The 72,089-nt window shown below is 40.6% G+C and overlaps 3 protein-coding genes and 1 pseudogene across 3 annotated transcripts; 1 reads left to right on the top strand and 3 right to left on the bottom strand.

The window, feature by feature from the left end:
• Positions 1 to 30,213: 30,213 nt before the first annotated feature.
• Positions 30,214 to 31,128, bottom strand: LOC105102022 (olfactory receptor 4C11). Its single transcript, XM_010995285.3, has one exon. The coding sequence runs from the start codon at positions 31,126 to 31,128 to the stop codon at positions 30,214 to 30,216; it is 915 nt and encodes a 304-aa protein (XP_010993587.2).
• A 7,401-nt stretch (positions 31,129 to 38,529) lies between these two features.
• Positions 38,530 to 64,115, top strand: LOC105106797 (olfactory receptor 4C11). Its single transcript, XM_064480301.1, is given in 11 exon segments — positions 38,530 to 39,683; positions 39,686 to 39,728; positions 39,730 to 39,956; positions 39,959 to 40,108; positions 40,111 to 40,601; positions 48,468 to 48,681; positions 49,293 to 49,395; positions 50,936 to 51,087; positions 52,423 to 52,518; positions 55,476 to 55,624; positions 59,417 to 64,115. Coding segments are annotated over 5 exon segments (1,092 nt in total). The 5' UTR covers positions 38,530 to 39,112; the 3' UTR covers positions 40,212 to 40,601; positions 48,468 to 48,681; positions 49,293 to 49,395; positions 50,936 to 51,087; positions 52,423 to 52,518; positions 55,476 to 55,624; positions 59,417 to 64,115.
• Positions 45,650 to 46,672, bottom strand: LOC105102020 (olfactory receptor 4C15). Its single transcript, XM_010995283.3, has one exon. It carries the CDS (start codon positions 46,670 to 46,672, stop codon positions 45,740 to 45,742), a length of 933 nt encoding a protein of 310 aa, XP_010993585.2. The 3' UTR covers positions 45,650 to 45,739.
• On the bottom strand, positions 59,346 to 62,593 carry LOC135319518 (olfactory receptor 4C6-like; annotated as a pseudogene).
• Positions 64,116 to 72,089: the final 7,974 nt, after the last annotated feature.

Here is a 72,089-nt window from a genome sequence, read left to right as displayed (position 1 = left end):
ACAGAAGTGATTTTATCACAAGACAGACATCACATCCTCTAGTCTTAGTAAACATACTTAATTGAACCTTATAACTCCACAATTTTCTAGATGATAAAGTCTTTATAAAGCCCCCTTATGAGAAATCTCTAAACATCACAAGAAGCTACTTTAGAATTTTATAAAGTCAAATAAAAATTCCATTTAAAAAATAGCACATGCAGGCTTTCTGGAACCAAACAATAAGAGGCCTGTTCATTAGGGCCCTGGCACTGGGACACTGTGACGGGAGGAGTCCGCACCTCCCCACCTCCCTAACCACGTCTGATCTGCATCTCAAAAGACAGATTTAAATGAAGACATCAGTGGCCTCCTACATAAACATTTAACAGATGACACAATGCCTTTTAATTTCTTTAAAAAAAAAAACTGGGGTACACAGTTTTGTTTTAAATCTTTTGATGGTGTTTTTATATCAATCAGATGAGTTTAAGAAAGAGGCCAGCACAGCCTGGGAGTGGGGCGGTGGTCGCTCCCAAGAGGGTGGTCCTGGAAGAGCGGCCAGGCCTTCCTGCAACCTGGGCTGCTCCCAGGCCCTTACAGAAAAACCTTATCAAAATAAGCTTAATTCGAGGAAGGCACTGAAATAAAGGAACTGCAATTTTCACTTTGTTGTTTCAACTGCAAAAATGGTCTTCAAACCCCTGCAGCCCAGGCCCCAGCAGGGCAACTGTGTTGGGGCCCCTCAGCTCTATCCCTAGGAAAGCCTTCCCACCTGCTTGAAAGAACCAGCCCAGGCTGGAGCAGGATGGCTCACACTGCGGGCAGCACACGGCCAAAGGCTCCTCCCAAAGCAACGTGGAGTGTGCACCACAGGCCAGCAATACCCCTGCTCTCTGCCCCGGCCACTTCTCTCCACGGTCACCCGCCTCATGAAACAACAAGCTAAGTGAATTACAAAGATTCATGCTGATCAGTATTTATCAGAACTTCATTTACAAAGATATAAAAATTGGAAATTACCCCAAACCTATAAACAATGTAAATACCACATGCTCTCAAAAATATACATTCAAATAATCATATATTGCTTGTATAAGCAGAAAATCATAAGCACTATTTAACAACAAAAAACTGGGTATTGTCCAGTGAATCTGCTTTAGATTATACGCTTGGCCTAGTCTTCCTGGGAAATGGTAAAATATTGGTTTCTTTTAAAAAATGAATACAGCACCCGTGGGGCTTAGGAAAATCTCACGTTGTTTTGAGTACGCATTCGTCGGTCAAACCATGTGTTTCATGTAAAGGAAGTGCATCCACTGCCTCGACTGTGAACGGGGAAAGGCGGGCACAGGGACGGCCCTAGCCTCTGCAACAAGCCTGGCACTGGGCCCTGGTTAGTAACTGCCATGATCTTATTATTCAATAATTCAGTCTTTATAAGCTTACTCTATTTTATCCCCAGTTCTTGGCACAGAGCAGGCACTGGGTGAACAATTGGATGAATAAATTCATTTTTGAGTGAATGACTCAGATGTTCCTTAAAACCATTTAGAAGTGTTACACACACGAGGCCACGTGGAAGGAGGCCTTTACAGGTGAAGACACAGCACTTCGCTGAAAGGAAAAGAAATCTGACCTAGATCACAATCACACGTGGTAGGAAGTCCACAGGACAAGGAAACACAAAACAAGGAATAGAAGGACGGGGCTGAGCTTTGGGGAAGAGTGGCTGGACTTCCAGGGTCCAGTTCCAGGTTCTGTTTTCATGCAGAACCACAGCTGGTGTCCTTCGCATCCCCATGGGGCCGACGGAAGGACCAGGGGGGAAGTGAGCCTGGATGGGGCGGACCCAGAAGGTAACAGCCTGCCGGGTGCCAGGGCTCACAGGGCACTGTGCACACATCCCAGCACAGCCAGAGCAGGCACGGCCTGAACAGCGTGGTCACTGAGACCCTCTCTCTGCACAAGAGGGATGACAGCAGGCTCCTAGATGACTCCACGCTCCCTTGGCCTTGCAGCCACGAAGCAAGTCGTTTGACCTTTCTGCGTTTGTTTCTTCCCTCACAAGCTAGAGGACCGGAAGGCAAAGGAAATCCAGAATCATTGAGAAAATACTCATTTTGTTACTTTGTCTTGTTGGAACTTCAGGGTCTAACAGTAAGTTCAGCTTTTTTCCCTAAAAATGCCCAACTCTGAACTCTTAGGGACTATTTCCCTCACCCTTCAGTCCACGTGTAGCTGTCAGCCCTGGGCTGGACGCCGGTGATGGAGAGCCAGGAATGCGGCAGCCGGAGGGGGTCCCAGCCAGCTCAGAATTTACAGAAAACCGAAGAGAAACCATGATGACGTGACGGCTGCTGCATGAGGGTGGGTACCCAGGGACATACTTTGGGGAGAGAAAACCAAAATCTGGAGCTGTCTTTTCTAGGCCAAGGAGCAGAACAGACTCATGGCAAACCCGGAGGTGAAAGGCTGCATCAGAACCTGAGAAACTGCAGGGCAGGCTGAGCAGCCAGGTCAGAGCGGGCACAGGGCTGGGCCCATGCTGGTGGCTGCACAGCGGGGACTGGCACCCATGCTGGAGGGGACGGATTTCAGCAGGGGTGACGTGGTCAGTGTGTCTCGTGAGAAGATGCACCTTCTGCAGGGGGAGGACAGATGGAGACAGAAGTCCTTCAGGGGCCATGGCAGGGAGCCCAGGGAGACGGCAGGGCCCGAATTCCAGTGATGGCAGGGCATGGAGGAGAGAGGTTAGGGAGGAGGCAGCTACAGAGACAGTGAAGGCACCTGAGAGGTCAGAGCCACCCCCAATATCTGATCTCTGTAACTGAAGAAACAGTGGTGGAGTGCCCATGGGTGGATGAAACTCCAGGAGGAACAGGTTTTGGAGGAGGAAGCACAGGTCCCTGAGAGCCAGACCAGTGGTCATCTCTGCAGGCAGCTGGACAGAGGGGTCTGGAGGCAGAACAGGGCCCCTGGCTAGAATCAGGACCCTGGGGTGCAGCACAGCACATGTGGTCCCTGAAGACCAGGGACGAAGATCTCCCCGGGAGTGTGTGCAGAAGACACAGCCTTGAGGAACATGAGCCAATACAGGCACAGGCAGGAAAGAGTGACTGCAGGGGAGAAGAAGGACGGCGGGAAGGCGGAGACAAACAGAGAGCGTGGCCAGAGAGGATGCGAGCACCAGCGGCATTCACAGGGTCCTGAGGTCGAGGGGACGACACCAAGAAACACCTTCCAGGGAAACATCCCAAATGTGCCCACCGGGATGGGGGTGGGGAGTGTATGGGGGGCGGGCCTGGTGCACAGAGCTGCCAGGTTTTAAAAAACATAGTATGATGAAACACAGCACTTCCCACAGATGAGGGGCAAAGTGTGACAGAGCACAAGACGTCACTTTGCAAAGTTTCATCTTCTCTGGCTTGAAATTAAGTATGCAGACCCTTGATTTAAAGCTGAGTCAGCACGGGGAGAGGGTGTAGCTCAGTGGTGGAGCGCGTGCTTAGCATGCACGGGTCCTGAGTTCCATCCCCAGTACCGCCGTTAGATAAATGAATAAATAAAAATAAACTGAATTGCCTCCCTCCCCCGAAAAAAAAATTTTAAAGAAAATAAAGAAGATGAGTTAGTGAAACAGAGTTGTGTGATACCGTCAAAGGCTGGACTGTGCGGCTGAGGGACAGACCCGGCGGAGGGGAGAAGGCGGCACGTTATTTGGGATCGAGGTTCACTCATGACAAGATGTCCTGTGCTTATGTCAGTATTTACAGTAACATACTTCACACACACCCCCCGGTAATTCAGGGAGACGGTTCCCCAAAGGGAATATATTTAAGTTGAAAAGCCACAAAATCATGTCTTAAAACTTATGGGAAGCTGAGCTGAGCACATCTGTCTTCATCTAATTCTTTAGTTAAACCCTGTCAGTAAAAAGCTTTTTGCTAGTATTACTAAGAAAGCGCAGCACTCGTGGTAAGATTTTTTTGCTGTAATTGCTTTATAAGCTTTCCCCACCCTAAGGACAGTAATAACCAGCAATTTATGAAAATGACAGCATAAAAATATTGAACATTGAAGTCCGTTGCTGCCTGCTGCAGCTGTCCCCTTACTTAAACCGCTTTCATCTACATAAACCCACACGCAGGCGTGAACCGGTCCCAGAGACACGCAGGGGGACCCCAATGCCAGCTGTTTCCCAGGGTGACAGGGAACCAGATCACTGTGTTACCAAGTCCAAGCTTGTTCTGCTCACTGCACGACAGGCCAATAACTCGGGAGATGAGGTATTGGGGCAGGGAACAGTGACTTTATTAGGAGAGTCGGCAGACTGAGAAGGTGGCCGACTAACATCTTGGAGAACTACCCTCCTCAACTCAGGCTTCAGGCTCAAGGAGCGGGAGTGTGCTTGGTTGCCCCAAACTTCTTGGTGTAGGAATCCTTTGTTCTTGTACCTGTCCGTGTGGGTCAGGTCATGGTGCCCCTGTAAAACCTCCAACAAAACAAAGTTTATTTTCTATTCCGCAACTTGTTATCTTTATAGGAGTGCGAAAGTGTTAATATCCTTAAAGGTCAGAGCCCTGAGAACAGGCTCTCCTGTCTATTTTAGGCTAAAGGCAACATTGTTTTACAAAAGGGGCAGAGTTAGCAAGACAGCCTAGAAAACAGGGCACAGGTTTAAAGCGAAAGAACATATATAACACGGAGTCAGATTTGCTCTTTTCTATTACAACTCCAAGCTGGTGCAGGTTTGGGGACAAGGATGCTTGTCTGAAGTCAGGATGCTGACCTCCAGTCCATGCCTCACATTTTAAGATCCACCCCCCTCACATTCAGTGGTTTTCTTTGAAAGAAAACTTTGAGAAGGTGCTAGAAATTTTAGTTGGCTTTTAGAGATAAGGATGTGATCTGCTGTCCAGTAGAACATTGAAAGAGGGAGCCCTGTCTGCTTTATTCACCACAGATCTCCAGGATCTAATACATTTCCTGAATGTAGTAGATGCTCAGTGAACATCTGCTGAATGACTCCGGTCTTGTGGAACATGAAATTGTAATAAAAGGGAACAAATCTGACTATATTGGATCTGTTCCTTTAGTGTTAACCACTGTGCCCCGCTTTCTAGGCTCAGTCTTGCCAGCTCTGCACCTTTTGGGAAACAATGTTGCCTTTAGCCTGAAATATACAAGAGAGCCTGTTCTCGGGGCTCTGGCCTTTAAGGATGTCAGCACTTCTGCACTTAGGTGGAGATGGCAAGTTGCAAAACAGAAAATAACCTTTGCTTTGTTGGGGGTTTACAGGGACACCATGGCCTGAGCCACATGGACGGCTGCAAGAACAAACCATTCCTACAGCAAGAAGTTTGCAACAATGAACCCCACCACCTTCCTTTTTTTTCTTTATTTAAATAAAAGGAGCCTGTATTCTGTCTGGAGCAGGATGGTTCTCCAAGACATTAGTCTGCCATCCTCTCAGTCTACCGGCTTTCCAAATAAAGTCACTATTCCTTGCCCCAATATCTCATCTCCTGATTTACTGACCTGTCATGCAACGAGCAGAATGAGTTTGGACTTGGTAAAAAAAATTACTGTTTTGGGAAAAGCCCTAGTAAGGAACACTGTGTCTCGTAATGTCCTGGGGAGAACTGGTCACAGAGCTCTTTGTGGGACTTACATTAACATTAGTGAATGATCTGGAAACCAGTGAAAATCATGGCTCAAGGAAATCAATCCAGTAGTCTATTCAGAGATCAGCATTTTTATTTATCATGTGAAAGTGAGTGTTTCATTTCCCCTTGTCTTCTACTCTGAGGGTGTTAGTTAAGGTTACACTGCTCCCTTGTTGTGGAAATTAATTTGTTAATTACCATGAATTCATTCTCCATTTCAAAAATAAAAACAATAGAAAAATAAGTCAATGGACAATAAGCTTTCAAAAACTGGTGGCCTCTCCACTGATTACCCTTAAGTTCAAGCACATGTTTCTGTTGCAAATCTGATTGTTATCTTAGGATGGGTGAGCCATCAGCACAACCAGAAAAGCTTGCTTTTGCTACTAAACACAGATTTTAAAATTAAGGAAAACACCTAAGCAGTTTAGATACAATTTTCAATTTGTAGGGTTTGCTGATCTTTCCTCCGAGCTGATTTAGAAATGTGGGGAGTTGAGCATTAATAAAAACACAAGCTACAAACTTTACACTTTCAACAAGCAGGTCCCACCTGGTTCCTCTAAATGGCACAGACTTTATGGCGGATTTCTGAAAAAACTTGTTCAGGTTCTAATATAAATTAACAAATATATACACAATTTTCAAACACCCACTATACAAAAAAGTATGCCTCTACTTAGTATGGTTTTACTCTCTAGGACACAGATGCTCATCCCCTTGGGAGACGCAATGTCTCTCCCCTCCTCCCACATCCAAGATGGCAGTGCACATTGGGTCCCCACTGGAGAATCGGGCAGGAGACACCACTACAGGCAGGCTCAGGCCTGTAGTGGAGGAGAAAGGGGGGCAGGGAGGGCCAGGATGGGGAGGATTACACTTCTGACAACTTCCCAACTCCACCCCTCCCTGCCACGAGAGGGACTCTGTAGGAGGCACCCATTCTAGAAAAGCCGGGGACTGAGCGGCCACTCTGTCCATGTCCCTCCCTCCTGGAACACTGCCCACCAGAAGAGAACTGTCAGCTCGAGCAGGAAGGGGTGGCCCTGTCTTCAAGATGGGGACCCGGCTGCAGTGCTTTCAGACCGACCCCAGTGTCTGCGGAGGAGGCAACACACCTGCGAGTGCACACCTGGGGACACGTGCATCCCAGAACCGAGAGCGCCAGACACAGCACACTGACAGCACGACAGCCTGTGCACAACACAGCCCCGGACTGGGCACTCTGAGCCCACGTCAGGACAGAGCTCGGTCCTGCTCCCACTTGGGGATGCCGTCTGTCCCTGTCCCTCTTACCTCACTATCCTTGCTGATCCTCCAGGCCACGATGAGCTGGATCGTGCCCCACTTGTTCCCTTTGGTGGACATGGACCTGAGGAGGGTCTCCATGGCATCCTGGTTGGTCTTGCCCAGCAGGGAGTCCCCGTTCACCGTGATCAGCTGATCCAATTCACCCGCAGCTTCCATCCTGGGAAGAAGACGGGACAATCAGTGCTGTGAAAGAGTCTGTGATAAAAGAAGTTGCTTTCTTTAGTTAAAAAAATTGTTAAAAAGGAAAAAGAAGGGGAGGGCTTTAATATGAATGGATTATCCCCAATTGAACAGCAGCATGATACTGTGTAAGCAGCCCGTGTCTACTTCAGTCATTCACACGTTTGTAAATAAGTCATTATCATACTCTGTTTACCAAAATAGCAGACTGATTCACAGGACACAAAGTGGTTACTTTCTTCCTTCCAGAGACACCCAGAGAGGGTATTTACAACCCAAGATGTGCAACAGCTCCAGGCTATTAGCCAGCTGGGGAGGAGTGCCCCCTTCACAGACAGCCAGGAAACTTTCCCCAGGCTGGAAAACAGGCTGAGTGACCCCCCAGGAGGGAAGGGGAGGGAAGAGATGAACCTTTCCTGTGGGCAGCTCTGTGCCTGGACCTGTGCTAAGTCTGCACAGACAATCTCTATTGCCCTAGAATGTCCAAGGGCTATGAGTTTTGTGAGACACAAACACACACTATAGATAAGACAGATGAACAAGGTCCTACTGTATAGCAGGGGGAACTATATTCAATACCTTGTAATAATGGAATGGAAATGAATAATGGAACAGAATACGAAGGAGAGTATGTATGTATGTGTCTGACTGACTCACCACGCTGCACAAGTAACACAACATGGTAAATCAGCTGGACTTCAATTTTTAAAAAATAATTTAAAAAATGGTAAGCTGAAGCCCTGAGCACCACGCCCAAGTGAGAGAGTGCTGTAATGTCCCTGGCTGTCTGATCGTGGAAAACACGTAAGTGTTGGGGCTGTCAGAACACGCTGCCACAAAACACACCATGTTGGCATTGGGGTTATTTTGAGTGGAAGGTAACTGAGAACTGGCAAACACAGGAGGAAGCCTCTGCTCCCCCTTGAAGTCCCCCTCGTGGAGGTGTCCCCTCCACTCTCCCGGAGCTGGGGGGTGAAAAACTCTCACCAGCAGAGACAGAGATGTTACTGAGATGCATCCACGCAAACAAACCTTACATGGGAAGCCTTCTCTACTGCCTGTTTCCCTCATATACCTGCCGTCCCACAGTGCGTGCCCTGGAAGCCCAAACCTCCTTTCTTTGTCTAATCACCACTCCATCCTGTATCATCATTTGCTAAATTGGTCCAGAAGCTTCTGAGGCTAAGCACTTCTCTAGGGTTTCACTGCTTCTTTGTGGAGCCCCCGTACCCATAAAATTGGAAATATTAACATAGATAAAATTTATGAACTTTCCCTCTTGTGAATCTTTTTGTCAGTTTAATTCACAGGCCACAGATACTGCATCTAAGAGGGTAGAGGCCAGGTTTCTTCCCTACAGCTTATGTGTTTCCAACACTGGGTTGTAACTAAACATCTTGGTTCATGAGTACTCGATAAAGTCGATACCTGCTTACTTTGGATGCCGTTCCTGTTAATAATGGACTTGATGAAGATCCCCAGGTCTGTGTGATTCTCTTTAGACTGGTTTCCTTTGACATTGATGCCTAGGCCAGCGGATCCTGAGTCATTGATCGGAACTTTGAAGGTGAGAAACTCCTGGTGTTGTCGGGTGTGAGAACAGTATCCTCGTCTTCTGCTTTCTAATGGGAGACGAAGTGGCACACGTTATGCTCCAGGATTTCCTTCTGCTACTTTCCAAGGACCACAAGAGTTCTTTGGTTGTAACAGGCACAGCACCTCCACCAAGCTTCCACCACGAGGCCCCCAGGGCCAGGCACATCAGCACCATGTCCAGATCGTTCCTGGGACCAGCTGCTAAGACTTTCATGTGGCACTTGCTTCAACTGAAACAATTAGGTCTAAACCAGATCCTGAGAAATATGGGGGGAAATATAGCAGGAGGACAGAAGACATGCGGGCTCCTCCAATTCTGGTTTGTTTGTTTTCTTGTCTGTTTACATATCCTTAAACCACAAGAGAAAAACAGTGAAGGCAGGGATCAAAATAAGTAAACATAGCTATTTGTCCCTTTTTTCCACTGGGAATGTTCAATGTTAGTTAACAGTTGAATGTTCACTTAATGGTGTCCTTTATTCACAGTAACAAACCCTGACAATACAAAGTCAACAGAAAAAAAGATGCTCATTTTCAGAGAGCCACCGGGGAGTTTTAACCTCCAACATCGGGGAGACAAAGGGGAGCTAAGCAGCGCCAGAGGGGGTTTCCCACAGGGCCGTGCCGCACTTAGCACAGCAGGCGGGTGTGACCCCAGCAAAGCTGCTGAGTCGAACAGTTGTCCACGCCAGCCTCCACGTGCAAACTGCGGCCACCAAGTGTGACTGGAGACCGTTTCAGACACTACACAGTGGAGATACACAAACTTTTACCTTTCTTCCCTAAAACAGCATGGAAGAAATGAACACTTCAAGTATAACCTGATGAAATGCAGTGAGATGACATATAAAATTGCTGGACACCTGAAGGGGAAGCCGCCTGCCTTCTGTAACCCTCCTCGGTGACCCCACCTAGACCTCGACATTGGCCATCGCCAAAGAGGCCAGAATCCCATATCAAACCCAGTGCTTCCAGCCACAGGACACACGGGTGTCACAAGCTCTCTGAACCACAACTAAATCCTTCATCCCTCATCCCACTTTTCCCAACTTTGGAAAATTTCTCCATCATCTGCTCAGTCATTCAAGCTGGAATTACCAGATTACAATGGAGAATGGTCAAACATCGAGTGGGACCTAATTAGGCTAGGATCTAATGCAACCATTAAAGACTGTACTTTTACAGAATGTCCAATTACACACATACAAGGCTATTGCAGAGCAATGAAAATGTGTGTAGACTTCAATTTTTTCTTTGTATCCCAACTAATTTTTTAAAACTTTCCAATAGTTATCAAAATTAACATAATAATGATAAAATAATTTTAGAAAGGATTTTGGGGACCTAACATGCAATCTCAAATATCTCAATTAGATGAAATAATTTTTGGAAGTACAGAGTTTATCAGTAAGAGTTTTTTTTAGGATTATCACTAAGAGATGTTATATTTAAGTCTCTAAATCCATAATATCATGATCTATAAAGCTTCTAATTTACTAATATTCAATGTTAACATTCTTTGTGCCATCTCAAAGGATACCCTTGGAGTTATCAGGACAAGGTATGTTTCCAAAAAAAATCACTAACATGTTAAAAACAGGAAAACTATATAATAAAGAAGATTAAAAAGAACAACTTGAAAAGACCCTGGGTGACAGCTCTGTTAACTGCACAAAGTAAATGCATTTCAGTATCAAAATCAAAATAAAGTCTTTATGTGCTCATTATAAAAGACTTCTTATATTTAAAATATTCCCAGAGAGTAATTATAGCTCAAATAAAATGAATGTTATTGGTGAGAAGTGAACATCAAATACTCATATCAAAATCTTGACATCATATTTCCTATGCAAAGTATCTTAATATATTTGTTTTGTTGTATAAAGTTTAATTTTTATCCATACAAAATAGTTCGAGTAGTAGATAAAGACTGTGTGTGAATGAATATTGCTAACTCAGTATAAAATCTGCTATAGAAACATACAGGTGAATTTTCATGTTTGAAATATAACATGGCATCAAAACCCACTTCAGCCGCTTTTATTTTAAATTCAGAAGTAACTGAAAGATAAAATTCACTTTGTGAATCAGAAGCAGTGTGTATATTCCTGGGAAAGTTACATTTGAAAAGACAGAGAAACCAAAGACAGTTCTTTGCTGGGCACATTTAGGTCCGATCATTCAGTACGATTATTTGCCTCAAATCTGGAAGGTTCTTATGGTCACTTACTGATTTATAGCTTCAGTTTGATTTTTTAATCTTTACTGATTTTGACATTTCCATAATGTTTTACTAAGGCTTAAAATTCTCATTTTCCTTCTACTTGAAGATCAAGATAAGGGGCTGACTGAATCTATGAGAAGAAATTTTAATCAAGTTCAAGTCACTTCCTGACGTGCTCTGCTCTGAGCCTGTCTTAAAGGAGGCTGTGTTCTTCATGAGAACATTTCATTTATTAGGAAAGCTGCAGGATGCAAATCATATTCGTTCTCAGCTTTCTTATCAAGTCTTAAGTCATTATTAGCATTAAAAACATATAAGTGAGAGATGGCACTTCTCCTCTGATATTTCATTATTAATCCATTTGGCTCTTGATATAAGACTGAAATTAATGACAGCTTTTAGAGCCTAATTCACTGGCAGCAAAATGTTTTTTAAAAATCTGCTCTTCAAAAACCATTTTAAATTCTACATCAGACAGAACTTTTCCAAAGTTACTCGTATGGACGTCTCTTCATTCTGATTCAAAAGAAGCTAGTTTTCTGTCAGCTTTGACTGCTATTCCACACAGATTGTGGACTAATTCAACCATTTCTTGAGTCAAGTTCTTTATAAAGAAACACAGTAAATACATTTTTCCTTTACTTTTCTCCTCAAGCCATTTGTACATGATGTCACTCAAGCACACATCACATCCCTCACATAGACACATGCGTACCCCAAGTGATCTGCCATCAGTAAACTTACAGTAGACTCCTCACCAGAAATAAAATAAACCAGAAGACAGTGGAGCAATATCTTTAAAGTATTCAAACAAAATTTGTCCACCTAAAATTCAATACTCATCAAAAATACCTTTCAAAGCGAAGATGAAGTAAAGACTTTCAGATACTCAGAAGTCAAGGAATCCATCAACAGCAGGTTTCAGTACAAGAAAGGTTCAGGAAGTCCTCCAGTCAGAGGATGACACCAAATGGAAATCTGGATCCGCTGAAAGGAATGAAAGCCCCCCAAAGGGGTAAATGTGTGTAAACACAAATAAGATTTCTGTGTCAGAAAAAATCAACATTAAACTCATTTTTCCTTACCATAAAATGTAATTTTTGTCTCAAATTTCCATCTTAATGCTATCCTATCCATGTGCCCAATATTGAAACCCCAAATTTAAATAGCCATTTAATATAGCCACAATCACCCTCCTAAAACCCCTGAAAGTTAAGTGTGCTGGTCCCTATAAAACAGCCCCAAATCGGGCTAAACCTTGAGTGTATTGTAATTTTTAAGGCCTCATGGACTGTGAGAAATACATCCACAAATACCGTCATCTTTAAAGAATGGGGGTTTCTGTACTGCAATAATCCCACATCATCGGGTATCTATCACTCTGTAACTGTCCTGCCCTGTGAAGATCGAAACGTCATCAAAAAGCAGAAGCTAAAGAAACTAGCTCTGTGGTTCTGGAATTGTAACACACGTTAGGTGGAAAATGAAACTGTGAGGGAAAAGTGACTTTAACAATCTATCCCACAAAAACTATTTTGAACCACATTTGCAATGATCAGTACCACAAAGTAGAAGAAACTTCCTATTATAGGAAGAGTTAGCAACAAATGTTTGGGATAAAATCAGGAACAGATGCTGTTCCAGGGCAGTCGTAGCAGCTTTCTGTCAGATTTAAGATGTTTTGAAATCTGTTTGGAGAAGATGCCAGATACACCATTTACGGAAATCTTAACTGAGGCACAACACTGTTCAGACCTTTCAGAGAAAAATAGAGACAAAGACTTTAACCTGGAGGGAGAAGGAAAAGTTTGTTTCTAAAGAGATTTGACAATACATTTTTTTTAAGTGGGGAATTTGTCACATCTGTGGACAAATAAGCTAAGCTGATGCAATGACAAATACTAAGTCCTTTATCAAATAGAGATCGATTCCCAGGAGGATCTTCTAAACAAGTAGGGGAACATGCCACACAACCCTGCCCCTGCACAGATTAAGGGCAACCCAGTTAATGATAATTTCTGCAGCTCCAACAGCCTTCTGGCTAACTTGGCCCCTAGGCTCTCTTCCCACAAGGAGGAGCCCAAGTCAAATAGTAGACTAAGTCCAGCTCTTGCAAACTTCACACTTGTCTTCAGAAAATGCTAGTGGACTGTGTGAATTTTCAACGTAGACTCATGCTTCATCCTGTGAGTGTTACTTTGGGACCACACTAACCAATCCCCCTTACAGTCGTGACCTAGACCTCCAGTGAGACTTTGATGCTCCTAGACCATCACACTGCATCTCCACCATCCGTTCATCCTCTCACTGTTCTAAAGTAAGTAAAGGGCTGTTAGGACTGTTAGTGATACGGGACCATGGTGCTAGAGGAGTATTTCTACCTTTTCCTCTCTCTTTAAAAATCCTGATACTTTATTGTCTTTCCTCTGTCCCAACCAATGACTTCACTTTCTACTTCTGAGAAACCTTGAAGCAATTGGCCTTTATATATATCCCTGTGTGAAAAGCTAACTTTCCCCCCTGTGAACAGCTATAGTCCGCATTTTAAACTCGTAATTAGCAGTTTATACAGGTTCTCTTGAGCTCCATTCCACCTACCTTCACTTTGAAAGTTGTTGGAATGCTGAAAGTCATGCTCCCCACACTTCCTAGATCTTGATCTCTGGATGTAAATTAGATTCTCCCCATTGTATGCACTCCTGAGAGATTTGGAAGGTGATAACTACAGAGGTCATCTTCTTTCAGCTTCTGGCAACATACACATGAGCAAGACTTGGAGAAAATAAGTAATATACTTATGCCCAGTGATTGACAGCTGGTAAGTAGCAATTACAGTGTTTCAGTTCATATCTTTTAACTTTATTTAGTTCAATGCCCTGCAGACTAAAATAGAGCTTTTTTTTTTTTTTTGGTGTGTACCTTTTTGTAGGTATTTTGTTAATCCAACTTCAAAGACATCTTCAATATTAAAAAATAATTTGACCAGGGAGCTAGAAAATTATGACAAAATTATTGTAGCACTTCATCATCTGTAACTTTTGGCAAGTGTGTTTCTCCACAAAAATGCAGAATTCTTGACTTCTTTGCATCATCTGATAGTCATGTCCTACCTGGGAGATGGAAATATAGCCAAGGGCAAACCAAGGGTCATCAGTGGAGAAATATTAAAAAAGTACCATTTAATCCAGGGCATAAGCAAATATTTAAATAATATCAAACTCATAAATGGGAGTCTAATGGAAAAGCACCAAGAGCTCAGTGGGGGAGGTGCTAAAATAATCATGAATGAGACACAAACATAAAAAAACTGGCAACAGCAAATCAGGAAGTAATAGGATGTGAGGACATAACAGAAGTCAGTTTGACTACCTCAGCCTAGAGAATCTTGATAGATTTGAAATTCTACTTATGTCATGGAATTGCTCAAGGATACCAATCGCTATCCAATATTTACTAAAGTTTTCGAAAGAATTTTTTTCTGAAGCTTGAAAGAGAACAATGCATGTTAAGAAGCATATGGCTCTGTTGGATGAGACCATGTGTGGTTATTCTGTAATTAAAATACAGATCATGGTGCAGGAACAAATTATTAAATGGTTAATTCTGTGATCTAGATTTCTGCTTGTGGAGCAGTATGCTGATCTGGTCTTGGCGATGGTCTTTTCCCTGAGAGCACCCTAGTATTAAAGTAGGAGCGTGGAAATTCACTGGACTAAGGATTAGCACCTCCATCAGTGGAGAATCAACCACAAGGGGGCCGATTAGAATGATGCCATTCTGTGCCTTGTCACAGCTGCTCGAACAGTCACTCTGACCTCTTATAGCCCAGGTTCATCACCCAAAGGGGAACATTACATTTATAATGAGACTTCTAGAAGCTGAAAGAAGACAACTTCTATTTAATCTAAGAATACACTCAACTAGCATTCAAGAAGGGACCCGGATAATTTGGTAAGCACTGTACCTGGATGCCTTTTTAAGAATTATCCTTAATTGGAGAGAATGGAAATCCTTTGATAAATCACAAAGATTATTTCTTCATTAAGATTATAAACATTTAAGATTTCTGTTTTCAGTCTGTCTTTGGAAGCAATGAAAATTCTAGATCTACAAATTTAACCAAGAAGTAATAATTGGATAACCCTTCACCTCATTTACACTAGATATGCCATTATATGAGGCAGCTTGCCTCCATCATTAGCAAAACCAGGCTGGAACAATTTTTCCTGGCTCTTGGACTCTCGAATGTTACTTTACATAAATGAATCTTGAGTTTGATAAGATCTTATGTTAGACGAGATGACTTTAGAATCTTTGTTCATACAGTTTGTCATTTTTGACCAACTGTTAAAACTTAGCTTTAAGAGTCATTTTATTACTTGGTTAAGTATTTAATTATCTGATGATTTTTATTCCAATTTCACTTCCCTATTTATCTATCTATCTATCTATCTATCTATCTATCTATCTATCTATATGTATGTATATATCTATCAGTCTGTTTCTAGCCTTCCCTTTCTCCTTTCCCTCTCTCCCTCCCTCCTCTGCTCCCTTTCTATTTCTCTGCTTTCTTCCTGTGAGTTTGCATCATGCCTCCCACTTTCTATTTGTTCTTTCTTCTTTTTCCAACACTTCAAGACTTTTCTCTCATTTATTCCCTACTATTGGCCTCTCATCTCTGCTTAAGAAACAAAACAAAACAAAAGCACTAAAGTACTATTTTTTCTACAATGTATTGTATTTAGTCAATAATAATTTTAGATTGATGGCTTTTAAGGATGGGTAGAAATTTTCCATTTCTCTATATGTCAAAACATAAGTAGTAAATTTAGTTGCAAGTAGATCTACCCATAGGAATGATGGTAGTGACAATGACAATGACAATGATGGTGGCAGTGGTGATTATGGTGATGATAATGCTGGTTTAGTGATATTAACCAGGGAGGTAACTTAGGAGCATCCTGGGCAAACACTAATAAGTTTCTGTAGACCTTCATTTTTTAAATTACAAAATTACTGCCATTGTCATTCTGCAAAATTCTATTTGAGTTAGTTGCACTCTATTAACAAGTCCTTAGTTTTTTTGAAAAAAAAAATGAAAAGAACTGGAAAGATATTTGTATGAAGGAGTTGTTTTGAAGCATTTCAGTGATAAATCTAGTTATTGAGTTGAGTGCTCAGAGTTCTGTATGCACATAAAATTGACAATCCAGATGCAAATGCTAGGACCACGCAGCTGCTCACGTGCTCATGGGAGAAATTGTGCATGTATCTATGTATGTGGTGTGTGTGTGTGTGTGTGTGTGTGTGTGTGTGTATCTATATCTATATATATGTGTATATGTATATATAAAATCTCAAACAGAAATTAGAAAGATAAGCCACAAAGTTCAAGTTCAGAGTTCCTGGAATTCAAATCCAGGTTATACCACTCACTTAACCTGTGACCTCAAGGATGTGACACATTCTGATTTGCTGGTTATCACAGTTGTTATTTTGTAAAGGGTATACTGATGAAATCTAAAACAACAACAACAAAAAACCCACAAAGAGACTGCTGTCTTTTATCTGTGAAACTAATTTAAATGTTTGTTAAAATTTTCTGAGTTACTTTTGAATATAAAATATACTTATAAAATTATAAAGATAAAAGAAAAATACTACAAAATACCACAACTAAAAATAAGATGCTATACTTCAACTAAAAAGTAAATAACTCTGAAATTTAAAAAAGTAATAATTAATAGCAAAAAAATAAGTGGATATAAGGAAGAAAGACAAAAAGTTATAGAAAGAACAAACTCTCTGATACAATATTGGTAGGGAATAACATTTTGAAAGGAGAATACGTCAATAGCTATCCAGGTTAAAATGTTCATAGTCTTTGATTCTGCAATTCCATTGTAAAAAATTTACCTTACAGAAACATATGCATATAGATAAACACACTAACATGAAACTATTTTAACTGCAGCATTGTTAAAATAGCAAAAATTGAAATAAAATACATCTTCATACACTGACATGGAATGGTATCCATGGTAACTTTGTTAAAATGTACAGTGTATATGCATACTTACTGTGTAATTGTATTTTTTAATTGCATATATAAAATTCAAATCCAGTATTTCTAAATACAAATGTATGCCTGAAAGAATAAATTACAGAGGTAAAATAACCACATAGCTGGAAAGTGGTCCAGAATCAAAACTAGAGCTGATGCCTGTGACCCAAGGCCCTTACACTCTATTTTTCACTGCGCAGTGTCTCTCACCCCCACCGCTGGGCCTTCGCCCATGTTCCCTCTGCTGGGGACAGCCCTAGTCTTCCTTTCTCTTAGCCATGGTCTAGCTGTGAGATTTATAACTTCTTTAATAGTTTCTTCTCCTTTCATTTATTCACTTTACAATGATTCTTATTGTGATTATTTTTAATTTACCAACCCTGCCCTTATTTAAGGAAACTGATTACCTCTGAAAAACTTTCAAAATATTTGTTGTCTACTCAGGTAATGAGAGAAAAGTGAGGGAAGCAGATTAGCAAATAAAAGAAATGCAGCCGTCATAATTGTTTCTGTCTTTACTTGAACAGCCTTTTAAAAATTAACTCCTTTACTGACCACTGTGAAAGGACTTATCAGGAGTGCAGCTGATGGTGGGATTCAACACTGGACTGAAGTTCAAGTTACTGTGTAATTCCTGGGTTTGGCTAAAGCATACATTATCTAGGAACAGCCAGTAAATGGCATCGTAGTGCCTGCTTGACTGAGAAATAGCAACTAGACTATGACAGCAGGTGTGTTTTCAAACCTGGAGAAGAGCTGGCGAGAGCATAACCAGTGCCCTACAGCTCCTTGCAGTTTCCTCCCAATCAATAAGATGTATCAGATTGCACTGATGCCATTGCATCCTTACACACTTATTAAGAACTCTGAGAAATGTGAAGGAGGTAGCAATCCTGAAACACGTACCTGTGGAAATAAAGAGAAACATGAAATCAACACGAAGCAATCATACACAGAAAAGAATGTTTTATGAGTAAGTGGAACAAACATTCAAGCTGGTGAGGGTGCAGGCATCCGGGGAGGCCTGGTTGTTTCTTCTTGCAGCTGTCCATGTGGGCCAGGTCATGGTGTCCCTGTAAACCTCCAACAAAACAAACACTATTCTCTGTTTTGCAACTTGCGATCTCAACATAAGTGCTGAAGTGCTGACATCCTGAAAGGTCAGAGCCCCCAAGAACAGGCTCTCTTGTATGTTTCATGCTAAAGGCAACATTGTTTCCCAAAAGGTGCAGAGCTGGCAAGGCTAAGCCTGGAAAGCGGGGCACAGCGGTGAAAATTAAAGGAGCAGATCCAATATAGAGTCAGTTTGTTTTCCTCTATTACAAGGTGATGGATCAGTTGCTAAAAGGGAGTGGACAGAGGCAGTAAGCAAGCCTGGAATTTACAGACATAATACTTACATCATTTGGCTGTTTGTGATGATTAAATGAGGGGGAAAAAAACCTGTGCAGATTCTACTCAAATAATAAGCAATGCATACATGGTATTTATGATTTCTCTATCACTAATTGCACTGCTGCAGGAATTGAGGCTTGGGGAGGCTGAAATTATGTACTAAGCCTGCCAGTGGCCTGGCTGTGACTTAGGGGTGTGTTTGCTCTATCTGGATCCAATGATGTTTCCTGCAAACAGAAAGGCAGATGTGAAAAGAAATGATGAGTCTCGCAGGAAGTCAGTGGGGTGACAGTGAAATGAAGTGAGGAAAGCAGAAATAAAGTTGACTAAGTAAAAGAGGGGAATCTGGAGACAAACTCTGAACGTCAGGTAGGGGTCACTCTGCGTTCCAAGCCATAGGACAAATGGGGTCTTAGTACTTAGAGCAGTGGCTGTCAATTTTTTCTTTTTTAGCATGAAATGAACCACCTCTCTAAGGAAATCTTTACCAGAAACATAAACACTGAATACAGTTAAGAGTTGAATGTTTGTGTATGAAGAGGACAGAGTTCTTTCTGCTGCTACTCAGTTAGTGAACCGTCCTTACACGCAAGTGAGCAAACTGAGTAACACACTAGGTTAGTCACGTGACTCGGGATAAGACCCACTTTTTTCCTGACTCCTGAGCCAGTGCTCCTTGTGATTGGCAAGGGCTCTTCTAAGAAAAATCTCAGTTCTTGGGCTGGGAGGGAGAAGAGGAGGATAAGTAGTGTGAATAAAATGGCATGCCCAAAGTCTCCTGTGGACACTCTGCATTTTGTGTAAGGAGTGGAGGTGGTGGTGGGGTTGTTGAATAACAAGGCTGACCTCTCATCATTCAATGAGTATTATCGTCCGAATATCAATTTGAAGCTATGCTATTTGCAAAAGTCCTAAAATGAGGCAGCCCGCCTCTGCTTAAAAGTCCCAGTAATAAGAAGCATGCTTTCATTGTAACTTTTTTGTAGGTTGCAGTAGTAACTTTCCTGAAATACATAATCTCTTCTCTTTTCCAGTGGTAGAACATAGCAGTTAAACATTTGAGCTTTGTGATCAAAATGCCAGCTTGGTAGCACACTAGCTGTATAATCTTATGCAAGAGAGTTAACTTCCCAAGACCTCAATTTCTCTTTTTTAAAATGAGAAAAGTAATGGTGCCTGTTTCATCTGGTATCATGAGGTTTAAATGCGGTAATGCGTATATCATCTTTGACACTGCCTGGCAACACATTCAATGAACCTGATTATTGAATTGTCACTACTGTGTTCCAGCATCCTTTGCTCCATGTAAGGAACAGAGGAACTGAAAGGAAGGACCTGGACTGACTCAGGCTTGAGTCAATTATGTTGTGACCTGGGTCTTTGCTGAATCACCATACTTTGTAATTTTCATCAACGGACACTCTGTTAGTCAGGGGTGATGTTATCACTAGTTTTTGATGTATCTTGATCATTTAATATTTAGGAGTAAAGCACAAAATTATCAAAAAAGTGTCACACTGCTTGAAAAAGAACCCAGAAGAATCATCCACTTCATGTTTGTTGAAGTTACGACAGGATAATATATTGTAACATACCTAGCACAGAGATTGGTAAATGACAAACTCGCAGCATAATTATTAGAGAAGCAATACTGACGCTTGAAGGCACTGATTCTGGAGTCAGAAAATATGGTTCACTTTCTAGCCTCACTACTGACTAGCTGTGCAACTCTGGCTAAGTTTCCCAAACTCTCTGAGAAGCAGTCCCCTCATCTGTAAAGGAGTCAGTCATAGGGCTATTCCAGTGCCTGGAGAAAGGTAGGTGCTTTAAAATGCTGGCTATAAATGATAGCAATAAAAGGAGGAAAAATGTATTTCACATGGAAGCACCATTTAAAGAGAGAGAAGAAAAGACCTGGGGAGAACATAGCTTTATGAACTAGCTCTCTTTTAAGCTGTTTATTTAGCCTGTTATTAAAGGCCAAATGCTTAGATGGTGAATAAGTGGAAAAAAAAAAAAAAAAGAAACATAAGTTCCCTGAGTTCCTGGAAATACATGAAGCCAAATAATCACTAATTATAAATTGTATGCTGCTCTTCCAGGTATATAACTCTCAGCTGGAGCTTATATCATCATCTGATACAGAGGAAATCAAAACAATGTGACTGAATTCATCCTTTTGGGCATCATGAAGAATCCAGAGCTGAGGAAAACACTCTGCTGTGTTTCTAATCACGTATGTGTCCACTGTCTTGGGAAACCTCCTCACTGTGGTAACCATGGTCACAGATCAGAGTCTGAGGTCACCTGTGTATTTTTTCCTTACCTCCTTGTCCCTTCTGGATGCCACCTTCTCTTCTGGCATTGCCCCCGAGATGACTGTGGACTCCCCCCTCTGAGAGTGCTGCCATCGCCCTCAAAGGCTGCGTGGCTCAGCTCTTTGTGGGGCACTTATTTGGTGGAGCGGGGTCATCCTTCTCACTGTGACGGCCTATGGCCGCTATGTGGCCACCTGTGAGCCCCTGGGCTGCATGACTGTCATGAGGCCTTAGCAGTGCTGACTGTTTCTGGGAGGGGCCTGGCGGGGGGGATTTTTCCACGCCCTTGTACAGCGTCGCTTCATGTATCAGATACTCTTTTGTGGCCCCAACATCACTGACCACTTTATGTGTGATTTGTTTCCACTGTTGAAACTTGCCTGCATGGACTCCCACATCCTGGGCCTCTTGGTCAGCCTCAACAGTGGGGTGATGTGTGTAGCCATCTTCCTTATCCTCATCACCTCTATGTGGTCGTTCCCTGCTCCCTGAAGTCCTGCGGCTCTGAAGTTTGGCGTAAAGCTCTCTCCACCTGTGGTTCCCACCTCGTTGTGGTCCTCATGTTCTTCGTGCCATGCATTTTCTTGTATGTGAGGCCTGTGGCCACCTACCCCATAGACAAGGCAATGGTTGTGTCCAGTTCCATCATCACACCCATGTTAAATCCCTTGATCTGCACCTTGAGGAATGCAGAGGTGAAAAATGCCATGAGAAAACTGGGTGAAACAAGGAAATCCTTTGTTTGGCAAGTGATTGTATGCTGAGCACATCATGTGTTTCCCATAAGGAGAAGTTGTTCTTTAAGAAAAGAGTAAAAAGAAAAACTCTATTCTTCACCAACAGCCAGAGTGATCTCTTGAAAATATAAATCTGCTTTATGATTTCGGGTATTCACAGTGGAAGGATTATGGTGCTCTACTGCTTCATATCCTTCCGTGGCTCCCCGTTGCATCTAGAACCTCCTTGCCTTGTCCCAGAATCTGCTGGTGAATCTCTCTGCTACCTCTAACTCTCCAACCACATCTTGAGTGCCTCCCCTGTCCCTCACCAGGCACCAGACATGCTGGGTTTTTTTTCATCAGCCCTTAGAGCTGATAAAGCCTTTTCTCACCCTAATGCTGTTGCTTCTCTCTCTCTGAAAACAAGCCCTCATCTACTCAAGTGGTTGCTTGTCTCCAGCTTCTAGTCCTAGATAAAGAGATTGGCATTCAGACAGCCTCCCCCCATGAGTCAAGTCAAGATTCTTCTTCTACCATTATTCCCTATGTCTACATCTTCTTTATCTTCTTAGTAACAATGACCAAAATTATTTGTGTATAATTATCATTTGGCTCTTTTTACTTTCCACCTCTCTCTAGATTGGACATCTGCAAAAGAAGAAATTTTATTTATGCATGGCATTTGTTAGGTTTTCAATAAATGTCTGTTGAACGGTTATAGAATGCAAGAGCCAAACAATCCAATTCAAATAGCCAAATTCAAATGGTTATGGGGAAAAAAGAAGGCAATCAATAAAAATAAAATAAAATAATAAAAAAAAGCAGAATGTGGCCATGAGAACAGAGTCTTGGAAATGGAGGGCTATGATTGTTTCATGGAAGGTACTTCATATTGGATAGTCAGAGAAAGATTGTTAGCAGGTAACATTTCAGCTGACTTTGAATGCTGTTGAGGTTTTCTTAGGAAAAGTTTTGAAATATATTAATCAATAAGCTTAATACTGATGAGCACCAATAATTGAAAAAAAAATGAAAAGGAAACAGTCACCTGAGAATCAGTGGGATGAAAATTCTAGAGAGAGAAGACTCTAATTCAAGAAATGCCATGGCATTTCCAAGGAAATATAAAATAGCAGAATGGTTGGGACATAATGATCCAGGCAGAGAGCGGCAAGGAACAAGATCAGAAATGTACACAGGGCCCGGATCCTGTAATACTGGTATTTCTAGCCCTCCCTGAGCCCCCAAGGAGCATGGAGGTTGTTGTCTCTTAAAAATGACCCAAAGCCAAAAATGCTTTAGGAACACAGAGTAACTCTAACTCTTATGCTATAGAGGGTATGGGAAACATGATGTGAAAAGCTTTTATAGTTGGCTTTTAATTGCCCTTTCACTTTCACTCATAGAAGAAACTTCACAATTCCATTTAAAAATGCTTCAAAGTAAAGATTCTTTTTAACCCTAAATTTATTTCTTTTCCACATATAAACAAAGACTAAATCCATATTAGCATAATCACTTGAGTCTTTAGAAAACTCTTAGGGTGATCTTTACTTTATTATAATTATGTAATGAAAATATAAAGAAGAACCTTGGAATGAAGTCCTTGACTTTATATTTGTTTAATATGTGAAGTAATAAGTTGGTAAAGATTAATCAATGAAATAAAGTAATGCAAGCTTAGTGCTATATTTTTATTGTATTGTTAAGTGCTTTTATGGCTATGCCATCCTGTAATTAAGGGTCACCTGCCCATTTGCTCACATCATTTTTAAAGATGACTAAAATTTGTTGTCATATAACAGGTTACCTCTATTTCTCATTGAATACATTTTAGCAGGTAAGGTCTGGAAATTTTCTTTAATAAACTCTGCTTTCTGATACAACCTTTGATTTACTGATTTTTGTTACCAAGGCTTTCTGTTACTAAAATTATACTATTTTAAAAAATCATTTTCGAGATGCCAAAATGGGATTTGATAAAACATAGTCTGAAAAACACAGCAAACTGAAAGTAAAATGAAATTCTTTAACTTGATGAAAGGATATGTTTCAAAAAACTGAAGGAAACATCACAGTTAATTATAAAAGAAATTCATTAAATTCAGGGATAAGACAGGGCCACTTTGGTAACTGCTGTTGTTGTATGTTTTTTAAAGTAAAGTTTCTCATGCAGAGTTCTCAACTTCATATACCTACAAAGGCCAGAAAAATAAAACAAATGAGTAAAGCCAAACTGTGCAAAGATAACTTAAGACTTTTATTTCTTCAGAGGGAGTAAACCCTACCCGGCAAGGGCCTACTACAGCTCAGCTCCTGTCTTGCCTTTGGGGGAGTATGTGCCCAAGTTTGTTGCACACTCAGATTTTCAAGAGAAATAGGCATCCATACTTTATATGAATTTAAATGATTTGAATATGTTGATAACTAATTATGTTTGTAACACTTTATGCTAATCAACAGTTTTTGGATCAAACTAATTTACAAATCTGGTGAATTCAGTCCACAGACTGTCACTTCAATAACTCTGTGTCAACCAACAAAATACCAGTAAAAAGAAATAGAATAATCAAAATGGAAATTGAAACAACCAAATTCATTATTGACTGAGTTTCTCATTAACTTAGAAAAACCAAGGCAGTCAGTTGACAAATTTCAATGTTTATTAGAAGAGTTTAGTTAAAAATCAGCATGATATTACTTTCACATATAAACAGTTATAAACTAAGTCTCCTTCACAATTAGACTATAAAGAACATAAATGTATAGTGTTTATGAAGAACACAATGCATCTTCACAAAAGACATACAACTGAACAAAATGAGTTATAGAAATCATGATGGGAAGATACCATATTTTAAGATTGCTGATTTTCTCAATTAATTATTAAAGTGAGTGAAATCCCAGTCAAAATCTCAGGAAGATCATGTTCATGGAAATAGAAAATGATTCTAAACTTAACATGGTTGAATATATGTATGAAAAAGTAAAAGATTTTTGGTGGGGATAGGAAGAATTTAGAGCAAATATATCATAAACCTGTAGAGATTTTAAAAATAGAGTATATCCACAAAATAGACAGCTATGTTAATAGAACAGAGTACTGAGCCCAGAAATTCAACAATACATACCATACTTAGTAATTTATATATGGTGAGGATGGGAGTTTTAATCAGTCCAAATCCATTGGATTAAGATAAGTGATTATCAATTTGAAAAAATAATTAGAACTTATTTTACAAAGTCACTAGAAAAACATTTCTGATGGAATTTTATGTGTAGGATACATTAAAAGCAAAGAAAGAAAGGATGCAGAATAAGCCAAAAATATTTTTAAAAATCCAGTTACAATGCGAGTAGAGGCACTGGAGACGAAGGAAGTAGAAGTGATAATTTTTCTTCTTTTTTAAAAGGAAAGTGTAACAGTTTTCATTTCTGTAACCAATGATTATCTTTTTAAATAAGATGAAACAAATGATACATAGATTTGTTTTATTTTATTTGTGTATATATTTTAAGAAAATAGTACTTAAAAATTCTGAACACAACAGAGTATTTGGACTTTACTACTAATGTCCGGACAAAATATGTGAAACACTCACTTACTATATGGGACAGCAGTCAGTATAACCCTGGGATCCCCCAGGGAAAGGAAACACTAGGGCATCTGCAGCCTTCTGCTAGAGCACGTTGTGCATCACGGTGTAGAAAGGGAGAAGCCCAGCAGAGCATCACACTTCTCTGTGATGAGGATACAGAGATCAGAGTTCAGGGTGGCTGAAGAGACTGCAGTCTGTGAAGCAGAGTGCTGGAGCAGAAGGAGCTGTGCAGAGGGAAAAATCGAGAAGTCTGCAAAGGGTCCAGGGCAATCTAAGTCAGTTGCTTGATGCTAAGAGTACGACGTTGTGTCTGTGTGGAGTGAAACTCCACAAACTAAGAATAGAAATTAAAAAAGAAAATCCTCACTAACTCTACTTACTCCTTGCAATTTGAGCCTCTGCTCACACAGTCACTCGGGGCAGGCTGACAAAACTATCATTTTGTAACTGAATAGATGGCAACTTTAGTTGTCACTGCAGAACAGGAGAGAAACTGGAGATTTAAGGGCATTTTCTCTCATGCATCAGCCCCAAAGAGGCACTCATCCTACACTCAACATTTCTTGGGCCTCAAATTCTAAGATACAGCTCAAACAGATACAGAGGCCGGGCATGTACATTCCAAAATAGTCGCACTGAACTGAAAGCAAGTTGGGAAACGTAGTGGAGCAAGTGGAACATTTCCTGTGAATTACTGTCTCTGGCATAACATGTCAGTGAACTGCTAAATGTGTATCTTTCTTATTCCCAGTCTTGAACTCTTTCAAACTAATTCTTCTGAGCAGTTTAATTTCAGAACATCACCTTAGCTCTTTGATAAAGATGATCCCTGCTTTTTAACATTTTAAAGTCTCTCAAAGCTTTTAAATATCTTAGTTTATTTAAACAGTATCAATTGTGTGTATTGTGCTGGCACAAATACACATACTAGTGATAGAGATAAAGTAACCTGTTCAAGACAAATTGCCAAGCCTAGTTCCAAACGCAGTCTGTCTCTAGGCTTGTAAATTCCTTTACAGAAACTCCCTGTGGACAAAAAATGTAAAATCAATGAAAGAAGTGCACAGATTAATTAAATTTAATATAATGTGATACATATAGTGACAAAGGAATTTATAAGCATTAAAGGAGGATAAACAAAGCCTTTGGCCAAGCCTTTTGGGTCAGCAGAAAGCTTCCTGGGAGAGGTGACACTGAAATTGGGTATGAAAATACGAGCAAGACGTTTCCAAGCCAGATGAAGTCTAAGACATTCCAGGCGATGGGCTCAGCATGAAGCAGTGTGCTATACGCACTGGTAAGGGTCAGATAAAGTAAATTATACAAAACACCGTGAAAAGCTCCTGGCCCACAGTGAGCGTTTGGGGTAAACTGATCATGCTGTAAATACATTTATTAGGTTCCCCTATACCTTTGCAGTCCCTTCCCATTCTGACCCTGGGCATCCTTGTGACTTACTTATTCATGGTAGACATAACAGAAGGCCAGTTCCGAGCCTGTGTCCCGAGAGGCCTTGGGCACTTCCATTTGCTGTAGAAACCTCTGCTATGAGAACAAGCCCAGATTAACCAGCTGGGTGACAGCTCACCAGGAAGAGAGTGCCACTGTCCCAAACAAGATCATATTAGGTCAGACTAATATGGCCAGCAGAACCTAAAATACAGGAAAGATCCCAGCTAAGATCATAGGTAAGAACTGAAGTCTGATTTAGATTATGTCTTGGTTACTTAAGAACGAATCACACTTGAATGTCATCATTATAGGACAAGATTCAAGGCTTTAAAAACAGAAGTGTTAGATATAAAGTTAGGAAAACTGGGAGTGTTGATCTGAAGGAAGTGTGAACAAAATATATGGTATTGAGAGTTTTGATGAATGTCCTTTTGTGTCTTTTCCTGCTACCATTTTTTTCAGCTTTAAAAAAGCATTTTATTTTAATAAAGAATAAAAGAGATCAATAAACATCTATAATGGGTAAAAAATAAATATTCACTTAGCATATTAAAGATGTGCACTTAACATGGATTTGAGCTAGACACTAAAGCCCATCGTTATCAGACAAAACTGCAGAAAACAGGTACGTTATTCTTAAAAATGTAATGCTGGCTTTGTTGACTCAACAGGAAAAGTCACTTTTACTGGGATTAGCCTATATTCTCATGTGAATTCCAACACAGCTAAAGAACGGACAATGCTGAGCCGACACATCCATCATCTCTGTAGGAGTGGCAGTAGGAAGGATAAATGGACATTCTTTATTCTTTGGTTTTTCAGATTTTAAATCAGGGACTCTTACAGCTACAGGGCCACCACGTTGGCTGAGCTGGGGCAACCCTGTCCCCCAAACCCCAGCTTCTCCCACTTCTCAAAATGAGGGCTGACTGAGAGATTCTGGGCCAGGGGTGGCATTGGCCCAGGCTGGGAGAAAGAGTAGGGAAAAAAAATCTCTCCTCCCCAGAGAGGGAGGGAAGCAGACAGACCCTTGCCAAACACGCTTGGAGTCTACACCGACCGTGGCACTGACTTGGCCAATTCCACAGACTACAAGGGGAAGGGAGCCTGCAGGCCCTTGACCACCGTGTGTGTCCAGTCCTTGCCTGCCCTGGGGTGTCACACAGACCAACAAGAGTCCCCTGTTCTAGCAGGTAAGACTTAATCGTTTTTTAGAAAAAAATGTCCTAGTGCTTTTCAACCATGCAAGTTATAACGTGTGTTATACCGGACGTTGGAAGGCCAGTGGGGTGACGTGAACCAGTTAGCTAAGCCGCTGTTTTCAGGCTTCTGCCCAGGTTTTGATTAGTTCCATGATTTAGGGCAAACATCTGTACACAGTTCTGGGTAGTAGTTGCGTCTTACTTGCTACTAAATAGGGTAAGTTCTTCCAGGGCTGAAACTGGGACATCCCCATTGGAATCCCACCGCCTCACTCTGCTGAAGGGAAGGAGCTGGTGTGCCCCAGGGTGTGCTAGGGCCGGGGGGCCAGTGAGCAGGGAGAGGATGGCACAGCTCAGCCTGTGCTCCCCAGTACGCTGGGGCTCCGCCCAAGGTGTGCACAACCAGCCCGGGAAGGGGTTGACTGAATCTAAGTCACAATCAAAATGCTTGTACAATCTGTGATTAGTTTTTGAACTTGTGATTTATATCTGGCCCACTTTATCAAAAAATTTCTTTGAAAAAAGCAGATTACAACAGGACAATTAATTTAAAATAATCAATTAAAATTACAAATAATTTTGTAATTTTATTTGTCGGGGAGCCGGCCCTGGTGGCTGCAGAGCTGCTGCAGCTCTCGGAAGATCTGGCTGGTGTGGAAGACCTCGGCCACCCGGTCGCGCTCCCGCCACCTGCCTCTGCCGCTCGCTGGGGGTGGCGGCGGCAGGCGGGCAGCGCACCAGTGCAGCTTGCCTCCGGGCAGGCCGGGCGGCTCAGGGACAGGCGGCGGCCCTCGGGCGGCTCAGGGCAGGCGGTGGGGGTCTGGCCCACCAGCTTGCCCCTGTAGTGGAAGCTGATGACCACCTGGGAGAAGGCTGAGTGGTGCGCAGCGAGGCGGTGTAGCCTGGCACCAGGGGCAAGCCTGCGAGCAGCTGCCCCTGCGGGCCTCGGCGGGGCGGGGCTCCGCTTGGCCGTCCCCATGTCCTTGTCCCCAGAAGCCTCCTCCATCAACTTGATGATTTCGGAGCGCCCGCACTGCTACCACTTTCTATTTCAGAACTTTTAAGGGTCTTTGGCACAACATGGTGACATTTTGTCTTCACTTGATGGGAATGCTTCCCGGACTTCACATATTCGTGAAGTTCATTGTGTTCTTTTTCTCAAGAGCGTGTATCACTTAAAGTAATACTTCCTGGTGTCAATTTGGTAGGAATTATAAACTCGGGCACTAAAACAGCGTGCCAGTACTTGATGATGAGATCATAAGGTGGTGGTGGTGGTGGTGGGTGGTGGTAAGTGTGTATTGTACATATGGATTAGATTATCTTCAAAAAATGAGAATACACATTTGTAAACAATCTCATATCAAACTTAAAGACCAAGTTTGAGAAACACTAGGACTGACTTCAATTTCATGTTCTCCCAAGGAATCTTAACTCTGAGTTTTCTGATGTTATCGAGAAACGAAAAAAAAAAACGTCTTTTCTGACATCAATATAAACATAAAAGACAAGGAAGCTTAATGATACAGGAATATCCTGAGACTTCATCATTTCCTGCAAATGTTCATATACCCAAAAGTGATTTTCAAAATGTGAGAAAGATAAAGCTCCTTCTCTCCTACTTGAATACAATTACCATTCTTTTCACCTTTTCTCTCTTCATAGTGCATTGTTCTATGTCCTCCCTTCCTCCCTTGACTCTCCCTTCTGCATACTCCTGCTGCCAAATTCCCTTACTTCCACTTCCCTCTCCTTCATGAAGAGCCGTGTGAAAGAATCCGGAGCACAATTGACTGACTACTTGATATTGCTTATTGCAGCCAAATATGGCTCCTCCCCACTTAACCAGGCACAGAATCTTGAGAGGTTTTCCAGGGACAGTCTAGGTTCTCACTGATATTTCCAGCTTTTATAGGAGTCTGAGGGTCCCCCAATGTAGATGCCTCAGTGAGACAGGCCCAGGTGCAGAGTTCCAGAGCAGCATTTCCTCAGAGCATCTTCTCTAATCCTCACGTCATCAAGACAGCAACTTTGATTCTGTAAAATTCCAGTCCCTTGTAGACCTCTATAAGGGAGCTAAGAACTAGATTCACGTTTGTAAGATCTAAAATAAAATCTAGAAAAAGAATCAATGTGTAGACACACACACACGCACACACATACACACACAATCATTTTGTCATTTGTCATGATTCTTTGTGAAGAAAGTTTTGTATAGAAAACTAAATTATCATGTGAATATGGCCAGATGTTGATAGAATTTAAGTAAAAGTCATGTTCAAAAAGGCTGTTCAAAAAGATTATGGACTTTAATTATATATATATTCTAATACAATCCTCTCAAGAATAAGGATACTGTATATCTATATTTCTATATCAATATACACGTATTTCTTAATTCTTTGTTTCCCATCAGAAATATGTTATCTTTCCTGTTCATAAAACAAAACTATGCTGTTAAGGAATCATATGTTAGAATCCCTGTATATGATTTATCAACTGAAGTCATACTTTGCTACACCATAATTTTTTCATGGCAACTTTCACTTCTGCATTTCTTAGTGTATAGATCAGGGGGTTGAGCAAGGGTGTCCCAATTGTATAAAATACAGCCACCATCTTGTCTATTGGAAATGTGGTTGGTGGGCGTGTGTATATGAATATACATGGGCCAAAAAATATGACAGCTACAATAAAGTGGGAGCTGCACATGGAAAGGGCTTTTTGCCTTCCTTCTGCACTGTGATTTCCCAATGAGCATAAGATGACAACATAAGCGATAAGAAGGATTATGAAACTCACCATGCTTATGGCCCCACTATCAGAAACCACTAGCAAATTGATCACGTAAGCGTCCATGCAAGCAAGTTTCAACAAGGGCTGCAAGTCACAGAAACAGTGGTCAATCTCACTGGGGCCACAGAAGGGCAATCTCAAAGCCAGGAAAATCTGTGCTGAAGAGTGGATACAAGATCCTATCCAGGCCAAAATCACCAGTACACCACAGACTTGCTGACTCATGATGGCTGTGTATCGCAAGCGCTTACAAATGCCTATGTAGCGATCCAAGGCCATGAGGATGAGCACAAAGATCTCCATGCAGCCGAAGAAATGGGCTGCAAAGACCTGGGTCGTGCATTCATTGTAGGAAATGGTCTTCTTCTGAGAAAGGGCATCGACAATCAGCCTGGGGGCTGTGGTTGCAGAGAAGCAGGCATCAGCAAAGGACAGATAGACCAGGAAGAAGTACACAGGACTCCTCAGGGTCCAGCTTGTTTTAATAGTCACTAAAATAAGAAAGTTCCCCAACAGTGTCACAAGGTACAGAATCAAGAAGATCCCAAATATTGCTGTCTGCTTCCCTGCATTCTGTGTCAACCCGAAAAGAATGAGTTCAGTCACAATTTTATTCATCACCATGCTAGTGGCTGTAGGTAGATGCAGTTGGCAAAGATTTAATCTGAAGAGAGAAGAAAAAAAGTGACATCTTGGGAAGAGCTCTGAATTCCTTGTTTCTGTTCCCTGCTCTGTTACCTCCAACTGTCTTTAATCCCCTGTGAACCTTTATAAATCTGCCGATGCTCAAGCCTCTCCCAGATCTATCAGTTGATTTGGAAACTGGCTGCCTTGGACCACAGTTTGCATTTTGGGGATAAAAAAATAAATATCCTTTAAAAATTTTTTGATCTCAACCAAACTGAGATTGCAGAACTTGCACTTTTTTGGAACAAATTACTTAACTATTTTGAAATTTTGCCTTCATAATGAAAATTTGACTGTAAATTCTTGGCCTATCTCATTCTGAATTTTCCTAAGAATTAAGAAAAGATTTCAAACACACATATCTAGACACATATACACATGTATATTTCCAATTTTATATTTTTACTACATTTTTGAAAATATCCTTCTGAGAATCTTTCATCTTTTGTCAGGTCATATTTTGCAATATTGATATTTTGCCAAGATGGACATTAATCTAGCAAAATAAGTATATTTCTTGCTTAAGGATACAGTTGGTGGAAACAGATGGCCTGAGTTCAAATCCCAGCTCTACTATTTACTAGCCGCACAATCTTGGGGAAATCACTTTAGACATCATTATGGTCACTATGCAGATAAAATAGAAAAATATCTGGCTCATAGTAAGACAGACTTATGTAAATCTCTGCCTCTTCTATTCCCACTATTATGATTTTTGTTTCTTCTCTTTTTCTGTGACTTTTCTTCCCTTTTTATATAGTCCAAGTTGTCAATTATCCCATTTTTAGTTTAGGCAATTATTTCAAAATATTTTAAATTTATATAGTAGTTAGTGACTTCTCTTCCATAATTCGATCATTTTCATTCATTTCAAATACTGAATCAAAATTATCTGGAGTTATTTTGAGGAATGGGCAAAATAGTCCCATCTTCTTAATAGTTTGACAATATGAATTTTAAGATAACTATATTGTGGTGGCTCACAGTGAAAAAAAATGTGACAATGAATATATGTATGTTCATGTATAACTGAAAAATTGTGCTGTACACCAGAATTTGACACAACATTGTAAAATGACTATCACTCAATTAAAAATGTTAAAAAAAGATAACGTAAATAATGGAGATAACGTAAATGTAGATAATGTAGATAAGATCATTAATTATGTAATTAAGTTTATGATTGGTATCAGAAGAATGGAAACTATCTTAAGAGCAAAAAGTACAAATTCCTAGAGGATACACTGGTCAGTGAAGAGTTCAGAATCATGTTAAGAGATATACTATAACTTTAACTGGAGAGAGTCAGGTTTTAAACCTGAGGTTTCTCTGAGGTGCAAATATTCAGAAGCAGAACTGAGAGATGGGTTAGCACAGCCACACTGCCTGGATTCCCACCCCACCCGTTGCCCATTATGGTGTGATATTTAACAAATCCCTGTTATCTTCACCTATTTTATTCACCTGTAAACACAGGTAATAAAATAACCACCTCTTAAGGTTGATATGAAGGTTGGATAATTCAGTATGTGCAAAGCATATGGAAGACACAGGTGTGCAACACTACAATTTTAGTGGTTACTTTCATTATGTCCTTTATTAATGTTGGCTTTCCAAAAAATACCTTCTATTGTTCAAAAACCTTAATCCAAATTGTTCGTTTACCTGAAACACAGCTGCACAGCTGTATTAAGCGTTAGTTCTGTTGCTGAGTGGCTGAAGTCACGTCAGCACTGCAGATCACACACCCGTTTTCTTCTCATGATGATCAGAAACCAGGAATGACTGTTTCAAGTAATATTTAAAAATGAATTAAAAGTGCAAACCAGCTTTAATATATGCAGCCCATAATGACAGGCATATAAAAAGTTAAATAGGCCATTGGTTGTGAAAAAGTGTGAGATCTAAAGATATGAAAATCAGAAGAGTGAGGGCATTTGGAATGAGAAATGAAAGCAAAATTTTAATGGAGATGATAAAGCAAATGCTTTGTCAGGCAAACAAAGAGAAGATCAATACGAAGCCTCTAGTTTAGTCAGATTCTGAAGTTATAGTAGAGAAGCTTGGGAAAGTAGGTTTTCTCATTAGCTGAAGGACATGAATGAGGGTATGATGTTTGAACATATTTTCATTATTAAAATACAAAATTTAGAGGCATGAAAATCATGAAAACAGTTTTTACTAAGGTGTACTCAGTACTTAGGAACAAAAATCACTCAAAGTTGTTTAATAAAATTGCTTTTTTTTTTTTTTTTTTTACTGAATTTAATCTAATTGGACTTTGAGCTCATCCATAATGAAATGTCTGCCTCCTTCAAGATGTCAGGCTTTCTCTGAAGGCATCAGTCTTTCCATCCCTTGCACTTAGAAACTCCACGGAAAGCGTGCCAGGTGATTCACTGTGTCCCCTCAAAAGTAAAGCCCGTGCCTGAAGCCATCCCAAATAGGGTTCACTAGTGGCTTCAGACTCCTTACTTCCTTTCTTAGAGAAGGATCTTAAGTGTTCATTCTCAATTTGTCTCTATGCAGAATAGCAAACTTAAGTATCTCCCTTCGGCTTTAAGAGAGTTGTTGCGATTGTCATTTCTAAGGTTTTACTTTTTAGAGCAGTTTTAGGTTCATGGCAAAATTAAGAGAAAGATACAGAGATGTCCGTTATAGTCCGTCCCTCACACGCGTGTAGCCCCACCTCATTATCAGTGTCTCCCACCAAAGCGGTGCACCTGTGACAGTGACGCACCTGCACTGCCACGTCACCATCACCCAAAGGCTGCAGTTTACCTTGGGGCTGTGCATTCCATGGGGCTGGATAAATGTGCAACGACGTGTATCTGTTATCATGGTATCATAGACAGTATTTTCACTACCCTAGAAATAGGAGCATTTCTGTACTCCCCAAACACAGAACATAATATTTCCTTTCACACAATATTTAATCCTCATTAAGTTCTAAATAAAGTGTCTCGCACAATTTAGTGGAAGGAAAGTAACACTGAGTGAGAGCTCCCTGTGGCTTTCACCGTGAGGTTCATTAGCTCATACGTACCGCAAAACCAGACTGATGCTTCATAAATGTCACTCTTACAACTTACAAGTGGCCAATCCTAGATCCTCACAGGCCTAGACTGTGTTTCTAAATAGAGAGGACACAGTTTCAGATACTCTGTCTTTCCATCCTCTCCCTCAATCTACCTCCTTTCCATGTCTTGAAAATGAAAAGTGGGCATTTAAAAAATATGCTGAGTCATAAATATAGTGCAGTTGTCGCTCTGGCTTTCAGACACAATGGCTGAAGTACTCACTGTGGCTTTCAAAGTCCTCTAACTTGGTGCCAGCATCTCCTTTCCACTTTTCCTCCCAGTGCTCCTGCTTATGCGTGCTCCAGCCAGACCTGACGCCTGCTGTCCCTCCCACACAGACCCCTAACATCTGATTGTCTGAAGGTTCCGTATCTCATAGCAGCAACATGACCGTCCTTATACTCATTTCTACCTGTGTACAAGGAGTCCTGTTCAAATGCCATCTCAGGGAAGCCTTCCTGGGTTTTTCTAAATAACTTCCTTGCTGCTGGCCATCCACTGTTAAAGGCTGTGTGTGTATTGAATTATACAATCACCAATTAGAGCCGCCTTTCATTTTTGCTTTAATGTCTTTTGCTCATTAGATTTTACCATCTTGTAAGGCAAGTTCATGTTACTCCACTTTGTGCACCTCAGACTAAACTGGGAGGTGGAGACTGGCAGGGAGTAGTCAGAGAGGAACCAGGACTAGAACTCAAGCCTGTGTGCCCCACGGCGACCTCTCTCTAACCCTGCACTCCACACTGCCATGCGAAGTACCCATCTCCAGCCGTCGGGGTGGAGCCGGCGCAGAGCCGAGGAGGCGTAAGCAGGCGAAGGAGAACACCCTGGCGTGTGCGGCGCGAGTCCTGGCTGTCAGACAGATGCAGGCATCAGGAGGGCTCAAAGAAAAAAGATCCGCAGTTTACATGTGTATTTGAAAAATAACAGTGAGCAGGAGGGGATAGAGAGGTTGAGAATGATGGCAGGGGTCAGAGCAAAAGGGGAAAGTGTGAGTGGGAGAAAGAACCAGAGAAGGAAGGAGAATCCGGGGATGAGACGGGGAAAGACAACGCGAGGGGGACCACAGACCCACGGAAGGGACAGAGCAGTCTGTCCTGGGATTTCACTGCAGGGTTGTTTCTCTCTTCTTCACGCCTCATATTACCTCTTACTCCAGTTCCAGAAAGAAAACATGGTTTAGGGCTGCGAACAGCAATTCCAGTGGGTCCTGGATGACAAAGACTAGTATAATGATATGAGGACAAGCAGCACCACAGTGTCGTAGAGCCGTAGTGCCCCCAGGACCACCGCATGTCGTCAGTATGCACACCTGCCCTTTTCCTGCCCCCGAGTCTTGCCAATAAGAGATCTGCAGGTACAGGATACTATACCCCTGCTGCCTTCAATATACCCCTTTTTTCAATAACTGTCAGGCCTGAGCCAGCACTGCACTGAGCAGAGGCTCGTCAAAGCCGGGGAACCGGAAACACCAGAGTCTTCTCACTGAGGGAAGCGTGTTCCTGCGACTTCAGCTTTCTCAAGAGATAGAACTGGATAAAGGCCCTAAAACCCAGTGTCAAGTAATGGGCAAGAAATAAGAAATTGTTCAGGTGGGCATGAAAACTTACCTTTTTTCTTGTAAAAAAAAAAAAAAAGAGGAATTCATAGCTTTTGCTCTTTTAATTCTGATTTACTTTGAAGAATCATGTGCTATGTTTGCCACATGCAAATTTTACTTCAGAAAAGATCCACTCTGCTTCCTGTTGCAGAATCTATGGGGAGAGAAGCCACTCCAGATACAGCCAGCCCTTTCTATGAGGCCTGAGTTAGAGGCTTCGAAAGGGCCCATAGTATGGGCAGAAAACTTCTTACTTCTGCTCTCAGAAATTTCTAGGGTGAATAGGAACTATCTGTACTATTCTGTGATAAGAACATGTCTAAACAGCCAGCTCTATTACCCCTAAAACGTTCCCTGGAAAAGCATCATTTGAATTAAACACTTCCTCCTCCATCAGGTATGTATAGGAACTTTATAAAAGTTCATAAATGCCCAGCCTTCAGAGGGATGAGGACTCCACCCTTCCCGCCCAACCCTGAGGGACTTGCTGCACGAGGCAGCGAGCTCAGTTCATCCAGCTCACAGCAAGCCCTGGGGCTAATTAACCCCAGACAAGACCGTCAACAGGCAGGCTCTGCCCACAGAGCCCTTTTCCCCTCCTAGTTCATCCTAACGGGTACCTCCCACTTCAGTTACCAAGGGCTCCACACTTGCCCCCTACTCCAAGGAGAAAAAGCACACTTTCAAGGTCACATTGAGGTATGGACTACTGAAGTTTACCAACTTTTCTGTCTTTTAAGTCAGATCTTTTCTAATGACACACAAAGCTCTGAGCTCAGGTAAAGGTGCAAACTGACGTGATCTAATTGAAGTCTAGCTTCATGATTTATGTTTCTGTAACTTTAGAGCAAGTTTCTTAAGTTCTCCTAGTTTCCTATCCCAGAAAATGTTAGTGTTAGATATAATAATTATTATAAGTCCTAATGATTCTGATAAAATACACTATAAATAATTACAATGAAGCCTACTAACTAAAATTTCTATAATTTCTATATTTTGAAGTCAGTAGTCAGTAAAGAAGAGAAGAGAGAAAATGAAAAGAAAAACATTTTAACGTATTTTTATTTTTAAATCCACTTCTTAAGGTATAATTTACATACAGTAGAATGCACCATTTTAAAACGTACAGTAGATGACTTTTGACAGAGGTACACACTCATATAAATGCCACCACATGGTAGGGGGTTGCTAACTTTATTCTTCTACTCAGAGGACCAGATTTTGGCTTTTTTGTGTATTCTCTTCATATTTATATTCTATTTTTTTACCTTCTGTTCTTTATTATTTGGTATCATTATGTGGTTCCTTCTGAAGTTCTAAATATGGTTCATATATTTCTATAATTATTTATTTATTAATTCAACAAATGTTTATCAACCACTTAAAATATGCCTGATGCTATCCTAGGCCCTGGAGATTTAATGGGATTTTTTTTTAAAGACACAAGTCCCCGTGTCTTTATAAATTGTGTTCTAGTGCCTATACCAGAAAACAGAATGAGTAATTCAACTGTGCACCATGTTAAAGAATGGTAAGTGCTAAGGGTAAAAGTTAAGCAGAGATGGAGGAATAGGAGTCACAAAATGCTGGTGGGTGGGAGCTGCAATTCTGGGAAGTCAGAAAAGTTATTGAGAAGACACATTTCAATAATAAGCCAAAGTAAGTGAGGAGGTGGCCATGCCTATTTAAGGAGGAAGAACAGTTAAGACACAGAAAACAACCTTCCAAAGGTTCTCAGGCAGGAGGATGCCTGATGTCGAGTAGAAAGTTACAAGAACAATGGTGTAAGTGTCACAAACAATTGTTAGAGCTGAACCCTATAGAATGAGACGACACGAGTGGAGATGTGGTGAAGGAAGCCGTTTGGTGGGATTGTTGCTCAACTTTAGCCTCTGAGCCCCCATTTCGCAAATTGAAACTCGGAGACAGAGTTTGGATAAAGTAGGCAGAACAGCTTTATTTCCGTACCAGGCAAAGGAGATGACAGTAGGCTAGTGCCTTTAAGACTGTGAGCCCGATTTGGAGAAGGTGGTTGGGGGCGTTAGAGTAAAAGGCCAAGGAGCAGTGCTCCTGGTACTAATCAGGGCAAACCCAGAGCTTCATTTTCTTCTTTGATGCAATCATGCTGGTGTCAGGGGAAATCTGGTGATTTAATTTATTTTATTTTTAATTTTATTTAATAATTTGTCCCTGATTTCTGATATCCATTTTGATGATAAATCAGTTCTGGCCTTACTGAATCTGTGTTATATATTTTCTGGATCAAGAGTCAATAGCATAAAGTTACTCTAAGTAACTTATGAAATTTTGATTTGTTATTTATACTTGCTAAATAGGTAATTTCATTATGGACGCTCTTTAACTACATAGAAAAGACTTTAAAATTAAAAAGGAAAATCAGAAAATATAATAATATTATAGGATGATTGAAATTATATAGATATGTTTGTATATAAGCAGAGAATAAAGTGAAACAATGAGAACTATTTGTAGGTTGAAATTCTGAAATATGCTTTTAAAATATGTTTCAGAGAGAAAAACTGGAAGAACACAAACTTCTGAAGCAAGTGGTAGGAGAATCGGCTATGAGAGAGGACATGACACAAGTTATAGAAATGCAAGAAGTAGCACAACAGGCTGGATCGATAGGAGGTGAAACTTAACCCTACCACACACCTGTTATAAGTAACGGGTTGTTTCAAACACAGAGCGCTTTTCCTCAATATTGCTGCCTCAGTGATTTACCCAAATAGCTTATGTGCCCTAACTGGCAATGGAGGTAAAATTATAGCCACAATAAGCCTAAAGATGGAAAAAATATTTTTTCCTTAAGGCATAATCCAACTAAGATACTGAAGAGGTCAGGAATCATGAGTGCAAACTGGTGTCCAAATCAAGAAATGTATTTGCTTAGGAGAGAATCTCCAAAAGTGTCATTTCTAAATTATAGAGATATTATTTTTCAATAATTGAGATGCATATACATTATATGCACATATATATCCTATACACAGGTATATGCTTACTAAAGTATCTATTAGAATCTCTAATTGTCATATGAGGAAAGAGCTTCAAGACATTAAAGTGACCTGATCAAGATTGTAAAGCCAAGTCATTAGTTCTCAGACCTTTGCAGAGGGAACAATCACTGGTGGGCTTTATTTTATTTTTTTTTTCTTGCTGAAAAATGTCTTGGTCCACATAGGAAGACCTTGAATCAATGCACATGGTTAAAGCATAAATGTCAACATTAAAAAAAAATGTTTCCCACATTAGTGTAATTATGAAAAACTTTGAGAAACAGAGTTACAGTGTTGATGGAATTAGAAATATGAAAGTTGTAATTCAGAGTCCAAATACACTGTTGTTGCAAGTCACCACATCCCCAGTTTTCTTTGCAGATGAGCCATTTCTCAGCCGTGTCTGCCTTATATTCAGTGTAACCATGGGGATGAACAGCAGTGTGAATGACTTCATTCTATATGAGTTAGCACGAGATGCATTAAGGGAGAAAGTAGTATTCGTGATCTTGCTTGTATACCTCACAACTCTGTTGGCGAGCTTCCTTATTGTGATGACCCTGAGACATAGCCAGACACTTGGGAACCCCACGTACTTCCTCCTTTTCTGTTTCTCCTTTGCTGATTCTTGTTTGTCAACAACCACTGCTCCTAGATTGATTGTAGATTCTATACCTGAAAAGAAATTCATCTCCTACAATGAATGCATGACCCAGATCTTTGCAAGTCACGTCTTTGGGTGCATGGAGATCTTGGTGCTCACTCTTATGTCCTTTGATCACTATGTGGTCATTTTAAGCCCCTGAGATTCACAACCATCATGATCCAGTGTGTCTGTGGTGCACTGGGTGGGGTCTTGTATCCATTCTTCAACACGGATCCTCTTGGCTCTGAAATTACCCTTCTGTGGGCCCAATGTTATCAGTCACTATCTCTGTGATATGCAGCCTTTGTTGAAACTTGCCTGCACCAACACTTATGTCATCAGTCTACTCATTGTGTTTAACAGCGGGGCCATGTGCATGGTGAGTTTCACAGTGCTGCTTACCTCCTATGTTTTCATCTTACTTCTCTGAGTAATCAGACTGCAGAAGGAAGAAGGAAAGCCCTCTCCACCTGCACCTCCCACAGTATTGTTATCATCTTGTGCTTTGAACCGTGTGTATTCACATACACTCGACCTCTATCTGTATTTCCAGTGGACAAGATGGTGGCTGTGTTTACACTACTGGGACACCCTAACTCAACCGTCTGATTTATACTCTGAGGAAAGCAGAAGTCAAAACTTCAATGAGAAAGTTATGGTGCAACAAACTCTGACTTGAGGTGGCAAAGAGCAGAAGAAGCCAATTGCTAGTTCTGTCACAGTTTAAATAAAATTGGACTGATAGAAAACACAAAATGTTCTCACTCCGATGTGGACAATGGAATCCTCTTCCAGTGGGAGCTTCGGGGGAGCAGGCAGACTGAGCACAGAACAAAGCCAACGTGACAGACCGTTAAACGCAGTCATATTTGTGAAAGCACAACCCTTTCCTGCGTGTCTGCTGTTTGCGTCGATAGTGCTGCTTTTTTGAAGCTTGTGAACCAGATCCTGTTGTCTCCATAGTTTGCTTTTTTGATTTTTATATTAATTTGCTTTGGATTTTTCTTTTTCATATTTCTTATTCAAGTTTAATAATTGAAGGGGAAGAGCATGAATTGCTTCAGGTAACATAGATACCCTCTCCATAAAAACCACACTTTAAATAAATCAAAAAGCAGCAAAAGATAGTTTTGTTGGCAGGTGGACAGCCATAAAAGCCAGGTCGTGTAATTTTATTTTGTTTCATTTTAAGTAAGCAAAGAGAAGATTTGAAAAAAAAGAGAGAGAGAGAGAGAGAGAGAGAAAAGATTTGGGGACATAAAGACAGGAAAGCAGCACTTGACAAGATACATTCATTAGATCAGATCGTTGCCTCGGAGGTTTATCATTTTCATCCATTGTTTCCAGACCCTCCTGGACCATCCTACCTCTTTGATTAAGGGGTACATCACAGTAGAGGAAGCTATTTCCCTTTATAAATCCTTAAGTTTTACTTTCACCTGTTCAAATTTTAACCAGTTCAAATACATTTGGAAATATATTTGGTGCCAAAAGCCTTCCAATTTTTTTCCTCTGGATAAATAAACATCTGCATCTCTCTCTTATGCTCCTATATTACTATGTGGATTTTCATATACATGTAATTAATTGAATAAGGCAATCCTGGATTATATATTATTCCTGCTCTGTAATCTGATCATTTAAACAAGTTTTCCCTTGTGTTATTTCATTTGACCTGCACATTTAATTTTTTTGCAAGGTAAGTGTGGCCATTTGGTTTGTCCTTTTCTAAGTACAAAGTCTGATTTGTGCTACAGGAGTTTTACCTAAGACAGGTGAGAACTAGAAAAGGATGTGACTAGATAGCCTCCCTCTCTAGCATTCATGCTACATATCATGTAAAATATTAAATACAAATCATCACATAGATTGCATCTTAGAAAAGAGAAATCCTGAGCCTTCAAAAAAGGATGATAATTGATACCTTAAATTTCTGTCCTGACTTCAAAATCAAGTTCTTTAAACTGCATGTTGGGGCTAATATCAAAGCAGAAAATAAACGCCTAAATAAATCATACTGAAGAGGAAGAAAGAAACAAAGACTAGATAAAGTCAGAACAAGAGAGAGGAGAGTGAGCAGACACGAGGGAAAGAAGAGTCAGGGGACAGGATACAGAAAGACATAGTGAGGGGAGGTGAGCAAAAAATGGAAGGGCCAGAAATTTGACCCAAGATTTCATCACAAAGTTCAGCTTCTTTCTCCCTGACCCACCACACCATCACTTTCCCCAAAACCAAGCCAGGAATGTGGTCATAAGAGAAAGGTTGTCAAGAGTCCTGAAAACCCAAGTGTGTAGAAAGTACAGTACTATCATGGACTTTGTCCCAGAAACATCACCATTGACCTAGAACTTCAAATGGGAGGATTCCCAGGATAGAAACTCCTGCCATGCTGGCCTCAATGCCATGGTGCAGTCATTGCCTCGTTTGTGAGCAGAGATGCTTGGGAAACTGTACTTTTACACGGAGGTCGGGGGGGCTTAGGAACACTAGACCACCGTGACCCTTCACTGGTGAAAATACCGCCCAGGAGCTCCTCTGTTTGTTAGAAGGCACCCTGAGCAAAGATTCTAAGGCAGAAATCTTAAGAAGACAATTGGAAGAATTTCAGACAGACTGAATCACTCACTTCTTTTCTGAGGACCAAATACATGACTTCCAATCAAGTGTATTTTTCGTATCTTCAACTTTAATTGACTTACATGGTGAATTATATGAAGTCTGAATAAAATACACAAACTACACTTCACTGAGATTTATCAATGCCTTCTACCACAAGAGGTTATGGGACGTAGGGAGTTTTGGGGAAAGAAACTCTGCACGTGGCCATACTTCTCAGGTGTCTCCCCAGAAGCCCTGGGTCAGAGAACAACAGTGTCTGTACTGGAGTAGACAGGAGGGTCATGTAAAATGCAGCAAATTTCTTAATTTGGTTCTTGCATACTTTATGGAGAAAACTATTTGTGTTCTGAGAAAGAAATGTTTATCAAGCCATCTCTCTTCCCACAATACCTGTTTTTGGAAAATCGTAAGTTTAAGTGTTTTCTTTTTACTACATTGGACATTAATTGTAACTCCCACAAAGGTTTACATTTCCTAAGGCAGGGCTTCAGCCTCAGGAGCTCCAAGTAAACTATTTCTCCCAGCCCAGTCCCAAAGGATATTCCATGGGCTACCTAGCTCAGACAGTCCAAGCGCAAAAGCAAACTTTGGGGCAATTAGCTAAACTCCAACCCATGTGACTTGATATGAGGAAAATGCTCCCTTCTGTGTAGGATTTCCTTAAGCCCATCTCTTCTAGAGGCATGGAAGCCTTTGAAGCCAGTTAAAGACTCAGATAAATGAAATGTGTGGCAGACTTGAGTCCTGGCCTCACCACTGCTTTGTGAATTTAAGCCAGTTTCTCACCCTCTTGAATTTCCTATTTTCTGTTTGTAAGAAACATATAGTAATAATCAATATTTATTTTATATTATTAATGTTCCATTCTTACATTTCTAATCTTATCTATGTTTTTAAAGCAATGTAGAGAGTAAGACAAGAAGGAAGGAAAATGAATGGAATTCTTGAATACTTGTCTTATGTATTTTTCTTTTTTTAAAGAGTATTTTATTTCATTTTATTTTACTGTTTTCCCTTAATTCAGAGGATTGAACCCAGGACCTCATGCACACCAAGCACACACTCTACCACTGGGTTATGCCCTGCCCCACTGACCGACCCCTGTTTTTTCTTTTTCTTTCTTTCTTTCTTTTTTTTTTTTTTTAAAGATATGTCCTTCCACTTGCAGGAAAGAGAATTAGATCTTTGCTTTTGGATGGTTACAAGCTATTCAAGCTGAGACAGATTACATTACAAAAGTGCTTTCTTACCCAGGAGACCATGTTACAACCCAGCACTCTGGTCTAAGGACCGCCTGCAAGGTGTGACATGGCCTTCAATGATGGTGAAGTGAGAGGTCCAGGGTATGTTTAGGTGGAAGGGGAGAGCTGGGGACAGAAACTAAGGCTGGAGGATGCTGTGGATGGATTGCACCATGCTCTGCACATTTGCTGCAGGGCTAATGGCAACTAGCAAGCCCAGGTGTCTCAGAGAAACATTGTAGACAAAGTAACATTCCAATGCCTGGCCTTTTTTGTTGCAAATGGACTGGAAGAATCTGAGGAAGGGTTTTTGGTGTGTCACTTAACGTATTTGAGCCTCAGCTTCCCCATCAATTAAATGTGAATATGAAGACTTACTTTTAAAAACTTTTTATAAATACTAAAATGTATAACATATGAAAAGAAAGAATGCCTGGCTCAGAGATAGTACAGAAAACATATTTATGTATTTTTATCAGTTCTCCTTAAAGATTGCAAATAGAGAAAGTGAAATAAATCACCCATGCCACACAGTTAATTAGCAACAGAACTGAGCCTGGAATCCAATTATTCTAACAAGTCTTATGAATCTAAGTGTTGTTAATTTTAATATGACATACACAGTGATTTTATAAAATTTCCCAGCTGGATACATAAAAACTGCCCTGGGAAGGGCTCCTGCATTACACTCCCCAGGCCCAGAGCCCTGAATGAACACCCGCCTTTGAGGGGATGGCTAAGCTGTTCGGTTCTGGGGGCAGAAAATGTTTCAAAGGGCAGTTTCAGAGGAGAGCACTGAGCTGGACAAAGGCAAGAAGGCGAGTCAGTGGTCTCTGGAAGTTCCTTCAATCTGAGTGAATTGACTCTGAGGGCATTAAAATTCACTGCAGACTGAATGATTAGATTCCAACTGGCATCCTGGTTCTGTTATATCAAGACCAGAACTTTACTGAATGCAGTTGATAATGGTTATTCCATCACAGAAACTGTGAAAATAGGGATAAATCACCACTGAGGTTTCTACTATCTTCAGTTTGTCCACCCTTGCCTCACATGTAGTCTCGGGATAAATTAGGGCCCTAATTTAAACTCTGTTCAATGAAAGTTGTAGCTTACTAAGGTGAGATTTCCAATGAATAATACAGACCCTCTGGCCAGATTAAACCCCCTCTAACATCCAAATTTGAGGTAGTAGACAATGTCATTGAAATAAGAAATATTTTCAGAATTAAAGTCAAATCACTAAAAACAAAATTTAATTTTGTAGGAGACAAAATTGAGAATAAAAATGAGAAAAATAGTAGATAGTAGATAGACAAAAAGTGCCTTTATTTTCTATTAGAACTTTTAGACCTTATATTCAGATTTAGATCTGGGGAAATTAACTAGAATACAGAGTTATTTTAAATACTCTGGTCTGTGTTATATCATAGCATGAATTGTAGTTTCATCAATGTCAAAATGCTAATAGAAGCAATAACTATATCACTTTGCCAAATTGAAATATTAGTGTGTTAATGTTAAAGATAGGCTTACATTTGAATATGGGAAGATATCTCACTTACTCATTTATTAAACAGATAATTACTGAGCTCCTATATCAGGCTGTTCTAGACACTAATTACTAATTTTACATCAATCAACAAATGAAAAAAATAATTCCTTGCTTCATAGCTTACATTACGTGACAGAAGGCAGACAAAAGTAATAATAATAAGTAAACAAAGTACATGGTATATTAGAAAGTGATGAGGTCTCTCAAAAAATAGGAGTAGTTGGGGAGGGGGCTTATGAAATCCAAGGGGCAAGTTACTATCTTTAAACACTTGAAATAGAGGACGTGATACAAGAACGCCTACAGCTGAGGTTCTGTGAATGCTCTAATCCCTTCCATTCCTGAGTCGTGATTTTTTTTCATCAGTCACTGAAATCCGCATCCTAAATATACAGGTTTTTCCATGTGAAATAGTTTGAGTAAGTTCCCATTTCTAATCTCTAAGATAGTTTTGTGTTCCCTGCACAAAGGTTTTCCAAAGCATCTACTGAGTGGCAAGAAGTGTGGGAGACAATTTCTCATTTCATTCTTTTTTGACATTTCAATTCCAAGTAAGCATAGAATTCAACTCTTTTCAATTTACATTTGAGGATGCTGAGCTGCCAGATCAGAGTTCATAAGTAATCTAAGGGGGAAAACATTATTTCCTGACCCTTATGTTAGTGCTTTTTACATTACATTGCTTTACCACCTGCCAAACAAGACTCACCCACATAGAGTATTTATCTAATAAGAAAACTTGTATTTTCAATCTTAACTTTAAATTTTTTCAAACATCAACATTTCATTTTTCATTAGCCACTATTATTCTGTTCCACACTTTCCTCATGGCATTTTTCACTTCCTTATTCCTGAATGTGTAAATCAAAGGATTGAGCAAGGGAGTTAGGATGGTGTAAAATATGGCTACTATTTTGTCAAAGGAGAAAGCAGATGGAGGTCGTGCATACACAAATATGCATGGGACAAAGAACAAAACCACAACAGCAATGTGAGATCCGCAGGTAGAGAGAGCTCTCTGCTGCCCTTCAGTACTACGGGTTCTCAGAGAGAGCAAGATGACCCCATAGGAGACGAGCAACAAGGAGAAGATAAGGATGCAGATGAACCCACTGTTGGCAACCACCAAAAGGCCAAAGATGTGAGTGTCAGTGCAGGCTAGCTCCAGTAATGGGTATAAGTCACACATGAAGTGATCGATGACATTGGGGCCACAGAAGGGCAGCTGGAAAGTGAAGAGAATTTGTATCGTGGAATGCAGGAAGCCCCCTGTCCAGGCTACCCCCATCAGAATGCCACAGAGCCTCTGGCTCATGATAGAAGAGTAGTGCAGCGGTTTGCAGATGGCCACATAGCGGTCATAGGCCATGGCCGTGAGGACAATCACCTCTGCTCCAGCAAAGAAGTGCTCAGCAAAGAGCTGGGTCATGCAGCCTTCAAAGGAGATGGTTTTCCTCTCAGAGAGAGAGTCCACGATCATCTTTGGGGCAATGGCGGAGGAGAAGCATGCATCCAAGACGGACAGAAAAGCCAAGAAGAAGTACATGGGGGAGCCCAGGAGTGCTGGGCTGCTACTGATGGTCACCACCATTAGCAAGTTGCCCCCGATAGTTGTGATGTAGCCAAACAAAAACACAACAAATATTATTTTCTGAATATTCGGATTCTGTGAAAGCCCCAGGAGGACAAACTCAGTTACAAAGCTTTGGTTTTGCATGATTTCCAAGAAAAGGGTGAAAGCTACTACAGTGAGCATGTAGAACCTACAATTATGAGAAAGAAAAAATCTGTCTTATACCGGTTTCTGGAATTATCACAGTCAATGAGTTTGTTCATCCATGTGAAAGATTATCTAATGTACTTGTGCTTCTCTTGTCACTGACAACAACAACAACAAAAGAAAGTTTTAAGGCAGCAGTGGGATGTCAGGAAGGATAGGGATGAATCATTAAATACTTTAAGATTGTCAGAGCTTCAGAATAGGGGAAGGATGGCAACCCAGTGCGGTAGGGGTGAGAAATGTATTTTTTTTATCTCAACTGTTAACTCTGATCACGTAGTAGTGGTTTCCTGGAGTGAACTGGGAGAAGGATTCTGAAATCACACCCAAGTTTTCTGGAAAGGAGGAAGGCAACTTATTAATCACAGCTGCCATGTGCTTGGAATGGGAGCGGGGATGACCTGCACGCCCTCCCTGACCAGGAAACGTCCTTACCTGCAAATAGAAGAAGAAATAGCACCCAGTTTAGGAGGTGCTTAGAAATCATGGCTATTCCCCCAATGACTTTTAAAAGTCTGAAGTGAATTGAGCCTTTAAGATTAATTAATCAATTCTTTATAAAAGAGAAAGATCAATGGGAAGTCACTCTGCCATAGACTAACACATCACAAGGATGCGTGCTTTGAGTTGGTTTTTTTCCCACTCATTGAAAACAAAAACAGAAGTTGATAAAAAAATAATAATACCTACTTATGAGTATTGTTATTATAACTAAGTTAAATAATGCAAGGAAGCATTTGTTCAGGGTCTGGTGGGTAAGAAACAGTCCATGTTAGGTCTTAGTACCTTATTTTACTGGTAGAAAATTCATGCCTTTTTAAAGAGATAAAAATCAAAGAAATAACAGGCGCTGGGTCTCAAATTTTAACCCGGACCCCTGGCTCCAACGTCCAAGTCCTTTCCACTGGATCTACAGGGAAAGAAGCAAACATTTTTTTCTAGCAAGAACTTTAGAACAGAGGTGGACTTTGTACGGTTACCGTCCACTTTAGAGGTGAAAACCTTCTGATTCCTTTGTTCACGTTTGAATGATGCCTCTTGATGAAGGACACTGAGTAAATGATGTAGAATCAGAAGGTAATGGTCCAATTACTTACAGACACAAACTGGCAACAACCACATAGGTAAGGAATATAAATTATATGGTAAATATAGTCGGAGCCTTGAGGCTTCAATTATTTGCTAATTATTTATACTATATGTCCCAGTCTGATCAAGTAAAGCTTGTCAAGATAAATGTGTTTCTCAAATTTCTATGACTATTGTAGGGAGGTTCGTATATAACCTTTCTGTTCATCTCACAGGATTATAATGAGGGTCAAATTGAAAAATGTGAAACTGTTGCTTTTGATAAAATGTCCATATCAGTTTAAGTTACTTTTCTCTCACTTAAAAATCCTGACACCTTACCTACAGAGACTTTTCCCATGAGTTATCCAGGTTATTACTCCAAATTTTGACTTCATTTTTCATAGCAAGACACATCTTTGAAGAATGATTGTGTCCTTACTTGTACACATAAGAGACATTCACCAAACGACATGTGTGTGTGTACAAATAGGCTAGTAAAAGAATAATTAGGCTTTCTGTAAAAATTAAAAAATAAGTTGTTTTTTATGAATGACAGCTAAAAAAATTGAAAATTTTAATAAAACTAACAAATATAGAAGTGTGTATAGCAATATCTGTTCATTTGTTTACTTTGAAATAACCATCTTCATTGTGTTTCCAGGGCACCAGACATTCCTAAACAGTGCTTGCATTCAAACTCCATATCCAGCTACAGACTGCCATCAAGAAAATGATATTATAAAACAAACCCTATGTTACAATAGTTACCAGCTTATCCTCAGATCAAAACAAGAGAGACGATGGAATGAAATGATGAAGAGCACCAGCTCCAGGTGCACAGAGACCTCGGTACAAATCCAGGCTCTTCTACTAAGGTATATTATGTGATGAGAAAAGTTACTTAAAATTCTCAAGGACTCAGATTCTATTCTGGAACTGGGTATAATAATAGTGCCTCCTGAGAGGGTCCTTGCAAAAATCAGATAAGGCTGTGCTCATAAAACCATTTATGCATTTAGATGCACTGGAGAAAATTATAAACAGTAAGAACAAGCCCCCAAAGCAATTGACACTGAGCGGAAATGAGAATGCTTTTATTCCTAATTTCTGCTTTACCATGCCAGGGCTGAAAAATATCTTTACTCATTTTTGACTTATTCACAAATATAAAATATTTTATTGGTCAGAATGCATAAATGGTATTGTTTAAATCGGCAACATTTTTGAATATCTTTAATAATCTCTGAAATAAATGATTGTGGCCTTCAGACCCTCATGTGTCCACCTCTTTTTCAGGCAGCTTCACTTTACAAATAAAATCAAATAGAATGAAGGGTGGAAATGAAAACCAAGATTCTATTAGTCTAACAGTTAAACGATTCTTAGGCTCTCTACTTCCTTACTTGGGGAGTTTCTCAGAGAAACACTATTTTAGAATCAAAATGCTCATTAAATATAAACAAATCAAGCCTCTCTTTTTTTTCAGATAAGAGAAATTTCTAACATTGTTGTTAAAGCTTTGACAATGGAGAGTATGGTGTCCTCAGAGTTTATGATCACAAGGGTTTTGATTTGGAATAATTTAAAAGGTAATTATCCTAAAAGCATTTTGTTGTCCTGGATTGAATCCCAGAACAGAAAAGGGACAGTAGTGGAAAGATTATTAAAATATGAATAAAATCTGGTGTTTCATTAAGAGTAATATATCAATGTTCATGTCTTAGTTTTCATAAATATACTCCTGGTAATGCTGGGTGATGATTATGAGGGGAAAATAACTGAGGAGGCGAAACCAGAACCCTCTATAATATCTTACAACTTTTCTATTAATCTAAAATTACTCCCAAATAAAAAGCTAATTTAAAATAATATCATAATTGTTCAGTTCCTGATACCAAAAATGTAGTGATTATGTGTCACTGAAGAAGCCACAAAGCCTCTGAGTCCTCGCTCATAAAATAAGAATAGGCAAGTAACGCTCGTTCAGGCTGCTGGCCCCTGAGAGTCAAACAAGACGCTTCTTACGAACGTGCTTTGCAATGTACAATTTGAGTGGAAGATGTGAAATGTTGATATAGGCATGATTTTACAGTGATGTTTATACACACAAAGTGAGCTGGAGAATTGAATCTGTCATACGAAAAAAGTATGTTTCTAAATCATATTTTTAATTATATCAAACCTAAATTGTAATGAAACTGCTTCATTTATTTAATCTTATTAGGAAATGTTTTAGCAGTTATTTTCAGAATCATAAACATGTTTATATTCCTTATACTAGTAGCCTTAACCCTAAAAATTGTTCTAAAAGTGAAATGAGGTGGTGTAAGTTTTTTAGTGAAGGATGATGTCATTTATAATAGTAAAAATTCAGAAATATCTAAAATGTTGAATGATAAAATGTTTATGTAAATCAGTCTACTACAAACTAGTAGCAAAATATGCTATGAGTAAGACACTAGTAATAAAAGGACAAAGATGGTGAGACATTTTTATGTGCTAAATGAGAAAAACAACAAAAACATTGTGATAACCCTGCTCAGACATTTTAATATAATTTTAAAATCAAGAAGGAAACATGTAAAAATGGTAGGGATTTTTAAATTTTCAAAAGATATTTTGGTATAATTATAAAAAATTTAACATGAAAAATCAAGTTTAAAACCCACAGCACCGTAATTTTCATGATCTAAATATTTGTTCAGAAAAAGGTGAGGTTTGAGGGTAATTTTATTATCCACCCAGGGCAATTAATTTGCATAGGTGGAACCAACATGCTAACGTAGCACGGAGTCTAATACTAAAAGGGCTTACCTTCTGTAAACCATCCACAGTTAGCCGTGCCGTGGGCCCAGCCCTCCCATCCTCTGTACTCACTCTGATACCAGTTTTCACTTCATATACTCCTACGTGGAACAGCTTGTTCTGTTTATACCTCTCATTGAAGACCCCATGGTCTTTCCTTTCTTGATAGTGATATTCTTTAAATGCTGGAGCTGCACAGGAGATCCCTCAGGTCCCCTCAAACCAGAAACTGTGGGCTCTGGGCCATGTCTTGGATCTGTGACCCTGGAAATTTTGCCTCCTGACTCTTACCACTGCTCACTGTTTCCTTCCCATTTGTTTCAGCAACAACCCTATTGCAGCATCGATCATTCTGAAAATGATAGAGAAATTCCTCTTTCAACTTTGAAGTTGATATATTATGTGATATACATAGTAATTGTACTATTACATAGTACTATGTTGTATGTTACATAGTAATTGTACAGTATTACATGGTAAGTATAATATTCAAAATTGTATGAGAAATTAGTAGTACAGTTGTCATCATAAGCAGTGTTTTTTCATTATATTTTAACTTTAAATGAATAGATTTAAAACTCCATTCTGATTACTCTCCCTGATAAATTCCTTAAACCTCTGTATTTCTGATCCAGGATTATTATTTACTTCATAAAAGATTTATTCTTATTCTGTCTAGCTAAGCATATTCCTTTCCTTCAGAGTCTGAGAAATATGTTCTCTTTAGATTTCAGACCCTTTCTCTCCCCTCAGTATTGCTCTGCTGATTTATCTAAATGTCTCAACTTTTATACTCTTACTATTTCTGGAATTTGGAAAAAAACTATCTGTCTAGATTTCCACCTGCGTCCTTCCTGATGGATGCCTGAGCCTTCTTTCCATCTGTTGTCTTAGTGACTTAGCTCATTTCAGGAGAGACAAAACCATGACAACTAGCACTAAAGCAGTTCAAAACTTCACCCGTTTAAATAGCCTGAACGGTTCTGAAGCAGAAGTCAAACGCTATTTGTGACATCAAGTGCACGTAGGGAAAATTAAACGGGCAAATTTAAAATCAGAAGACTACACTCTGGGACTTGAGTAAGACACTCTCTCTTACCTTTCATGTCCTTCCCTGGGCCACTTTTAGCAGTTTTTTGTGGGAATATTAAGTGCTATATTGCACATCAATAAGTCTAAATGGTAAACAGCACTTGAGTTACATTGCTTCTACGATGATATTATTTATATAGCCTCAAAAATTCCACTTTTTAATCTAAAACACCAAGACAAAGGACCGTGTTAGAGGATGAAGGATAAATGAGAATATATAAAGTAACAAAAATGCGCTGTTGACTACCTATGACACAACGGTTCATTTGCTGCATTTCATAGTTATCTGGGTTTAATTTGAAGATGAAAAACTGAAGATAGGTCTAATTTTTAGACTTGAAAAGGTACTCCTAGCCCTCCAAAAAATGTTTGCATTCAAATAGCTGCTAATTATTGAGCACTTAAATTGCATCAAGTGTTGTCCAGTTAACTCCATATGTATTGTTTCCAAATCCTTTGGCCTTGTTAACATATAATCTCCATTAAAAAATGACCCTTCTGAGCGCAAACAAATCTGTATAGCTGGCCCACATGCGCACAGTTACATGACAGACCCTAGCTTGCCTTAAACCTGGAAGCCTGCATCACGATACCCGTACTGTCAAGTACTACGTCCCAATTTAAAATCCTTTCTGAATATGCAAAAATGTGAATTATAAATCTCACCATGTCCCTGCTCCTTGAGAATTCTGGTAATGACAGTCTCTTACTCTCTACAGGAAAGCCCAACCGCTAGCTGGCCAAACCATGCAGTAGAGGTCCAGGTTTTACTTCTGCGACTAAGAGCGGGAGGAAGGGCAACGCTGGCAGATGAGGTGGAGAATTTTCCCTGCTGCTTCTCAGCACTGTCTTCAACATGGTCTCCAGGAAAAAATGAATAAAGAAGCAAAAGTTTCCTCCTTGACTTCTAATTGGAATTTAAAGAAATTCCCCAAGAGGTCATAAGCCTGCAGAATTGCCTCTCAGTTCCCCTCAGGGCTTGGAAATTTCCCATCATTACATTTTTCCAAGATGCAGTCTGTGGTTTGACTTGTTCAAGTGTTTGTAAACTTTTTATGCTCCCAATCAATCAGAGATTTTTTTCTTTTTTCTTTTTTCACTTCTCCTGGTCTTCTATTTGAAGATGCCTTCACTTACCTTCATATTCAGAAACAGAAAACTGTGTAAACTGGGACTGAATATAGTGCCTTAGCAGAACTGGGGTGAAATTCCTGTGTACTTATTAAGTGAAAAAGATGAATTCTGGGATGAGGCACAGCATCAGTCCACAAAGACATGTTCTGTTTGAGGATGAGAGCAGCAGTCCATGCTTATTAAAGAATAACAGCTAAATACATTTTGCACATAAAAAATAAAAGCAATTGAGATATAAAATAGAGGATAGAAAAGAGACATAATGAACACTAAATAGGCCAAAGAAATCAGCAAAAATTGATCACCACCTTCAGGACAGGTAGACAGTGGGATCCAAACTGGTTCCCATCATCATCACAAGCATATTTTGGAAATGTCCACTCCCATTTGCTACTTCAAAATCTAGATGTGGGATAAGGAAGAGAAAAAACAATTGCTGAAGTAGTTAAGATAAACAGTTAAAAAATTGAAACTGAGGACAATAGAAATGGAGAGGAGAAGAAAGAACTAAAAGCTACTTAAGAGGCATAGATAGCAGTTTGGGGTCAACATTAATAATAATAAGCAATGTGACTAAAAAGCATATTACAAAAGTCATGGATCAGTATGAGATATTGTGATTTATTGATGGCGATTTAGAATCACAGGTAGAGAGGAGCTACTTATGTATTTGTTTATTGTCCAGTCAGAGCACAGAAAGATACTCCCTGGGGCCCAAGCATCTCTCTTCCTGTTCAATTCCAGACTCCATCTCTTCTTGTTCTCTTTAGAAACTTAGACTAATGCCTCTGAAGTTCTTTAATACCATATACTTAATGGTGTTTTACATCATAACTAATAATGCTGCATCATTTATCGATTTGCCCATAAATACTGCCTTCCAATTACTCTCTCAACAACATTCCCTTGTTAGTGGGCACAAATACAAATCAAGGACCAGACAATATGAATGATAATGCATTTCCCAGTCATGTTATATTGACTGTAATTTCATAGAAGAAGTATACAGTTACTCATCTTCCAACCGTGTCTTCTCTTGAACGCCTTAAGCCATAATGACTGCCTCCCTAAAAGGTGATACATTTCAGCACAGATGACATCCCTGCCTCGCACACACCACCACCAGCAAGCAGGGCAGATGAAAGGCCTGACTGCAGGCGAAGAAAAGCGGTCCCACTCACTCTAATTATACCCCTCCTCACACATGGTTTAGACCCCACGCAGGCGAGCACCGTGCCACCGCATGGAGGCAAGAGAGGACATTAATCAGAAGGACAAGCTCTCCTCATGGAGCAAAAGTTGTAAAAGCCCCTACAAGAGTAAGGCACAGCCACCTCTGCAGAACTGACTGGCACATGACGTAGAGCCTGTGGAAGGGCTGGGGTGACCTGGGTGTCAGCAGGAAAGATGCACAGGATATAAGATGCTCACCCGGACTACTATAAATAGTAGCACTGCAGTCAGACCATGGACAGGTGAGGGCTGAGAAGGGCCCAGACACCTGGCCCAATCCATGGGTCAGCAGGGGACTGCTTCGAGACCAGATCCTTGAATGTGTCCTGTGTCACCAAAAGTCAGCCTGTAAGCACCAGTCTAGTAATCAACTTAACTTAGTACAGTATTATCAAAGAAATAATGTACCAGTTTTTGGAAACCATTTACTGCTAGACTGCTCTCCTGGAACCAAGGTTCTGGACACATGGTCAGAGATAACTTTCTAGGTGCAGAATCCAGTAACTGGGGAGTGTCTGGTGGGCCCCAGGGGCAAGATAGAGCATCAGAGAGCATCCAGAAGGGGAAAACAGAGATGCGGCCTGCCCAGTCTAATCTAGGATAGACTGCCCCACTAGAAGGCAATTCTGAGTCCCAGACACTGGAAGAAAACTTGGAAAAATTTGCAGAAGACACTTCCAGAAGTGGAGTAAAGAACAGTATCCCTGCTTGTCCTGGTCCAAGGGTGGTACTGTCTGAAATATTGGTTCTTCACAGTTACAAATACAAAGAGAGTTAGCCATGAGGATGACTGGGAGAAAGTGTACCATGATGGTAGATAGTCTGTGTAAAGGACCTACAGCAAGAACATACCTGGCCAGTAAGAAGAACAGAATGGTGTCAGGCTAATCAGGAGTCAGTGAGGGGCTGGTCATAAGCGAGGAGTGTAGAGAGATAAAAGGGCAGCCAGATATGTCTGATTTTTAGTAATTGTAAGGAATTTAGCTTTTACCCTGAATGACATGGAGAGTGTTTTCAGAATACTGTGTAGAAGTGTGATAGGATCTGACTTATGTGTCTGAAGGATAATTCTGAGGCTGTGTTGAGGATAGAGTATTAGAGAAAGAATGCCAAAATAAAAGGGAGAATAGATGTGAGAGAATTGCAATAATTGTATTGTGAAATACAATAGTGGCTTGGAACAAAATAATAGATCTAAAAGTGATTAGAAGTGATTTAAATTGGAGTGTATATTGAAGATTAAGCCAACAGGATTTCCTGACAGACTGAATATGGGCTTGAAAAAGAGATGAATGTGCCATCAGCTGAGACAGAGAATCTGTGAGTGGAGTAGGTTTGGAGATGGGGGAAGACTCGGGGCACAGATTTGGTGTATTCAGCTAAGAAATCTATTATGACTATTCAGGAGGAAATACCATGGAGGAAGAAACAGCATGGACTTCCTCAGCCTCAGGAAGGAAGTCTCAGCTGGAGGTAACAATCTGGGAATCGTGGTCATGTAAAGACAACGTGCCAAGGAAGGCTGGGGGAAGTGATGCTGATGGAGTCTGTAAGGTAAGTGAGCGATGACAATTACATTTCATGACACAGAGGGCCTTGCTGACATTGAGAAGAGCTTTTTTTGTAAGTGTTGATAATTGAAGTGTGACTGAATGTGTTTAAAGAGAGTGGAAGGACAGAAATTGGAGACAGGTGTTATAGAATCTCTTGCTACAAAGAGGAGAGAATGACATGAAGTAGTAGCTGATAAATGAAAAGGAGTCAATGGAAGATTTAATGTTAAAGATGAACAGAATCACAGATTGCTTCCTTGATGATGTAAAATGACACAGTAAAAAGAGAAATGTAGATAAAACAAGGGATATAGAAGCTATTTTTAGACTAATGTCTTCATGTAAACAAGAAGGAAATGAGGTCCGGTGTATAATAAAGATGTTGGTTGCCTTTGGATAGGAGCACATACAATGAACGCATTTTTAAGAGTAGGTAGGAAGGTAGCATATAACTGAATGGGTGCTGGAAGACTGGAAGATATAACTGGAAGAGTCTGAGGAAGTTCTCTTTGATGGCTTAAAATTTTATGAGTGAAATAGTAAGTCAGTTTATTTAATATCACCTAATAAGTTGGATGTTGGTGGTTGTTTTTTAGGCCAATACTCTCCTTCAAATTAAAGTGCAAACATTATTCCTATTTGCAATGTCTTTTTATTACAAATAGTATTGAATTGTTCAGTTCTGATACAGAGATTATATGATTTACAGTCTAATATTAGCCACAGCAAGTTCCCCTAAAAAAGCAGTAAGACCAGTATTTATTTCAAAACCAAAGTGTTAAAGAAACAAACAAAATACAGTCATTGGCTGCTAATATGTTTATTGAGTAAAGCTACTTCATGTGAAGAAATTAGGCAGACCTTTAAAACAGATAAGAGGAGAAATTTGTGAACTCTAATTGACAGATAATAATTTCAGCACGAACAGTCAGAATGGCTCAACTATGTAATGGAAAATGTAAATTCTGCACATACTTGTGATGCTGGAGAATTACCAAAAAGGTTACAATTATTTAATGTTAGGGATCTCATTATGACCCTTCCAGTTCTTTAATTCTTTAATTAAAATAGGAAAAATGATCATCATAAGGTTCTTACAGAGATCAAAGTTTTCACACTGTCAGGGGCTTCAACTTCTTCTCTGACATGAAGCAGGGTGAAGAATTACAAAGTGAATGGGGGAATTTAATTTTAAGATGCTGTAAGCAGGCAGTAAACATTATGTTCTGTCATTGACATGCCGAGAGTTAGATGGAAGCTCTGCGAAGATGCTTGATGCCAAACTGCTGAGTCATCTTTGAGCTCATAAAGGATTTGATGTTTAATTATTACTCTATCAGAGGTGCTCTCATGCTCAGATACTTTCTGAACCTGAGGGTTAAAAAACAATTGATTCCTTGTGCACCTTTCACATCTCACATGTGCCACATTCCGTCTTGTCCACTGTGCACTGATCTCCTTCACCTTCTTCACTTCCGGTTGGTTCCTACCTTGCGGTCTCTGCACAAGCTTTTCTCTACTGCCTGGAGCGCTCTTCCCACAACTGCTTAAGGATGGTTCTATCTCATCTTTCAGGACCTAGTTTAGGAATAACCTCTCAGAGAAGCCTCCTGTCCACCCAACTAGAGCTATCCAGTCACCCTGCACCACTCCGTTACAGCTATCTGGAAACCATTTGTCTCTCTCTGACTTTATTTTCATTTCTGTATGTGGTCTCCTGGTCTAGAATGTAAGCCCCAAGTTAAAAGGGAAACACTGTCTTATTCATCCCTGTGTATCCCGACCCTAGAAGAGTATCTGACACCTCACACAAACTCCACGAATACTCTTCAGTAAGTAAATGAACCTCATAGTTCTCAAAAATAGCTGGTGATAATTAACATGAAATCCCTATTGTAATACATATTTAGTGTTTTAAACTAAAAATACTGGTTTAAATGTTGTGCTTGTATGAAATACTGTAACTGATGTTGCCATTATTGTCATCATATGTCATAGATGGTTTAAAATAAGAAAACTACAACAGAATGCTAATTTATGCTAAGACATTAGACTTCCCATCTGCCTAGTTAAGGGACGCAGTTTAAAAAAGCATCAGTGTCTTTCAGTGACAGGCAAAGCAAGATCTGAGAGAAAATAAACATCCTTTGTATTTAGAGACCCAACTCTAAGTGGTAACAGCAAGTGCTACCAGAGAGTAGGTTCTTGTCTCATAGCAGAAAGAATTCAGACAAGATGCAAAGGTCAAGAAAGAAAAGTGAAGATTTATTAAGCAGTAGTAAGCTCTCAAGGCGACAGTGGGCAGACAAGTAAGTAGCTGGGCTGAGTCTCTTTGGCAAGCTGGTTATACAGGGTGTAAAATAAATGGGTGGAATAGTCACTGGGGAGAGAGGAATTTGGGGTGTTATTCCCTAGTTTTCTTCCCAGGTCCACCTTCCTGAGGAGAGAAGGGGGTTTTGTCCTTGTTTTTTAGTCTTAGTTGGAAGTGTCATGGCATCGGCACCTGATGGGTACTTCTTATCTGCAAGGCTCATTTTATTGTAATGAGGACTTAATGTGCAAAATGCCATTCAGATGCCAGAGACTCTCACATTTTCACACCTTTCTTTTTCTACCTCCAAGACACTTACCACCCCAAAATGTTTGATTTCTTATTAGAGCATTGGTTCCCGCTTTTCTTTGTCTGGTGAAGCATCCCATTATTTACAAGATGTATAATTTCCTGCCATTTGGCCCTTGCCCCTGTTTCTCTGCTTACATTTACTTATCATAGTTTAAAAAAATCAAGGCTATAGGATTAACTTTTTTCTCATAAAGAATATACATATAGACAGATATTTTGAAATATATTGACTCCAGCATGAGTCATTCTTATTCTGCTTCTCTAAAGGAAGAAAAATGGTAGAGGAGATATTTGGTAGAATTGTCTTCCATATTAAATAGTAAATTACTAATCTGAGATTGTACTTGCTTTCAAAAGTTTCCAAAAAGGACATTCAGAAGCATGCAAACTAGATAACTCTAGCTCCTATATTGTTTGTATTATTTGTTCTGTCCTACTTTTTACCCCCCAAAATTTTGAATTTGCAAATATCAAAAAAAAAGCTAAGCTACTTTTAAATTTATATTTATTCAATAATATTTATTAAGCACCTACTAGGTGACTGGCAATATTCTACCCAAGCATGAACAAATAAACGTAATTCCTGACCTTACAGGAATTACAACCTTGTGGGGAAAACAGAGAAAATAAAAGTCAATAAATAACTTTTAATTCTAGTTTGTTGATATTCAAGATATAACCAGATGAAGAGTTAAGAGAATAACTGAGGGGAAAGACTAGAGAAAGTCATAAGGAAAGACTTGTCTAAAAAGGTGGGAGTTCAACTGAAAGTGGAAAAAATGAGATTTACACAGGCAAGTGAAAACCCTAGAAATGAGCATTCCAGCAGCAAGCTGAGTAAGAAAAACAAGCTGAGTTAAGAAATGCTTGAATTATTTAAAAGACAAGAAAAAAAGGAGAGGGAGAATGACCGAGAGAGCGGCCAGAACCTTGTAAGAAAAGGAATGGGTCACAAGATGTCCTGGAGATGTAGGCAGTAACATGATCTTAACCTGACTCGCATGATTAAAAAATGCCATTGGCTGCTGAGTCCGCAAAGGATTGGAATGAATGGGGATGGTAAGAATGCATTGTTTTTATAGAAAAGAATTCTTATAAGTTAGTAACTGCACAAGGTCCCTTGCTTCATCCAGTTTTCTAATGGAGTTTTTCATCTCCGTGTTCCTTAAGGTGTAGACCAAGGGATTTAACATGGGTGCAACAATGGTAAAGGTCACAGCCATTGCCTTGTCTACGGAGGAAGTGACGACAGGTCTCACGTACAAGAAAACGCACAGCACAGAGAACAAGATGACCACCATGAGGTGGGAGCCACAGGTGGAGAAATCTCTATGCTGCCCCTGAGAACCGCAGGACTTCAGGGAGCAGAGGATGGCCACACAGAACATGATGAAGATAAGAAGAATGGCCACACGCATCATCCCCCTGTTGAGGCTGACCAAGAGGCCCAGGATGTCGGTGTCCATTCAGGCCAGTTTCAACAATGGGAACAAATCACACATAAAGCGGTCTATGATACGGGGACCAGAGAAGGGTGTTTGATACAGGAAGAGAAGCTGCATAACTGTGTGGGTAAATCCCTCTCATGGCCCCTGCCAGCAAAAGGAAGCACACCCGAGGCCTTACGATGGTCACGTAGTGCAGGGACTTAAGAGATGGCCACGTAGGGGTTACAGGCCACCACAGTGCAAAGAATAATCCCCACTCCACCAAAGAAGTGGTCAACAAAGAGCTGGACCACACAGCCTTCCAGAAAGGTGGTCGTGCTCTCAGAGAGGGAGTCCACAATCATCCTGGGGGCACTGAGAGGAGGGTAGGTGGCATCCATGAGGGACAAGGAGATAAGGTAAAAATACGCAGGTGATCTCAGACTCTGACTTGCGAGGATGGTTACCACAATGAGGGGTTTCCCAAAATGGTGGAAGCGTACATGATTAGAAACTCAGCAGAGAGTATTTTCTTAGCTCTAGATTCTTTGTAATGCCCAAAGGAATGGACTCAGTCACTTCAGTCAGAAAACATTGCTGGGATTCTCCATTTATAGTGGGCTGATGTAAGCTTATCTGTTTGAGCTGGAAAATCTACAAAGAATTTTATTTTTAATTAGCAAATATTGAGTGTGTTGAACAATTTCTGCATGCTGTCCCATATTTTTTTGTCCTCTCTTTTTATCTGGACATCAATACAGCAACCAGCTGTTAACAATTATATCCTGACAACAGCTTGATCCTACCAGTCCCCCCCAACCCTGCACATTCTTTTGAAGTGTCTCTCTTGCTTTCCTTCATGACACTTGCTGCTTGAGACAGAAGACTTTGCTTCATCATTCTTGTGCACACACACACCTGGCAATATGGAGAATTAATATACCTTAAGGAAACCCTAGATCATTAGTAGACAGAAGCCAGTGGATAAATGGTAACCAACTTAACACAATCTTAGATTCACTCTCCTTCCTTCCTGGCTTCACTGTTCCCCCTTCACTGCTTCCATTCAGTTTTCCAGAATGAATCACCTACACGCAAGCCCTTCTCCCAGCCACTGTGTTTTAGGAACCCCTAAGCTAGGAAGCTGACCTTAGTTTATCACTAAACACACCTAATAACCAAGAACATGGACGATTTCATCTCATCTATTTCAATTATTCCATTTACTGTTTGAACACCTAGAATGTGCTAGTTGAAGAGCTTGCAAGACAAATAGGTCATATTCGAAGGACTCGTCCCCTATGAAGAACTATATTCATTCCATCTACTTTTCTTCTTCTCAATTTGGAATATTATTACCAACTGTTAATATTCAATCAATCCTTACTCTGTTCAGGCACTAGATTATCCTATGAGAGCTTTTCTTCATTTTAGAGATGATACTGATTCAAAAAGGAGAGAGAAAAATGACACAAAGTTCCCATAGCTAGTAAATACTGAAGCCAAATTCAAGGCCAGCTTTTTCAGAATCAAAATCAATACCAATGACAAGCGATACTGCTCCTCTTATGATGATGTTGAGTGTTCAGTATGGAAGAGATACTGATCATTCAATAATTTCAATATCATAACAATCCAATGAGATAAACGCATGCTTCCTGTGCTTATTTCATTAAACAATTATACAATGAAATTCAGTGTCTAATCCAATGATAATTCTACATTAAAGAACCTGTTTTATATAAAAACATAATCCAATCTTGAAGCTACAAGTTATACATTTTAACTAAGCTTTCAAGTTTCTAACTGTTTTCCGGATAGGCTGATGGAAGAAAAACATCTTAAATCTCTTTCTCTGCTCCAAGAAGACCCAGAACCAACTTGGTCAACACTATCCCTGCAGATGAGCCTGCAGTATAAATCATTCCTTTCACCTTTTTCTTGTGAAGGGGCAAAGGATTCTAAATAATAATAAAAATATCAATACAAAGGATTCTCTTACTTTGCACTCACTATATATCAACAAGGTACTTGGTCTGCTATTTGCATGATTACATTTATTTTCATATCACATAAGATGAGTACTATCTCAGACCTCATCTTGGGGATGAGGAAACTGAGACTTGGAGACATTAAGCATTTCATCTAAAAAGGGTGGGAATTACATATCCAAGTAATTTCATTTTGAAATAAAAGTCCTTCACTGTTACACTGTATCACTGAAGAAGAGAACAGCAGCTTCAATTGGCTAAATACAATTGTTAGTAGAGTTGAATGATGTGGTAAAGGAACTACTTTATAAGCCGACTTCTCTTTATTGGGGTACTTAAGCAGGAGCTGTCTGTCACTTGGTGGGAATATAGTAGAAACCATTGCTTTAAATAAAGATGTAAACTACATGATCTCTAAGACCCTTCTAAACACCCAAAGACCCAATCTTAGATTCATCCCTGTTACTAAACAAAGCATACATTTTCCAGGCACTCTTTGAAAATTTACAATGTGGATTAACTTTAACCTCTCCCATATTCAGCCAAAGAAATTTAAAAAAAATGTGAATACCCTAATGAAGTAGAAGGGACACATTCTTGGAAACTGGGATATTTTAAAATATAAATTTTATGTTAGTTTTAATTCCTCATATGGATGCTTATGAATAACTAATTTATTCTCTTTCCAAAAATTTGGAATGCTGTGCTGTGTACATAGCAGTCATTTAATTAAATTTAGGTAAATTCTTGAAATTGAATTCATCTAAAGAAACCTGCATAGAACCATGTGGCCCAGGCAAACCAGTGCCAGCCTCTGTCTCCAGAATCGAGTGAGTGACATTGTCAGACCTGGGCACCAATCCTCTGACAGTCAGGCTCACATATCCAATTTCCCATCTTCCATCTTCACCATTTTCATTCCTAGACATGGTTTAGCCAAAACCAAGAGCTGGACCATCCCTCGACTCCCACTTCAGTGTTGAATCGCTGCCTTCAGATCCTCTTTGTGATGTTGTCTATTTCTTTCCACTGTTCCTGTGAAATATCATTGCTCAAAAGACTGCTCATATAATGAAGGGGGGAATTAACACTTTTTAAATTGTCTAATTGTCACCTAGACTGTACATATTTCTCCTTTAATAGCATGTCTATTAATGCAAAAGATTCAAGGCAGTGCTCTCTCCCTAAAGAGGGAGACAGACTAGCACTCCTGAAACAAGGCCCGCACAGAATAAGTTCCAGAGGGGAAATACCAGTGCGATCTACGGATTTGAAAAAAGAAAAATGAGCTAGTCCTTGACATGAGCATTTAGACAATTATAAATTTAGAAACTGAACAAGAAGGGTGACAGTATGAGCAAGGCAGGAAGATAAAAGCGGAAAACATGGTGTACATAGTCAAAATTTAAGGACTTTTGACATCAGAAAACCTGGGTTTCCATATGGCCCTTCCAGAGATGTTATTAACTAGAAGTTGTATATTTTCTCTAAACCTCAACTGCTCTTTTCAGAGTTGTTGCATTAAACATTTTAAGTTCCTAGCATTATAGTTTAAATTTTAATATTCAACTTTCAAACATCAAAATGTAATGGAAATGTGAACTTATATTAGTTTACATATTTATTAAGTAGTATAATATCCTGGCATATTTTGTGTGTCTCATAAAACTTAGTCACTTTCACTCCTATTAATCCCAGGTGTCTTGAGTAGATGCACTGGCCAGACTGGAGATCAGTTGGAAATTAGTAAGAGCTATAATCTTAAAGAGACCTATGTAAATTCTTGATTTTTCACACTAGAGTTAGTTCTTTTGTTCTAAGTGTCTATAATATGTCAGACAAACTCTCTTGGCATCAGTTTCATCCTCTGTAAAATGGGAAACTAACATCACGTACCCCACAGGGTTGTTGTAAAGACTAAATGATTTTATAAATGCAAAGGGCTTAGATCAGCTTCCTTACTTCTTTTCCCAGCATGAGGAGAATGCTACTGACCACAAATTATTTTAAAACAGATCACCTGACTTTGGACCGTGTGTTTACATCTGTATCTATTAAATGCTCCATTTGCCAGCAGGATATCAGCCTAATGACTCCAAAACACTTGGTAGCATGTAGGTTTTTGAACTGCCTCTCAAAGAAAAACCTTCCAAAATTGTTTTCTAAAACACAGTTGTAACCAAAAGTAGAAGAGTTCAAATAAAAATAATTTATGAAAGTAAAACATGGCCTAAGAAAAGTAGTTTATATAGGTAAATAGAGTGACAAAAATTTAAAGTCAAAAAACCTCTCCCAACCATAAGCGCTCATTCTCCTCCGACGCCTTATTGACAACTTAGTAAATGCTCCTTAGAGGTGTATTTGTATGGCGGTATACATGTAGTCATGTACGTGCTTTACTCTATGTAAAAGTTCTTAAAATATAATAATACATTTGAAATTCTAACTACATTTTTTATGGGCACCATATGTCAATGTTTATTATTTTCCTTTATTTTAATTGCTACATCTTATTCCACATTATAGTTATAACATAATTCCTTTAACAAGTCCATTTTTGCTTAAAATTTATTTTATTTCTAATGTTTTGCCTTATACACAGGGCTATAATGAGCATCACTTACAGAAATCACTACCAGCTGGGTTGAACACTTGGAGAAATCTATGTCAACACCAAGTCAAAAACTATGCATATGTTTAAATAGATTCTGTAACACTGCTCTCAAAATACTGAAGCATCTTTTGTTCCCATAAATAGTATACTGAAGGGTAATTTTCCCCACAGCCTTACCAACAGTACATATTATCAGACTTTGATATATTAAGAAGAGAAGATGAGGTGAAAAATAGTCTCATTTTTATTTGCATTCATTCTATCATACATTGATGGATTTTCATTGATCACACAAACAATGAATATTGGTCTCCAGATAAAATTATATTAACTGCAATGCAGTGTGGGGGCTGGGCCGCGGGCGGCGGAGCGCGGAGGCGAGGCCGTGCTCGGCGTGGCTGGAGGGCGGCGAGCGGCGGCGGGCGGCGAGCGGCGGCGGGCGGGCCGCAAGTCCGGCGCGGCATCGCGGCGCGGCGGCCGCCCCGAGTGTGCGGAGCCGGGCGCCCGACCGCCGGCCCGGAAGCCGGGGGCTCGGGGGACACCGGGCCTGACGCGCCGCCTCTCGGCTCTGCCAGCAGGTCCGGGGAGCGCAGTCCTCGCCCCGCCGCCGCCGCCGCCGCCCGCCCCGGGCCCCGGGCCCCGGGCCCGGCCTCCTGCGCCCCGCCGCGCTCCGACCTGCAGCGGCTGCGGCGAGCCCGGGGCGAGCCCGGGGCGGCCGGAGGATGGACTCCGCCATCGCGGAGGAAGGCCTGGACGCCTGATCGGCCCGCTCGCCCGCCTGGGTCTTACCCGGTGCTGTGGGGCCGCCTCAGCCAACGCGTCTGTGGTAGCAGTGCCTACGCGGCCAGTTGGCGGGGACTGGCTGTCCCAGGAGCAGGGGCGCACGTGAGTGGGTGGTGGCCGCCGCGAGGGACCCAGAGAGAAGGCGTCGGTCCGTGGCTGCCCTTGAAGTGGGGGGACACCTTGAGCGCTGGCAGGACGGAGGTGACCCAGCTTCGGCTGTTGGGGAGGGCGGCCACTGCAGCACCTCGGGGCCACCCCGGCCCCCAGGCCGTCCCTGGAGAGGGCTGCTTCCTGACACACGTGTGCAGCTTGACCCCCAGAGCCCTAGCCCAGCGACCTTTGGTGAATGGTGGGCCAGGAGGCTGCGAGACGGCCCGACACCCATGCCAGGGCTGGTGTTGGTGGGTGGGGAGGGTGCAGTCTGGAAGAAACCTGCTTGAGCTGTCCCAGGGCCTGTGCCTCCATGTGGAGGATGGAGGGCCCAGCCCGTCTGCACCAAGGCCTTTGAGCTCTGTGTCCAGAGCCTTATCCCCAGGGCATCCTGCTATCTTCTGTCAGCTGACCGCCTTCAGGACGGGACTCTGGAACATCAGAGCCCTTGAGCCAGATGCCAAGGGGAGGCTTCAAGAGCTCAGAGATGACCACCACCACCTGCCTGAGGCTCCCGGCCAGCTGCAGCTTAAAGAGATGCCATGGGGTCCGACTGCCCTCTCTCAGGCCTCCGGTTCCTCCAGCGATGAGTCTGCAGTGACCAGTGCTGCAGGGTTTACCTCACACATGTGAGGGTGTGAGAGATCTGTGTCCCCAGGGGTGAGCCAGGACGCGCGGGGACTGGGGGCCACGGCCTTGCGCTGCCAGGGACAAATGCCCCAGGAACCCTCGATGTGGCCACAGAAATGCTCGTCAGACCTGAGTGGACCCGGCAGGGTAGGAGGGTGCCCGGCCCCCTCTACCCCTTCCCCCGCCAAGCTGAGGCAAAGGCTAGGGCTGGCTCCCTAGTCGGGGGAGGAGGGAGCTCAGGTTCAGGAGAGGAGAGTGGCTATTTTTATCTCTACCCAGACTGCGTGTTCTCTCCACAGAGCTGCTTTCTGATTAACAAAGAACTAACTTAAGAATTATCTTAATAAAATATGCACCCCCCCCAAATAAATGCAATGTAATGTCTATATACATATATATAATCTATACACATATCCAAATCAAACTAACAACAATAATAAGTTATTTAGTAAACCCTATGCACAGACATTTTGATAATTCTTTATACACGTTTCTCATTGAATCCACATAATTAGCTATGATGTGACATATTTTATGGCTGAGATAAAGCGAAATAATTGATTTGCTTAAGAATATACAGTTAGCAAGTAATAAATCCTGGATTTGAATCCAAGGAGACAACTTTACAGTTGGAATGTGTTTCTTGTGTCTGAATTTTTAATAAAGGTAAATAATTTATTCAATAATATCCTGAATAACAAAAGGGTGAGAGCAATGTATTTAGGCAGTGTCCCTGGGTCGTCATTTTTAAGGAGCAATAGTGCCCTGTGCTCCTCAGAAGCCCTGTGCCCCGAGCACGAGCATCATCAAGACTGTCTTTGAGGGCAGGGCTTTAGGAGGGTTGTTCTGTCAGTAAGTCTTTCTGACGCACTGCACTTTCCTTGACAGATGAGTAGACATGGAATTATCTACACTGCCACTTTCTCTGGATGACAACTATGGTACCATTGTAGACAGAAAAATCAATGCTTTCCTGGAATGCTTCCAGAGGGAGGGGGCTTAATTCCTGAACAATCTAATGCATCACCCATAGCACTGACAATTATATATATATATACATACATACACATATATATATACACACACACATACACAAATATATATATACACACACACTATATATGTAGTACCTAACTTATTAATTTCCTTAAATAATTAAAAATCATTAACTGACCAAAACAGAAAGAAAAACACCACATAAAGTCTTTCTTAAAGATGATTAGTAGAATAAAGTTAAAGGAAGTTGGTACCAGAAAACCATGGCAATAAATATATATGTATATGTTATTTATATAATACATACAAAAAGAAAATTGCTCAAGAGAAAAAAAAGGAAGCAATAGCCTAGACAGGTGAGGTAAACTTTTCTAAGCCTCAGCTTTTATATCTAAGAATTGGGAATAATGTAGTCATCTTGTAGGGTTATTCTGAGATTAAATATGAAAGAGGTTTGCAAATAAGTGCTCAATGCAAAATAATTCTTATTTTTTTATTTCATTAAAAAATGAAATATAGTCAGTTTACAGTGTTGCATCAATTTCTGGTGTACAGCATAGTGTTTCAGTTACACACATACATACATACATTCCTTTTCATATTCTTTTCATTATAGGTTACTACGAGATATTGAATATACTTCCCTGTGCTCTACAGTATAAAATGTTGTTTATCTATTTTATACATAGTAATTAGTAACTGCAAATCTCAAACTCCCAATTTATCCCTTCCTACCCTCTCTCTTCCCTGGTAACCAAAGTTTGCTTTCCATATCTGTGGGTCTGTGTCTGTTTTATAAATAAATTCAATGTATCTTTTTTTTAGATTCCACATATAAGTGGTATCATATGGTATTTTCCTTTTTCTTTCTGGCTGGCTTCACTTAGAATGATGATCTCCAAGTCCATCTATATTGTTGCAAATGGCATTATTTTATTCTTTTGTGTGTGTGGCTGAATAGTATTCCATTGCATATATGTATACACAATTTATTTATCCATTCATCTCTCAATGGACATTCAGGTTGTTTCTGTGTCTTGGCTTCTATAAACAGTGCTACTGTGAACATTGGGGGTGCATTTATCTCTTTGAATTAGAGTTCCCTCCAGATTCATGTCCAGGAGTGGGATTGCTGGGTCGTATGGTAAGTCCATGTTTAGTTTTGTGAGGAATCCCCATACTGCCGTGAGGGCTGTTTTCAGTCCGGATGGTGTCCACGTCTTTCCTCCACGTATGCTGGCTGTTATCCCCTTGACTTGGGGGTGTGGTTGGCGCTGTGTTGACCAGAGCCTGCCCTGGTTGTTGAGCGGGGCCTCCTCTTTGCTGTGTGGTTGTCACAGTCCTGACAGGGGCTGGATCTGCTCCCCTTGTGTTGGAATAGAAGCTTCCAGACTCACTTCTGAGCTGCTCTGTGTGGTGGGCAGGACTGGCGCGCCTTTGCTGGAAGGGGAGCTGTGAGTACTCCTCCGCAGGAGATGTCCAGTGGAAAGCACCCCCTGCGGTGTTGTCTGTCACTATTATGCGGGCTCACAAAGTACACTTTGTTGTCACTCCCCTCGTCCCTGCCTCAGCTGCAGAAATATTGGTAGTCCACCGTGGTGTCCCCCAGGTTCTGCACCCACAGATCCATCAGCACGTATCTGCTGACTTCAGGCTTCAGGCGCAGCCATGCACCTGGCAGACCATGAGCCACGAGCCAGCCGAGACCTCAGCCCTGTGTCCGCCTGTGGTATGCAGGCTTGCAGTTAACGCCAGGCCTGCCCCGCTGTGTACCCCAACTGCGTTCAGTTGTCTCAGAAGCACGGGTCCACACAAGCACATGGGGACCAAATGCGTCACTGCCACGTGGGGCTTGACACAAACCTCAGCCCCACCTGCGAAGTCTCGGGGACACCGAGAATGGATTCAGGTTGCAGCCCTACCTCTGCCCGGGAGCCCTGACCAGCGATTGCGCCCCCCCAGAGAAAGCTTCAGGGACTGCTGGGTCTGACCCATGCCCATCTGCTCGCAAGAACCTGTGCCAGCAATGGTGCCAAGCAGTGCTTCCCGGGCTAGTGGAGACCAAGCTGCCAAGTTGCATTGTGCCACTCCCCCCCATGCACACCAGCAGTGGTGCTCACTGTAGGGGCCCAGGCCGTTCTGCGCACCCTCTCACCTTCAGCCCACATCACACTCCACCCCCCTAAGGCTGCCTCTGCACAGTCAGCCCCAGTCCTCCCCCAGGTCATCCGCAGAAGCCTGAGCTCCAGCACCCAGCACCTACCCAGCCCCACTGGCTGGCATCCCTGGGATCACAGGAGATCTTCGCTCTGGTTTCCCTCAGTCCTGCTGCCAAGCAGCGGCTGCTTTCTCCTCTGAGCCTCTGAACCTCCCTTTCTGTCCCCACTGACCTCCCCGCCAGAGAAAGGGCTTCCCAGTGCAAGGGCGCTTTCCTCCTGTGCCGTGCCTTCCCCAGAGGACAGGTCCCTCAGCGGTACCCCTTTTCTTTCTTTCTTTTTTTCCCCTCCCAGATTTTGTGAGGATTATCCTTGTATTTCCAGTGTAAGTGATGTTCTGCCAAATTTCAGTAGCTATTCTGTGCAAATTGCTCTCTGTGTAGACATAGTATTCATGGGAGAGGGTGAGCTACGTGTGCTTCTAATAAGCCACCTCGGCCAGCCCACCCGGTGCATGTTGTGTAATAACGTACTTATTTTAAAAAATGGAAGGGGATAATGTAATTATTTAAATTTTGACCAAACTGAAATTCCTGCTGTGCTTCAAACAACTGCGCAAATCTTATCCCAGTCTTCTCTGCTGCATCGCCCTCTTATAAAATGCTTTTCATTAAACCAATTACTAACAAAATTACATTTTTCACTTACATGTTTACGTGCTTATTATCCATCTAGTCCTCACTAGAACTTAAGTTCCACACAAAATACCAACCTGTCTGTATAATTCAGTGTTGCAAACCCAGCTCCCATGGCTCTCTTTCCCACTGTAGGCACTGGACAGTAATTTTTGAATACATTTTCAAGTCAAAACTTCCTAAACTGAATTAACCATGGAGGCATTTTTTCCCCCATAATAAATGTTTATAATACAGATAACAATGGGAAAAGCCGTATGGAAATGGCATCTATTTACCTCTTAATGGCACTACCCTCAGGCCCAAGGATGGTATGAAACCTCTCAATGACCGAGTTGCTAATTTTTTCTCCCAATATCTCTTTCACCCAAATGTCACTTTCTTTGAAATTCAACAATTTGAATTTAATTGCTTGAGCCTATCACCTCCCACTTTTCATGGCATTCATGAAGGGTAATGTATCTGCGCAAATTTGTGCCATCATAGACGGCTTTTCCCTGACACAAGAGGAATGAAGAAATTACAAGTACGTGGAAAATGGACGTCAACACAGAGCTAAAGAAAAGAAAGCCCTTCCTAACAAGAAAAAAAAAAAATAAGGAAGGAACCCCCCCATGATAATATTCACAATGTGGCCAGTCATAAGATCTATGTTTCGGTACTTCCACACCATGATATTAAGGAGTATGGTGAAGTGGGAAGAGAAGAAAGAGGAAAGTCTAAAAGCAGTTATATTGTTGCTTAACTCCACTGAGTCTTTATTTTCCTTCTCATATAAAATGCAGCAAAAACTTCCCTAATAATAGTTGTTGCTACATAAAAAAAATTAAAGTATGTAAATAACCTATCAAAATAGATGCCTCATAGTTGGCCTTCAGCAATAGCTCATTTGCCTCACATAATGCCTAATATTTTCACTAAATTAAAAGTCCAGGTTAAACTAAAGCATTCTTATACAACAGATCCAAACATTATTTATACCATTAATTTTCAGGAGAAACATACTCACATACCCAATATCTTTTTTAAAGAATCAGAAATAATTAGGTGGCAGTTTGTCCTCAGGAGAGATTCTTAATGATGAGTGCAAAGGGACATCTCAACAGGACTTAAGCTTACTCACAAATCAGCAGAATTCTATCTACTGAGAATGTCAAACTGCCTTACATTTCCTCCTTCAGTTCTGCAGCTTCCAGGTTGGCTGCTGACAATTTATAACTTGCACCTCACTGATCTTCTCACCCCTCCTCTGAACCTTTGGTATGGCCACTAAGACACTATCATTGGCTTAGTTTCCCTCTTCAAATCCTCCATTTGGTTTTAGAATAAAAACCACAGTTACTCAATACTTTTACCTATTCTTGACCTTGGATTATTTTCATCTCCTATCTAATATTCATAAGACAAAATGAGCCACATATCACTTAGTCTAGATTCTGTTGAAATGTTTAGTTTCCACCAGCAATTGCAAACATGACCATTTTAATAAATGAGGTGCTTATATATCATATTCCAGGCCTAGACTTTGTAGGACAACATTCTGTTTCTTATGAACTGGAGACAGCCATGTACACCTTAGTAAACAAAGTCACCCAGTACCATGCTGTGGCATTACTATATGTCAAATTATGAAAAAATAATCAGAGAAGTTTTGATTTCTAAAGAGTTATTTAATAATGTAGAATGACCTGATGTTCTCCACAGCATTGCAGAGACCTCCTGATTTCCAAAAATTCATCTTAGCTATTTCACTTTTATGAAGACCAATGTTAGTACTTGCTTTCCCTAACTGAAGGAAACCTGAAGGGGTTTTTTTATTTAAAAGAAAAATCTGTTACCAACCTACTGTTGGTCTTCGGTAAAAGTGAAGTGGCATAAAACAAGCATTCAAAAAGAGGAAAAACTCACAGTGCTGAAATGTGTTGCTATATATGAAACAAGGCTACAAAAAATTGACACCAACTTCTTGAAGGACAAAGTTTGCGTTAAGTTTCATATAACTTTCTTATCTATGGACCTAAATATACCACGGACAACTGAGTTTCATTTGAAAGAAAGTAAGATTGAGTTTTTTAAGACCTGGACTGGAATGTTTGTAGCTGAAACTTTTGAAAGGAAGGTGCACTTCAGTGTAATAGCTCCTGACACACTATCTGGGGTAAGCAAGTGTGATGTAAGGCAAGTAAATTAGTAAACCTCTCTTGACTTCTGTTTGCTTCTATGCAAAATGTTCATATTAATAATGGAATGACAGGCTTAGTTTGTGGATGAATCAACTGAGGAGAATATACCTGATATATTATAAGATGTTCACTTAGTGTAAAAATATGTATCAGACCTACAGAGCAACAGCTTTGGAACCTAACTATATGCCTTTTAGTTGAAACTGGACAAAAAAAGA

Source organism: Camelus dromedarius, chromosome 28, assembly GCF_036321535.1.
Source record: "Camelus dromedarius isolate mCamDro1 chromosome 28, mCamDro1.pat, whole genome shotgun sequence".
Lineage (NCBI taxonomy): Eukaryota > Metazoa > Chordata > Mammalia > Artiodactyla > Camelidae > Camelus > Camelus dromedarius.
This window is presented reverse-complemented; position numbering and strand designations above follow the sequence as displayed.

Coding starts and splice junctions, on each gene's coding strand:
- LOC105102022 (XM_010995285.3), bottom strand. CDS start 31,128: ATGGTGATGAATAAAATTGTGACTGAACTCATTCTTTTCGGGTTGACA.
- LOC105102020 (XM_010995283.3), bottom strand. CDS start 46,672: ATGCAAAACCAAAGCTTTGTAACTGAGTTTGTCCTCCTGGGGCTTTCA.